Genomic DNA, 50,692 nt, shown 5'->3' with positions numbered 1-50,692 from the left:
AAAACCCAGATTCATTAAAGGGGTATTCCAGGAAAAAACTATATATATATATATATATTTTTTTTTTATATCAACTGACTCAAGAAAGTTAAACAAATTTGTAAATTACTTTTAAATTACAATTAAAAAAATCTTAATCCTTCCAATAATTTTCAGCTGCTGAGATTGAGTTGTTCTTTTCTGTCTGCCAACAGTGCTCGCTGCTGACATCTCTGCTTGTCGTCTCGGGAACTGCACAGAGTAGAAGAGGTTTGCTATGGGGATTTGCTTCTAAACTGGGCGGTTCCCGAGACAGGTGTCATCAGAGAGCACATAGACAGAAAAGAACAACTCAACTTCAGCAGCTCATAAGTACTGAAAGGATTAAGATTTTTTTTTAATAGAAGTAATTTACAAATCTGTTTAAATTTCTGGAGCCAGTTGATATTTAAAAAAGTTTTTCCCTGGATAACCCCTAGCCTAACACTAGAGATGAGCGAACTTACAGTAAATTTGATTCGTCACGAACTTCTCGGCTCGGCAGTTGATGACTTTTACTGCATAAATTAGTTCAGCTTTCAGGTGCTCCCGTGGGCTGGAACAGGTGGATACAGTCCTAGGAGACTCTCTTAGGACTGTATCCACCTTTTCCAGCCCACCGGAGCACCGGAAAGCTGAACTAATTTATGCAGGAAAAGTCAGCAACCGCCGAGCCGAGAAGTTCGTGACGAATCAAATTTACTGTAAGTTCGCTCATCTCTACCTAACACATTAGCCTTTTTTTCCCCCATAACGCATTAAAGAAAATTTTACAGTGATCGCAGTAATAAGGTATATCTGTATATTTAGTGCCAAAATTGAGGCACACCCTATTCTGTGAAGGCAGGACCCCCTCCCATCTATGGATTCAGTGCAGTCCTATTACCTTTCTGCATACTTGTCTTTATCAGTGTATCCCAACCGGTATGCCTCCAGCTGTTGCAAAACTACAACTCCCAGCATGCCCGGACAGCCAAAGGCTGTCCGGGCATGCTGGGAGTTGTAGTTTTGCAACAGCTGGAGGCACTCCGGTTGGGAAACAGTGGTCTTTATTATATGTACACTACATTGCACTGACTTTTATACCATTTTAATAAAGAATCTTTTCTGACATGTTCTCCATACACTGAGCTCTGTGCGAGAGAAGATCATGTCCTACGCTTCTCTAATAAATGAACGGTACTACCACATACAACCCATGAGTGGCGCTAGCTTGGGCAGAAGGCAGCCATGTTTTATGGTTTACATAATGGATCAAGAACCTGGTGACAAACATCACACCCCTGGTTTATTGGTACATAGGACGGTGCGGATCCTCCGGACACAGTCACAGTATAATATAAAATGTATCCCTGTGCCTTATAAAGAAGCATCGCCTACATATAGGTTAACAAAAATATTCATCTCTGCAGTAAAAACACACAATACAATTCTCTATATATTACTATTAGAGATGAGCGAACTTACAGTAAATTCGATTCGTCACGAACTTCTCGGCTCGGCAGTTGATGACTTATCCTGCGTAAATTAGTTCAGCTTTCAGGTGCTCCCGTGGGCTGGAAAAGATGGATACATTCCTAGGAGACTCTTTCCTAGGAATGTATCCACCTTTTCCAGCCCACCGGAGCACCGGAAAGCTGAACTAATTTATGCAGGAAAAGTCAGCAACTGCCGAGCCGAGAAGTTCGTGACGAATCAAATTTACTGTAAGTTCGCTCATCTCTAATTACTATGATACACACAACCCCCGTCTAATATTAACCCCCACCCCCGACTCTGTTTTTTATTTTTTTTATTTTTTTACATTTTCCTTCATTTGTAGTAATGAAAACGATGTCTCTTCTGCTTTGGACCGACTCAGGCTCTTGGGATAGAAATGGTTCCAGTATAGAGCCGCCTGTAACCAGTATAAACTCCAGTATTATTCCAGTCTATTTCTTCATGGACAGACAAGTGACAATATACAGGGATATTAAAGGGGTTCTACATAGAAAAATCCTTAAGGGGTACTCTGCTGGAGATTTAAATTATTATTTTTCATTATTATTATTATTATTAAATCAACTGGTGCCAGAAAGTTAAACAGATTTGTAAATTACTTCTATTAAAAAATCTTAATCCTTCCAGTATTAGCAGCTGTATGCTACAGAGGAAATTCTTTTTCTTTTTGAATTTCTTTTTTGTCTTCTCCACAGAGTTCTCTGCTGACACCTGATGCCCGTATCAGGAACTGTCCAGAGCAGGAGAAAATCCTCATAGCAAACCTATCCTGCTCTGGACAGTTCCTGACATGGACAGAGGTGTCAGCAGAGAGCACTGTGGTGAAACAGAAAAGGAAATTCGAAAATAACTTCCCGTGGAGCATACAGCAGCTAAGTGATGGAAGGATTAAGATTTTTTAATAGAATTCATTTACAAATCTGTTTTAACTTTCTGGCACCAGTTGATTTAAAAATAAATAAATAAAGTTTTCCAATGAACTGGTGCCAGAAAGTTAAAACAGATTTGTAAATTAATTCTATTAAAAAATTTTTAATCCTTCCATCACTTAGCTGCTGTATGCTCCACGGGAAGTTATTTTCAAATTTCCTTTTCTGTTTCACCACAGTGCTCTCTGCTGACACCTCTGTCCATGTCAGGAACTGTCCAGAGCAGGATAGGTTTGCTATGGGGATTTTCTCCTGCTCTGGACAGTTCCTAAAATGGACAGAGATGTCAGCAGAGAGCACTGTGGTCAGACAGAAAAGAAATTCAAAAAGAAAACTTCCTCTGGAGCATAAAGCAGTTGATAAGTACTGGAAGGATTAAGATTATTATTATTAAGTATATATATATATATATATATATATATATATATATATATATATATATATATACACATACTATATATATATAATTTTTTTTTGCGCTAAAGCCAGAATACCCCTTTAGATCTGGTTAAAAATAGTGTAAGGGGAACGTACCCCTTACATGTGCCTCTACAGTTGTTGCAAAAGAAACTCATGCACAGATCTCTGGGCATGATGGGATTTGTAGTAACAACTTGGAAGGCACAGGTAGGCTGAACACTGGCATAGGGAATGCAAAATACCATATCATGTATCACTGATTTTGTCATTGTACTGGGGCAGTGTTTCCGAACCAGGGTGCCTCCAGCTGTTGCAAAACTACAACTCCCAGCATGCCCGGACAGCCGTTGGCTGTCCGGGCATGCCGGGAGTTGTAGTTTTGCAACAGCTGGAGGCACCCTGGTTGGGATACACTGTACTGGGGGGGAACTAAAGTATTTATTTGGTTGATTTTCCGAAACTCATATGACCAAGAAAACTATACAAGATCTATGCACCAGTATGGAAACCATGGGCCGTCCTGATGTCAGCTGGTAAGGCTCATCCACATTTAGGATAAATCAATGGTTTCCAGTGTTATGGCCCCCAAACAAACCGTCCCCTTTGCAGCTGTGGTCAGAAGCAATGGATCTATATAGAATCTCCTTCATAGGAAACTCAGGAAGGCTTTCCAAATAATACAGGATGTAACTCCACTAAATGCAATATAAGAAAGCATTGTATGGGATGGGGGATGGGGTACTATGACTGTTTCTTTCAGAAATGGCGCCACTTGTGTCCATGGGCTGGGTCTGGTATTGCAGCTCAGCCTCATTCTAGTAAAGCTGTAAAACCAGGTACAACATATGGACAAAAGTGGCAAGTAGAGATGAGCGAACTTACAGTAAATTCGATTCGTCACGAACTTCTCGGCTCGGCAGTTGATGACTTATCCTGCATAAATTAGTTCAGCTTTCAGGTGCTCCGGTTGGCTGGAAAAGGTGGATACATTCCTAGGAAAGAGTCTCCTAGGACTGTATCCACCTTTTTCCAGCCCACCGGAGCACCTGAAAGCTGAACTAATTTATGCAGGATAAGTTATCAACTGCCGAGCCGAGAAGTTCGTGACGAATCGAATTAATTGTAAGTTCGCTCATATTATCGGGGTGCGATAGTAGTTGTAGTTCTGCAACAGCTAGACAGACAAGTTGGGGAATAACAATTACATACTTTTTTGTTATTACATTAGTCCAGTGTGTTCCAACCAGGGTGCCTCCAGCTGTTGCAAAACAACAACTCTCATCATGCCCAGACAGCCTTTTGCTGTCCAGGCATGCTGGGAGCTGTAGTTTTGCCACAGCTGGAGACACCTTATTTGGAAACACTGCATTTGTCCTTTAAAGTGGTACTCTACTGGAAAACATTTTTATTATTTTTTTTTTTTAAATCAACTGGCTCCAGAAAGTTAAATAGATTTGTAAATTACTTGTATTAAAAAATCTTAATCCTTCCTGTACTTAGCTGCTGTTAAGATCCACAGGAAGTTCTTTTCTTTTTGAACTTCCTTTCTGTCTGACCACAGTGCTCTCTGATGACACCTCTGTCCATATTAAGAAGTGTCCAGAGCAGGATAGGTTGTCTATGGAGATTTGCTCCTGCTCTGGACAGTTCCTAAAATGGACAGAGGTGTCAGCAGAGAGCACTGTGATCAGACAGACAGAAATTCAAAAAGTAAAGAACTTCCTATGGAGCATAAAGCAGCTGATAAATACTGGAAGGATTAAGATTTTTTTTAATAGAAGTAATTTACAAATCTGTTTAACTTTCTGGCACCAGGCGTACCCCTTTAATGGATAGGAAAGCAATGCCAACCCCTGCCGAAATATGCCCGCCTTGTAGTGCTTTAGTGCATCTCAAAGTGCAAAGCAACTTCATAAATATCTTGTATACAGCTCCTGTGCAGAGATATGTCTCTACTGCTCATCAGGCTTCATTCTGCTGTCCCAAAATGTATGTGAACACGAAGAAGGGAACAGATGGAAGATTAAAGGAGGTTTCTATAGCCTATAGTCTAAAGGCAGAGACATAGCTCTGCACAGGAGCTGCATACACCTTCATTTTTACTTAAAGGGGTACTCCGGTGGAAAACAACTTGCTCCATAAAGTTAAACAGATTTAGAATTTACTTCTATTAAAAAAATATCTTAATCCTTCCAGTACTTAGCAGCTGCTGTTTACTACAGAGGAAGTTGTGTAGTTCTTTCCAGTCTGACCACAGTGCTCTCTGCTGCCACCTCTGTCCGTGTAAGGAACTGTCCAGAGTAGGAGCAAATCCCCATAGCAAACCTCTGCTGCTCTGGACAGTTCCAGGCATGGATAGAGGTGTCAGCAGAGAGCACTGTGGTCAGACTGGTAAGAACAACTCAACTTCCTGTGGAGCATACAGCAGCTGATAAGTACTGGAAGGATTAAGATTTTTTTAATAGAAGTAATTTACAAATTTGTAACTTTCTGGCACCAGTTTATTTTTTTGGGGGGAGGGGGGGGGTGTTTCCACTGGAGTACCCCTTTAAGGCTATTTGCGAAGTTGCTTCATTTTATTTTAAGTTTTGGTTGTTAAGGTGGACAAACCTTAACGGAGCCTCAAGTTGTCTTCTTTTGACCTATCATCAGTTTTCTCCCTCCATGAATGTCCATCCCTACAGCTTCTATTAGTATTGTCACCCAGCTTTCCCAGGTCCCAGCTGGGAAAGAGGAGTTAGTACTTGCAGAAATAAGGAAATTGAAAGTTAAAAATTGTTACCATTGGTCTCTTCTCTTCGACCAGTGGTCTCCAGGGTTGCAAAACCACAACTCCCAGCATGCCCGGACAGCCGTTGGCTGTCCGGGCATGCTGGGAGTTGTGGTTTTGCAACATTTGGAGCGATACAGTTTGGAAACAAATTTAATTAACAAATTAAGTACATTTTAGTTCCATGTATGACCCTTTGGCACTAATATCATGGCGATAAGTGCAGGAAGAACAGCAGCTAAATGCAGGGAGGACACTGCCTGGAGCTGAGGTAGAGACAATATAAAGTCCTATCCATTGTGACATCTGGAGATGAGCCCAAGACAGTGTCCAAAGATCCGTGACGCCTAAAGCCCCATCACTGCTTATTCTCACCAAGGAGAAGGTCCGAGACAAAGTCAAAGTCCTGGAACATCTTATGGTCCGCGGCGGTCAAGGGACGAGGGTCGTCGGATGGAGACAGCACAGGTTTCTGGCCTGTGAATTCTTCGTCGAAGTTCCGGACGTCAAAGGGGTCGTTTAAAGCGGGTACGAAAGGCGGCTGCAGCTTGCGGGTGTACAGGGCCTCCCAGTCCATCTCCTATAGCAGGACAAACAAAGCGGGTTAGGGGTGCGAGGCCTGTAAGGACTTACCTTCTTCGGCTGAGGATGCAGTAAGTCATTTTTAAAGGGGCACAATACCTATGGAGTACACCCACCCTATAGTCTAGCAGCCATTTCTAGAGAGTGACTATTCTTAAAGGGGTAGTCCAGTGGTGAAAAACTTATCCCCTATCCTGAGGATAGGGGATAAGTTTGAGATTGCGGGGGGTCCGACCGCTGGGGCCCCCTGCGATCTCTCTGTACGGGGGCCAGGCTCTCCGGCCAGATAGCGGGTGTCGACCTCCGCACGAGGCGGCGGCCGACACGCCCCCTCAATACATCTCTATGGCAGAGCCGGAGATTGCCGAAGGCAGCGCTTCGGCTCTGCCATAGAGTTGTATTGAGGGGGCGTGCCGGCCGCCGCTTCGTGCGGAGGTCGACACGCCCCCTTCCCGCAGGCTGTCGGGGCTCCGTACAGGAGATCGCAGGGGGCCTAAGCGGTCGGACCCCCCGCGATCTCAAACTTATCCCCTATCCTAAGCATAGGGGATAAGTTGTTCACCACCGGGTTCACCACTGGACTACTCCTTTAAAGAGGACCTTAGGCCAACCCCCCAAATATTAGATTTTATTGTCATTAAATGGCTTAGGATGCCCTGGTCACACACCTTTTTACAGTTTCTTGATACACCCTTCCGTCCCCCAGGATATAAGGGTTCATAATTTGTCTAACAACTCAGGGAATCAGTCCGATGGGCGTGAACTTAATTTTAACCCCTTAAAGGAGTAGTCCAGTGGTGATTCAGTGGTGAGCAACTTATCCCCTATCCTAAGGATAGGGGATAAGTTGCAGATCGCGGGGGGTCCGACTCCTGGGGCCCCCCGCGATCTCCTGTACGGAGCCCCGACAGCCCGCTGGAAGGGGGTGTGTCGACCTCCGCACGAGGCGGCGGCCCACACGCCCCCTCAATACAACTCTATGGCAGAGCCGAAGCGCTGCCTTCGGCAATCTCCGGCTCTGCCATAGAGATGTATTGAGGGGGTGTGTCGGCCGCCGCCTCGTGCGGGGGTCGACACCCGCTATCTCGGCGGAGAGCCGGGGCCCCGTACAGAGAGATCGCAGGGGGCCCCAGCGGTCGGACCCCCCGCGATCTCAAACTTATCCCCTATCCTTAGGATAGGGGATAAGTTTTTCACCACTGGACTACCCCTTTAAGGACAGAGCGTTTTTCCACTTTCATTTTTTCCTCCTTACCTTTTAAAAGGCATAAACCTTTAAATTTTAATTTGTTTAAAATGGTCATCTTCTGACCCCCTGTAACGTTTTTAATTTTTCCGCATACGGGGCAGTAGGAGGGCTCTTTTTTTTTGCGCCGTACCTTTTGGCGGTACCATTTTTGTACTGATCACACTTTTTGATCGCTTTTTATAAAATTTTTTGTGATATAAAAAGTGACCAAAAATACGCTATTTGCGCGTACGCCATTGACCGTGCAGATTAACCAACTATATATTTTTATAGTTCTGACATTTACGTACGCGGCGATACCACATGTTTATTTTTATTTACACTTTTTTTTTTTTAAATGGGAAAAGGGGGGTGATTCAAACTTTTATTAGGGAAGGGGTTTAATGATCTTTATTTCCTTTTTTTTTCACTTTAATTTTGCAATGTTATTGCCCCATAGAGGACTATAACATGCAGTACATTGATCTCATACTGTTCAATGCTATGCCATAGCATAGCATTGATCAGTGTTTCTGCCGCTTGACTGCTGGAGCAGTCATTTGGTGATCGGACAGCGAGGCGGCAGGTAGGGATCCTCCTCGCGTCCTGCAAGCTGTTCGGGACGCCGCGATTTCACCGCGGAGGTCCCGAACAGCACCACTGAGCTAACCGGCAATGTTTACTTTCGTTTTAGACACGGCATTAGCAACCGGGACCCACCGGGTATGATGCACACTTACCTACTGAGTGCGCGTCATACCTCGGCAGATGCAGATGGATGTTAATGTCCATTTGCGGCAAGAGGTTAATAATGGGAGTGATGGGCGGAGTTATACAGTCAGGGAGTGTGAATACTGTACAATGAGGTACATGTATAAACCCACATCTCTCAGGAACAGGAGGGTGTATTCGAAAACTAAAAGGGGGTTTGATCAGGGCGCCCTACGCTATTTAACGCCTTTTCTGAGGCAGTTTTTTTTTTATATTTTCTTCCTCACCTTCTAACAGCCATAACTTTAATTTTTTAAATTTCTTTTTAATTTTCCACCTACAGACCCATATGAGGCTTGTTTTATGCGGGACCAATTGTATTTTGAAAGGGAATCTCTCATTTTACCACACAATCCACTTTAGGAAAAAAAAAATATTTGTGGAGTAAATTGAAAAAAATTATAAAAATACAGCATTTTTGCTACTTTTGGGAGGTTTCCTATTTCTATGCAGTGTACTTTTTTCAATAAAAATTACATTATCTTTAGTATGTTCTGTAGTTACTGCAGACATTTTAAGAAGGTCAGTACCTGGTAGAAAGGTTGTGTTTTTATCTCCTCTGCATCACCAACTCCGGCTCCTAGGCGGCGATCTGGCGTCTTACGAAGTAGCTGAATGAATACAAAAAAATAAAAATAAATTATATATATAATTTGTCAATAACCACGTATGTATAAACAAATCTATAATAATATATCAAAAAATAAATATCCAAAGAAATTGCACCACTACTTCACCAATTCAGAGTGTGTGTGCCAGCGCCCAGAACTTGATCAAAGTCCATCCATCCAGATATATAACAATTGCGCAGCACTCCAATGTAGCAAAACATTTTTTAAAGTTAAATTTATTGGACTCATGTCACAGTAAGCAATGTTTGGAACCATTTCATAGAGGAGCTGAAGCATTGTTTGCTGTGACAAGAGTCCAAAAGTTTCACGTCTTCTTTAGACAAGTGCAGATCTCCGAGGAAAGACCTGCATGCACCAGGCATTTAGGTCACCCTCTCCCACTAAATTGTTTTGCTTCTGTCTGCTTTGCTCGGTCGCAGGTTGTCCCAGGAATAGAAAAAAAAGCTAGCTTACTTCCAAAAACAGCACCACCCCTGTCCTCAGGTGGTGTGTGCTATTACAACTCGGCTCCATTCACTTCAATGGAACGGAGATGCAATTCCAAACACAACCTGAGGACAGGAGTCGTGCAGTTTATTTTTAAGAAATCAGCTGTTTTTCTAATCCCTTTAAGGGTCTATTCACACTGACAGTATTCTGCGCAGATTTGATACGCAGCATTTGAAGCTGTGTTCAGTTATTCAGTTTACATTGAAATCTGCAGCAGAAAATCCTGCGAATCAAATCTGCGCAGAATACTGTACGTGTGAATAGACCATTAAGGGGTACTCCACTGACCAGTATTAGGAACATTTGTTTCCGAACGCTGTCCGTGCGCTGTGGGGGTTGGCCACTTCTCCTTGTAACATCAGGCCACGCCCCTCAATGCAAGTCTATGGGAGGGGGCGTGGTAGCCGTCACACCCCCTCCCATAGGCTTGCAGTAAGTGGGCAGGATGTGACGTTACGAAGGGCCGGGCCGTGACATCACAATCCTCCGGCCCCTGCATCGCCAGTCATTAGGCAGGGAGCGAAGTTCGCTCCGTGCAGCAGATGACAGGGGGTGTCGCAGGAGAGATTGCAGGGGTTCCCAGTGGCAGGACCCCTGCGATCAGACATCTTATCCCCTATCCTTTGTATAGGGGATAAGAGGTCTAGGGGAGGAGTACCCCTTTAAGACAACGCTCACCTTACACACAAGGTACCAAATGTCTGCATACCTTCCGGATAATGTTGATTGCTTCGGTGGCTAAAAAGCGTGGGTAACGCACTTCTTCATTCACGATACTGTCAAACACCTCCTCTTCATCATCGCCGGGGAACGGGCACTTAGACAACCAGAAATAACAGAGGGGTCATTAGTAATGGGGACAACACTGCACAGTTTAAGAAGAAGCAAGGAAACTAATAGTTGGCCCTAAGCTGTGGATGAACAACCAAGGTGCCTCCAGCAGTTGCAAAACTACAACTCACAGTATGCCTGGACAGCCAAAGCATGCTAGGAGTTGTAGTTTTGCAACAGCTGAAGGCACCTTGGTTGGGAAACACTGTGAAAGAATCAGAATGTGTTATGCTAAGTGCTTGAGTCATGGAGCTGCTGACAGCTACAAGGGCTGCAATGGGTGGTGGACGTCTCACCTCTCCCACCAACATCTCGTAGATCAGCACTCCCAGCCCCCACCAGTCCACGGCATACGTGTACGAGGTGTCCGTCAGAACCTCCGGTGCAAGAAACTCCGGTGTACCACAGAAGGTGCTCGTCCTGTCACCATATCCCATACCTGGGGGATAAAACAAATTTACTCACCAAGGTCTGCAGGCAGCACAATAACAAAAATGGAAGCTTGTGCTGCCGAAGGACGATCAGGAAGAGAGGATTCATCACACTTTCCCTTTTAGAATCCCAGCTTAAAGGGGTACTCTGATGCTCCAGGGTTGTTAACATTTTGTTCAGAACGCTCGGAGCCAGAGGCCATGATCGTGACGCCACACCCCCTTGTCATGCAAAGTCCCCTCCGTGCATGTCTATGGGAGGGGGCGTGTCGGACGACACGCCCCCTCCCATAGGCATGAATGGAAGGGGTGTGGCGTGACGTGACGACCACTGCTGCAGGAGATCGCGGGGGGGGGGGGGGGACACAACAACACCAGCAGCGGGACCCCCGCAATCAGACATCTTTTCCCCTATCCAAAGGATAAGATGTCTAAGAGCGGAGTACCCCTTTAAAGTGGTACCTGGGCATTCAGATCCTCACCTTCTTTACAGAGCCCAAAATCTGCAATCTTCACAAAGCCATTGGCATCCATCAGTAAGTTATCCAGTTTCAGGTCTCTGAATGGAAGCAGAAGGGTTACACATTTGTCTTTTACAGATCAGATATCACGTACACGGGCCATGAGGTCACAGTACTAGGGGAGAGGTTATATTAGGAATGCACGCTACCTCTACCACAATGCAACAACTGAGCATTATGTGCATTAGAAACAGCAGGGTAGGCCGTGAAAGGTCATACAGCCCAATCTCTAGCCTCAATACTGGTCTACATGTGATAAAGGATCACAGCGCACATAACATCAAGTAGCGCAGAAGCTTTAGACCAGAGCTTGACAAATCTCAGACGCCAGGTCGCCACGGCTACTGAGAATTTCGTCCTGGCACCTTGGTTTTGTCAGCCCTTTGTAAAGAGAACTGTTTCCACATTTGGTGGGGTTTCGTTCTTACTCCGTTCGCCGTGCTGTTAACCCCTTCCCAACCCATGAGTCACATTTACAGGTAAAGGTGTATGGCGTGCGCTCGGGAGCCAGGCCCACGTCATACCCAGCAAATACCGACTGCTACCTGTAGCTGACAACTGCAGGTAATGACCGACACCGGAGATCACAGAGATAGTGAAAAAAAAAAAAAAATTCAAGTTCGTCTCTTTACCAGATAAAAAAACTTTATAGAATGTAATAAACATATAGTGATCCCTCAACTTACACTGCTCAAAAAAATAAAGGGAACACTAAGATAACACATCCTAGATCTGAATGAATGAACTAATCGTATGAAATACTTTCGTCTTTACATAGTTGAATTTGCTGACAACAAAATCACACAAAAATTATCAATGGAAATCAAATGTATCAACCCCTGGAGGTCTGGATATGGAGTCACACTCAAAATCACAGTGGAAAACCCCACTACAGGCTGATCCAACTTTATGTAATGTCCTTAATACAAGTCCCAATGAGGCTCAGTAGTGTGTGTGGCCTCCACGTGCCCGTATGACCTCCCTACAATGCCTGGGCATGATCCTGATGAGGTGGAGGATGGTCTCCTGAGGGATGTCCTCCCAGACCTGGACTAAAGCATCCACCAACTCCTGGACAGTCTGTGGTGGATGGAGCGAGACGTCCCAGATGTGCTCAATCGGATTCAGGTCTGGGGAACGGGCGGCCAGTCCATAGCATCAATGCCTTCCTCTTACAGGAACTGGTGACACACTCCAGCCACATGAGGTCTAGTATTGTCTTGTATTAGGAGGAACCGCACCAGCATATGGTCTCACAAGGGGTCTGAGGATCTCATCTCGTTACCCAATGACAGTCAGACTACCTCTGGCAAGCACATGGAGGGCTGTGTGGCCCCCCCAAAGAAATGCCACCCCACACCATTACTGACCCACCGCCAAACCGGTCATGCTGGAAGATGTTGCAGGCAGCAGAACGTTCTCCACGGCATCTCCAACTCAAAAAATAAAAAAGTGGACAGGATTACGCGTTTCAGGAGGATCCCTCCCTTCCTTAGATCAGGGACCACCCTGATCTGAGGAAGGGAGGGATCCTCCCAAAACGTGTAATCCTGTCCACTTTTTTATTTTTTCTAATAAAATGTCTTACTGAGGACTTTCTCACTACCTCCGGCATCTGCCTCATCCTTCCTACAAGAGTCAGCAGCGCCTACTTCAAGGGTTTTTTCCTGCCTTGCTTCTATTACTGCTTGTTTGTTGGTTCCTAGACCAAAAAACAAATTTGCCATACACTGCTTCGGACCTTCATACCTGTAAATGATTTTTTTCTGGTGCAAGAACTGGAGTCCCAGAACCACACAGGCAGAGTAGAACCTGTGAGAAGAAGAAGCCAATGTGTTAGTAACGGAATACTATGACATGGAGGATAGGAAAATGTGGTCTCTGTCCTACCTTGTTGCCGGCAGCGAGAAGACATTTGCATGTATGTGCATCATCAGGTCTCCGCCTGGCATGTACTCCATAACAAAACACGCGTGTGCTGAGGTCTGGAAGCATCCGAAGAGGTTCACCAGGAACGGGTGCCCGGAGGAGTTCACCACCTCGAAGATCCGCTTCTCACACTGTAGACTGGATGGGAGGGGGCACAAAAATGGTTAGGGGTAAAGCGTGGGCTAGGATGGGGTTATACAAGCTTGTGCCAATGAGGGTCCCATTAGGCAGAAATCATTGGTTTACAGCTCCATAATGCAGTTCCCTATGTGATTATCAATGGGCTTTTGTCCCCCCCCCCAACAAGAGGAAACATTCATATATCACTTATTCTATCATCAATGGACTCCAAATTGCTTGTAATAGGTTAAAATTCACTAATATTTCTATACCACCTATATCTAGGGCACTGTTTCCCAACCAGGTTTCCTCCAGCTGTTGTAAAACTACAACTCCCAGCATGCCCGGACAGCCTTCGGCTGTCCGGGCATGCTGAGAGTTGTAGTTTTGCAACAGCTGGAGGCACCCTGGTTGCAAAAACACTGCTCTAAGCTCTAAGTATTGGCTTTTTCAGTCTTTGTCCATGGGTATTTGTGGACGGTCAGTTTACAAAGTTGTTGACCCCCATTAATCCCCCAATGATTTTAACCAACTCATGTGGTCTTTGAATTTCTAACCTTTCTCATTTTCTATCCTTTTTCTGATTATTTTTATTCCTTCCTCCCCCCCCCCCAATTTGTAGTCCATGAAGCGCATCCACTCAGAAGATGGTATACCCCAAGGTGCATCTGAGTTCCCAGAAGCTTCTCAGGTTAATGTGGAATCTATATACACACACACATACACACACACAGCTAGAAAATACCACTATAGTAGTTGGCACTGGAATGGTAGAAGGGTATATATATATATATATATATATATATATATATATATATACACACCCTTCTACCATTCTAGTGCCAATTACTATAGTGGTATTGTCTAGCGGTATTGTGCATGCTGGGAGTCGTAGTTTTTCAAAAGCTGGTGGCACCCTGGTTGGGAAACCCTGCTCTAGGGCCTGTGCTGCCTCCATGTGTTGTCCATACACTTATATCCCCAGTCTATAAAGGCCCCATAACAGGCACTTACAGGACAATCCCAAAATTGCCCAAACCTTCAATAGCAGAAGATATTTCTACCGTAAAGATGAACGTCTTAGAAGAGCGTCCGGTGTTCACCTTTCAAATTCGTCTCTGCTCACGATCTCTCGTTTCTTCAGCGCTTTGATGGCATACAGCTTTCCTGTCGTCCTATATTCGGCAAGAAGTACCTAGAAAACGAACAATCCCGTATGATTTCTCTGAACACGCCGACCCTAAATGATCAAACTGTAACACAGTCTGTATCAGTGAGACACATTAAGAAGCCTATATGCATCAGTGACCCCACTATGGGCATACATTCAGTACCTTTTTTTATTTTTATTTTTTTAATTATAACCTGCCTGGATTGGTTAACCCTTAGGAACCTGTCATGATCTTGTTAAATTTTATAATCCTATCAGTTCACTGACCCCATCATGATAAACAACCCCCTGCCTTTATTTTTATTAAGCACTTAGACTGCATTTCCTGATTTTGGACTTCTGTTAGGCCAGCAGGAGTCCAAAGTCTGTTGAAAAGATGGAGGAAAATGTGCTCTGGACAAGTAGGGAGACACCTAGTGGCAGCTTTTTTTTAAATACAAACATAGAAAACTTCATTTTTTATTTTTTTTAAACAAAGTACATTAGAGGGATTTTTTTTTTTTACCATAAGGAGTGCAATAGCAAAACTTAGTTTAATGATAGTGACCATTTAAGAGTGGCGACAAAGTGAGTTTAGTGCCATCACTGCTGTTAAGCCCCTGAGAGTCCCCTCTATAGTGCACAGCTATTTCTCCTTTTCTCCAATGCAGGGGGCGGGACCAGAGCTGGGTTGTATGCCAGCAGTACACACACAGGAAATTTCTCCCTAACTGGTCTGGCGAATCACAACACATCACATACTACTCTATGTTATGTCATCACATGGGGCTAGTGAAATCGCACTGGACTGAGTGGGCTGCAGGATGATATACACAATACATTATTATAGATGACATATGGAGGATGAAGAGTTAAAAGGAGTACCTGGAGACACACTGTTTGGAAAACACCGAGTTAAAGGAGATCTCCGGCGAAAAATAACATATCCCCTATCCACAAGATAGGGGATAAGTAGCTGATCATGGGGGTCTGACCGCTGGGACCCCCAGCGGTCACCGGGACGGGACCCTGGCACTCTCAGTACTCCAATCATTTCTATAGGGGCCCCCGATGATGCTCGGGTCTTTTCGGCTTTCCCATAGGAATGAATGGAGCACATGCTCCTCACTGAGCCCCGGGTCCTCAGCAGTCGGACCCCTCGCGATCAGCTACTTCTCCCCTATCCTGTGGATAAGTTATTTTTCGCCAGAGATCTCCTTTACCTCAGCGTTTTTCCAAACAGTGCGTCTCCAGGTGTTGGAAAACTACAACTCCCAGCATGCCTGGACAGCCTTAGGCTGTCATTTTATTTGTTTGGTAGAGTTTACCTTTAAATGGGCACCATCAGATACAAACACTTTTGATATGTTGTAAAGCATGTATAACCAATAGGTTTTGTAATTGCTTTCATTAGAAAATGTTCAGTATTTCATACAGAAAAATCCAGTCAAACAACTGCCCCCCCTGCCTGCTTGGACACATACTAGTCCTGCTGTGTCCATGAGTCATCACCAATGTCATGGACACACTTCCTTGATTGACAGCTGTAAGTGCAGGGCTCACACCTGGAGGAAAAATCCTCCCACTGTCAGCTTGTGTCCCGCTACGGTCAGTGAGGACATGCTGGGAGTTGTAGTTTTGTTAATGCTAGGGGAGATGTGAGCAGACAGCATACTGAGGGAGGGGGCGGAGACCTGCACAGTGAGGCCACGCCCCCTCCCTTTGAGAGGAATTCAGACTAGTGAGCTAAATTAAAAGGGTAATTAACAAAATAAATAAAGGTGCTAGACACATAAAAATTAGATGTACATGGTCAGGATTAGGTACTGAGTGAGATATTAAAAATATATATATATTTTGTTGGATCTGACGGGTACACTTTAACATTTGCTCTGACAATCCGTCTCTCTCATGTGATAGCTGGCAGACTTACATGATACAACATGCAAACGCTGCCCATTATTTTACATGCAAAAAAACTAGGTGGATTCTTTCCATAAACAAATTCAGACTGCACAATGGGATGTATTGCCCCGGTGTACACCGAAATCCCTCTATGGCACCTGATAAGCAAAGACAACTCCCATGTGCTGGAAAATGCTACCCATTCATCATCCAACAAGACTAGTTCTATTCTGTAGTAGCTGGATATTACTACAGAATAGATACTAGGGATCGACCGATTATCTGTATGGCCGATATTATCGGCCGATAATCACGATTTTGGGCATTATTGGTATCGGCAATTATCTTGCCGATAAGCCGATAATGCCCCGCCCCCCGCACCGCGAGCGTCACCCCCCCCCCCGACCCGCCGCACCGCCCCGCCCCCGACCCACCGTGATGCTGGGCGGTATACCGGTATGGATTTAATAAAAAAATTAAACTTACCCGTAATGGGGGTGGTCCGGGCCATCCATCCTTCCTTCCTGTAGTGTCCGGGGGCGTTCCGGGTGAAGAGTGAACCGGTCCGGGCTGTCCTTCTCCAGGGGTCCTCTTCTCCACTCCGGGCAGGCTCCGGCCTAGTAGACTGCATGGACGCTGCTACGCCGTGACGTCAGGTGCATCGCTGCGCATGGGCGTCACGGCGTAGCGGCGTCTATGCAGCGTACTAGGCCGGAGCCTTCCCGGAGTGGAGAAGATGACCGCCGGAGAAGGACAGCCCGGACCGGTTCACTCTTCACTCGGAACGCCCCCGGACACTACATGAACGATGGATGGATGGCCCGGACCACTCTGACAGGTAGGGGAGAGAAGCGGGTGGTGGCGGCGGCCTATGGCCCCGCAAAAGCCACTGCAGATCGTCGATTTAAAGTGCCCGCTTTAAATCAATGTTCTGCAGCGGTGTCGCAGGAGGTTAAATAGCCGATAACTTATACCGGAATATCGGTATAAGTTATCGGCTATCGGCCCTAACCTGCACCGATTATCGGTATCGGCCCTAAAAAAACGATATCGGTCGATCCCTAATAGATACTACACAACAGTGTTTCATTTACACTCTAGAGCAGCGGTCTCAAAACTGTGGACCTCCAGCTGTTGCAAAACTACAACTCCCAGCATGCCCGGACAGCCGAAGGCTGTCCGGGCATGCTCGGAGTTGTAGTTTTGCAACAGCTGGAGGCCCACAGTTTAGAGACCGTTGCTCCAAAGGTTCCTCCCAGCCTCACAATGTACTGAGCCATCCTGACCCATGCATAGAACACACAGCTTTTACAAGACTTGTTAACTGCTGGTCCTTTGCTTCAGAAGTCGCAAATGCGTTGTAGCTAGAGATGAGCGAACTTACAGTAAATTTGATTCGTCACGAACTTCTCAGCTCGGCGGTTGCTGACTTTTCCTGCATAAATTAGTTCAGCTTTCCGGTGCTCCGGAGGGCTGGAAAAGGTGGATACAGTCTTAGGAGACTCTTTCCTAGAACTGTATCCACCTTTTCCAGCCCACCGGAGCACCGGAAAGCTGAACTAATTTATGCAGGAAAAGTCAGCAACCGCCGAGCTGAGAAGTTCGTGACGAATCAAATTTACTGTAAGTTCGCTCATCTCTAGTTGTAGCAAACGGCATTCACCTTTTAACATGGATGTAAGATGTCAACTGTTCTCCAGACCAGGGACAGGATTTAAAGGGGTACTCCGGTGAAAAACCATTGTTTTTTTAAATCAACTGGTGCCAGAAAGTTAAAACAGATTTGTAAATTACTTCTATTTAAAAATCTTAATCCTTCCAGTACTTAGCTGCTGTATGCTCCACAGGAGCACTCCAGTGAAAAACCATTTATTTCTTAATTTTTTTTTTAAATCAACTGGTGCCAGAAAATTATACAGATTTGTGAATTACTTCTATTTAGAAATCCTAACCCTTCCAGTACTAAGATGCTATATGCTCCAGAGGAAGTTATGTAGTTCTTTCCAGTCTGACCACAGTGCTCTCTGCTGACACCTCTGTCCATGTTAAGAACTGTCCAGAGCAGGAGAGGTTTGCTATGGGGATTTGCTCCTGCTCTGGACAGTTCCTAAAATGGACTGAGGTGTCAGAAGAGTTCACTGTGGTCAGATTGGAAAGAACTACACAACTTCCTGTGGAGCATACAGCAGCTGATAAGTACTGGAAGGTTTGGGATTTCTAAATAGAAGTAATTCACAAATCTGTATAACTTTCTGGCACCAGTTGATTAAATAAATAAATACATTTTCACCGGAGTACCCCTTTAAGCAGAATATACTCTTTATATATTATATTTTATACTCTTTATATTATATTTTAAGTATGATTTATAACATGCCCATAGGAGCACCAAAAAAAGTATTTTTTTTTTAAAGTTGCAATACAGCAAAAGTCTCCAACCAAATAACGTGAGGGAAGTGACATCACTAATAGTTTTGCATTCCTACCTCCTTGAGGCTATTAAAAAAGTTCAACAGGATTAGAGAAACATGGCTGCGGTCTTGCAAAAATAGCGCCACACTTGTTCACAGACAGTGTGTGGTACTGCAGCTCAGCACCACTCAATACAGCTCAGCACCACTCAATGCAGCTCAGCACCACTCAATGCAGCTCAGCACCACTCAATGAAATTGAGCTAATCTCCCAGTGGGTTGTGGCTTAGAATAAAAAAAAAGCCATGTTTTTCTGGGGGGGGGGGAACATGAATTCTCTTGTTTTCACCGACACTTACCTTCCCAAAATGCCCCTTCCCCAAAACAGATATGCAGGTGAAATCATCCAGCCCAAGCGTCCTTTTACTGTAAAGACAAATGCGGTAAGTCATGAGCCAAAAACCTCCAGAACTTCGTGGTTAAAGGTCTGATGGCACCAAGAGACCCAGTCACTAAAATGCCCAACTGCGACCTGGAATGGGATGCCCAAATCTTCAGCTATCCACCTTCTCATCCTTTACATGAGAGGAGGGTAGCACAACGATACTCAGGTTGTAGAGTTCACATTGTAAAAGCCAGCGGTTCCCAACCATGGTGCCTCTAGCTGTTGCAAAACTAGAACTCCCGGCATGCCCGGACAGCCAAAGGTACACTGGTTGGGAACTTCTGGGTGAGCCCACCTGAGCAAAACATAGGCCCCATTGATGGCCCAAGAGGATCACTTTTTAGTACCTTCCTCTGCATAATATCACTATACCATACCACTATATCCCCACACCACCACCCCACACCATCACCATACCCCCAACGCCCCACCCCACTATACCCACACCACACAACTATAGTAGTTGGCACTGGAATGGTAGAAGGGTGTAAAAAATGACTAAAAGCTCTATAGTGTTTGATCTACAGATTCCACATTAACCTGAGAAGCTTCTGGGACTCAGCTGCACCTTGGGGTATACCATCTTCTGAGTGGATGCGCTTCATGGACTATTAATGGGGGAAAAAAATAAAAATGAAAATGAAAAAAAGGTTAGAAATTCAAAGACCACATGAATGGATTCAAATCATTGGGGGATCAATGGGGGTCAACAACTTTGTAAACTGACCGTCCACCTATATCCATTGACAAGACTGAAAAAGCCAATACTTACAGCTTAGAGCAGTTTTCCAACCAGGGTGCCTCCAGCTGTTGCAAAAGTACAAGTCCTAGTATGCCCGGACAGCCTCCAGCTGTCCGAGCATGCTGGGACCTTTAGTTTTGCAACAGCTGAAGGCAGCCTGGTTGGGAAACACTGGCCTATTGAAAAGATACATAATGGATTTGCCAGGTCTTGAGCCTTGTTATTATGGGCACACACCTTTACAGGCACATTACAAGAGTCTGCAAGAGCCGCTTCTTTCTCAGGTTCCCCTGGAAGGAACACCCGGGGAGGTTTTGGTGGTGGTTTCAAGGAAGAGTCCTCATTGAAGATCAATTTCTTCACAGGAAAAGTGCTGCAAAAAAAAAAAAAAAAAAAAAAAAAATTTCACTACTCACTATAGTAGGGAACCCCCAAAAACCTTTGGGTTCACCCACTAGTTCTTTATAAACCAAGTGTATGTCCTAGGTCTCCAAACTGTAAATCTCTAGCTGTTGCAGAACTACATATACCAGCATGCCCGGACAGCCGTTGGCATGCTGGGAGTTGTATTTTGCAACAGCTGGAGGCACCCTGGTTGGGAAACACTGATATAATGTTACATGGTATGTCTCTAGGTACCAGCACTGGGTCTGGTTGCCAATGCCAAAACCTAAGAAGCCTACTGCCTGCTTCATTGTCCGCAACATGGAAAACTTTGTTAATGCTTAAAGGGGTGCTCCGCCCCTAGACATCTTATCCCCTATCCAAAGGATAGGGGATAAGATGTCCGATGAAGGGGGCGCCCGGGCGCCACCCCCTGCACCCCAGTCATCCTATGCACGGAGCGAACTTCGATATGTGCCGGATGAATAGCAATGCGGCGCTAGAGGCTTGTGACGTCTCGGCCACGCACCCTCGCGACGTCAAGCCCTCCCTCTCAATGCAAGTCTATAGGAAGAGGCGTGGCAGTCGTCACGCCTCCTCCTATAGACTTGCATTGAGAAGGAGAGTGTGACGTCACAAGGGGGCGTGGCCATGACATCACATGCCTCTGGCGCTACATTGCTATTCATCCGGCACATATCGAATTCGCTCCCAGTGGCAGGACCCCCGAGATCAGACATCTCATCCCCTATTCTTTGGATAGGTGATAAGATGCCTAGGGGCAGAGTACCCCTTTAAGGGGTAATGGGGTAATATTTGAATTGGTGCCCTAAACCTCCAAGTCAACCGAACACTCCCAAGGGGGATATCGGGATCAAGCAAGGTGCATGGATCTCTTCAGAGTTAAAGGAGTTTAATACCCATAATGCAACGTGCTTCGCAGAAGACAGCTTCATCAGGCATATTGGGAACAAGGAGGGTCAGTGGTATTTATACAACACCATTAACCCTTACATAGATAAACACAAAAATGTCAAAATAAAAATACAAAAGCATATAAAAATATAAATAGTAAAAAATTATGAACACATACTAAAATATAAATCTGCCATATATGAACATTCAAAAGTTTGAGAACCGCCAAAATGTTACCGTGCGTTTTCAATGGTTTCATTCAGACCGCTCGGAAAAAGCGTATCAAGCGTAAATATCCAGAAAGACTCCCAATTAATCAATTTTTTAAATCTATTATGTACATAAGGAATAATTTCAATAACAACCAGAATCAAAATAGCCATTGTGTTTCTGTGATAAATGACGAGACACGCTATGTAGCGGGTTCTTAAAGGGGTACTCTGGTGAAAAACTTTTTTTTTTTTAATCATCTGGTGCCAGAAAGTTAAACAGATTTGTAAATTAATTCTATAAAAAAAAATCTTAATCTTTCCAGTACTTATTAGCTGCTGAATACTACAGAGGAAATTATTTTCTTTTTGGAACACAGTGCTCTCTGCTGACATCTCTTTCCATTTTAGGAACTGTCCAGAGCAGAATATGTTTGCTATGAGGATTTTCTCCTACTCTGGACAGTTCTTAAAATGGACAGAGATGTCAGCAGAGAGCACTGTGCTCGAGAGCTCTGTGTTCCAAAGAGAAAAGAAAATAATTTCCTCTGTAGTATTCAGCAGCTAATAAGTACTGGAAGGATTAAGATTTTTTAATAAAAGTAATTTACAAATCTGTTTAACTTTCTGGCACCAGTTGATTTAAAAAAAATAAAAATAAAAAAATAAAGTTTTCCACCGGAGTACCCCTTTATAATACGTCCAAGAATGGTGGTCCCCAACCTGGCTGTTGGAGTTGGAGACCCCTAACCCAAGCCAATTCTAGCCTTAGCTCTAAAAGGGAAAACCAACAAAGATGGTAGCAGCGCACCTGTTTGCAGAAGTAGCCTGGGTATCAGAACTGGGCAGGGGTGGACTCAGCGTGGTGATGGTGCCACACGGAGGTAAGATGCTCATCATCAGTCGCCCCCAGGTTGCGAAACTTATGTTCATTTGCGTGGCCCGCAGGAAATCCTTTCCTAAAGAAAAGACAAAAACGAAATGTAGATAGACTGAAATAAGGCAATATGGTGGTACTGAGAAGACACCGACCTTTCTGCTTGGGGAATATACGCTTTTGCCTCTGTACTTTGCCTCTCCTCTCGATCACAGGGTTGCAAAACATGATCTGGAATCAAAATAGGGTTAAGCCAATAACACACACAAAATCCATGCACTCGTCATATCTGGGAAAGATGGGTAACAACCAATAAGGGCCATACACAAGTTCTATAAGAGGGTGTATAACAGCAGTTTCCAACTTTCAACCTCCAGCTATTGCAAAACTACAACTCCCAGCATGCCCTGACAGCCGTTGGCTGTCTGGGCATGCTGGGAGTTGTGGTTTTGCAACAGCTGAAGGTCCACAGTTTGGAGACCACTGGTCATGAGCACCGATCGTTTGCTAAATGTAGATCCCATGACTTGTTGCTCTCGTTTGCTCAGAATCCTTATGTCATGTTACCTCAGCGAACAGCATCCCTTGTGGTTCCAGCTGCAGGCACATCCCATGTCTTTCGTTGTCCAGAAAGTCCTCCAAACGTACAAAGCGAATGGCGCACAGCTCCCGCCAGTCTCGCCAATGGACAGAGAGCTGCAACTCTCTGGACTGCGGAGGGGAAAAAAAAAATACATTTACGAACAAGCAGAAATATAGATATGAGCGAGACAGAGAGCGAGCGCGAAAGAGAGACGAGAGCGAGACGAGAGCGAGCGCGAAAGAGAGACGAGAGCGAGACGAGAGCGAGCGCGAAAGAGAGACGAGAGCGAGACGAGAGCGAGCGCGAAAGAGAGACGAGAGCGAGACGAGAGCGAGCGCGAAAGAGAGACGAGAGCGAGACGAGAGCGAGCGCGAAAGAGAGACGAGAGCGAGACGAGAGCGAGCGCGAAAGAGAGACGAGAGCGAGACGAGAGCGAGCGCGAAAGAGAGACGAGAGCGAGACGAGAGCGAGCGCGAAAGAGAGACGAGAGCGAGACGAGAGCGAGCGCGAAAGAGAGACGAGAGCGAGCGCGAAAGAGAGACGAGAGCGAGACGAGAGCGAGCGCGAAAGAGAGACGAGAGCGAGACGAGAGCGAGCGCGAAAGAGAGACGAGAGCGAGACGAGAGCGAGCGCGAAAGAGAGACGAGAGCGAGACGAGAGCGAGCGCGAAAGAGAGACGAGAGCGAGACGAGAGCGAGCGCGAAAGAGAGACGAGAGCGAGACGAGAGCGAGCGCGAAAGAGAGACGAGAGCGAGCGCGAAAGAGAGACGAGAGCGAGCGCGAAAGAGAGACGAGAGCGAGACGAGAGCGAGACGAGAGCGAGCGCGAGAGCGAGCCGAGAGCGAGCCGAGAGCGAGCCGAGAGCGAGCCGAGAGCGAGCCGAGAGCGAGCCGAGAGCGAGCGCGAAAGAGAGACGAGAGCGAGACGAGAGCGAGCGCGAAAGAGAGACGAGAGCGAGCGCGAAAGAGAGACGAAAGAGAGACGAGAGCGAGACGAGAGCGAGCGCGAAAGAGAGACGAGAGCGAGACGAGAGCGAGCGCGAAAGAGAGACGAGAGCGAGACGAGAGCGAGCGCGAAAGAGAGACGAGAGCGAGCGCGAAAGAGAGACGAGAGCGAGCCGAGAGCGAGCCGAGAGCGAGCCGAGAGCGAGCCGAGAGCGAGCCGAGAGCGAGCCGAGAGCGAGCCGAGAGCGAGCCGAGAGCGAGCCGAGAGCGAGCCGAGAGCGAGCCGAGAGCGAGCCGAGAGCGAGCCGAGAGCGAGCCGAGAGCTATGAGATATCTAGGACACCATCAGATATAAGATAGATATATAGAAAGATATGAGAGACACTGAATGCATAAATGATGTCTAGACTTACCCGCTCCAGGTCGATGGTGAACCTTTGATCCCAGCACTGGTTGTGTACTGGGCCCCAGTTGGTGTGTGTGACTGGCTTGTTATCAACCTTTAGGACGCACATCACCTCTCCTATGGGAAAAAGAAATAAAAAAGTGTGAACTATTTGTTTCAAATGCTGTAGAGCACCAGTGTGTCATCCATTTTAGCTTATGGGTCATACACATTAGAGGTGTCAGGACCGGATCCTTATCTAGTGTGGTAAATGTCAATAGATAGATAGATAGATAGAAAGTCCATAAAAAGCAGCACATCCAGAATGGCGGAATGGGTGCAGGCCTATTGAACCTCGGTGCTCCGGTTCTTGCTGGATACGTAATGGATAAAGGCAGCACACCACGATAATGTAATCCAAAACTGTGAATTTATTCCATGATGTAGAAAACAACATTTCGGCGATCTCTCACCGCCATTTTCAAGTTCACTTGAAAATGGCGGTGAGAGATCGCCGAAACGTTGTTTTCTACATCATGGAATAAATTCACAGTTTTGGATTACATTATCGTGGTGTGCTGCCTTTATCCATTACATAGATAGATCGGGCATGATGGATTTCAATTGTCAAAAATCCTTATGAATTCCGAAAGATAAGCTGCTACCAAATGTGTATGGCAGTGCTTTACTCCCCTCCCCCTATTGAAAACATATGCACACTCAGCTGAGTGTAGTGTGCATGCATAGGGGAGGGAGTAAGGTGAGCTAGCGGCAACCTTGTGTGTATGACCAGCTTTACATTGACACAGCCGCCTGTAATGGTCTCATGAAGTGATCCCCATTAGTGTTCCCTTCTGATGTCTTCATGACCCATGAAAAGAATCTAACTAAACAGCCCTTACTAGAAAATAATAAAAAAGACCAGGTCTGGGGAGCTCCCAGACCTGTGTCTTGCCTCCTTGCTGACACTAGCTAAAACTGATGACCTCACTACCGGGGGGGGGGGGGGGGGGGGGGAATATCCTGCCAGGGAGGAGACGGCTTTTTTTCCTAGTGTCAGCGCCTCCTAGTGGCAAGAGCATATACCCCCATCAGTTAGGTGTCCCCCAATGAAGAGTGACCGAGAAAGATATAATTATATAAAACACTCCTTTAACCCCTTAAGGATCAGGCCTATTTTGGCCTTAAAGGGGTACTCCGGTGCTTACACATCTTATCACCTATCCAAAGGATAGGTGATAAGATGCCTGATCGCGGGAGTCCCGCAGCTGGGGACGCCCGGGATAATGCACGTGGCACCCCGTTTGTAATCAGTCCCCGGAGTGTGTTCGCTCCGGGTCTGATTACGGTCGACCGCAGGGCCGGCGGCGTGTGACGTCACGCCTCCGCCCCCGTGTGATGTCACCCTCCGCCCCTCAATGCAAGCCTACGGGAGGGGGCGTGATAGCTGTCATGCCCCCTCCCGTAGGCTTGCATTGATGGGCGGAGTGTGATGTCACACGGGGGCGGAGGCGTGACGTCACAGGCCGCCGGCCCTGCGCTCACCGGTAATCAGACCCGGAGCGAACACGCTCCGGGGACTGATTACAAACGGGGTGCCGCGTGCATGATCCCGGGCGTCCCCAGCTGCGGGACCCCCGCGATCAGGCATCTTATCACCTATCCTTTGGATAGGGGATAAGATGTGTAAGCACCGGAGTACCCCTTTAAGGACCAGATCAATTTTATTTTTGCATTTTCGTTTTTTCCTCCTCGCCTTCTAAAAATCATAACTCTCTTATATTTCCATCCATAGACCCATATCAGGGCTTGTTTTTTGCATCACCAATTGTTCTTTGTAATGACATCACTTATTTTACCATAAAATGTACAGCGCAACCAAACAAATATTATTTATATGTGGGAAAATTGAAAAGAAAACTGCAATTTAGCAAATTTTGGAAGTTTTTGTTTTCACGCTGTACACTTTCCGGTAAAAATGACATGTTTTCTTTATTATGTGGGTCAATACGATTAAAATTATACCATGTTATATGCTTTTCTATAATTGTACCGCTTAAAAAAAATCTCAAACCAGCTTAACAAAATTAGTATGTTTCAAATTGCCCTATTGTGACCACCTATAACTTTCTCATTTTTCCGTATATGGGGCAATATGAGGGCTCATTTTTGCACCATGACCTGTAGTTTTTATCAGTATCACTTTTCTTAGGTTTTACTTTTTATAATTTTTTTCGGAATAAAATGTGACAAAAAAAGCAGCAATTTTGCAGCAGCAATTTTTTATTTTTTTACATTTACACCATTCACCGTACGGGATAATTAACAATATATTTTAATAGTTCAGACTTTTACGCACGCGGCAATATTAAATGTGTATTAATTTTATTTTTTTTTACACTTTTTTGGGAGTAAAGTGGGAAAAACGGACGTTTTACTTTTTTATTGGGGAGGGGATTTTTCATTTTTTTTTTTACTTTATTTACAATTTTTAACTTGATCTCAGACCAGAGCAGAAGACCCCGGGAGACAGCCGGAGCCAGGTGAGGGGACCTCCGGCCGCCATGCTGGATGATCGGATCCCCGCGGCAGCGCTGCGGGTGATCCGATCATCCAAAGTACCGCACTGCCGCAGATACCATGATCTGTATTGATCACGGCATCTGAGGAGTTAATGCGTATAGCAGCCGGGACCTGCCACGCAAGCACCGCTCCGGTGCTCGCGATCATGGTGGCTCGTAAATGTACATCATGGTGCGTTAAGTACCACGTCACCATGACGTACATTTACGTCCATTGTCGTTATGGGGTTAAAGGGGTACTCCGCCCCAGGCATCTTATCCCCTATCCAAAGGATAGGGGATAAGATGTTAGATCGCCACAGTCCCGCTTGGGGACCCCGGGGATCGCCGCTGCGGCACCTCACCATCATTACTGCACAGAGCAAGTTCGCTCTGTGTGTAATGACGGGCGATACAGGGGCCGGAGCATTGTTACGTCATGGCTCCGCCCCTCATGACATCACGGCCCGTCACCTTAATGCAAGTCTATGGCAGGGGGCGTGACGACCGCCACGCCCCCTCCCATAGACTTGTATTGACGGGGGCGGAGCCTTGACATAACGATGCTCCGGCCCCTGTATTGCCCGTCATTACGTGCAGAGCGATCTCGCTCTGTGCAGTAATGATAGCGGGGCCCCGGCAATCTGACATCTTATCCCATATCCTTTGGATAGGGGATAAGATGTCTAGGGGCGGAGTACCCCTTTAAACCCCCCCCATACAAAATAGAAAGATGACGAAACTCACACATTTCAGGACCAGCCGACTATCCTTATGTCAGGGGAGATAATCTTTTATGATGGATTAAATCTTTCTGATCATTTTGTTCTTGAGGAGATCTACTCCCACCAGAGATGTCTCGTAGCGGCCTACCAACTCTCCCCATTCAGTATACATGCTCAGCAGCAGTGTATGGCAGTGTTTTTTGAAGAAGTGTGTTAAGAGCTGTTGCAAAACTACAACTCCCAGCATGCCCGGACAGCCAAAGGCTGTCCGGGCATGCCGGGAGTTGTAGTTTTGCAACAGCTGGAGGCACACTGTTTGGAAAACACTGACGCTGGGGTGAACCGATGCTTTCTTCGATCCATTTCAGAAGATAAGACAAAGCTGTAGGCGCTGCCTCCACATACCACAGATCTCATCTGACCGCAAGAATTTTCCTGATCCCCCTCGTCCGTGAACGCTTCCTCCTGTCCGGTATCGCATGAAGTTTTTCGCCTCGTTGGGACTTCCATGTGCAGGTGCGGCCTGAGACCGTCCGGGTACAGATTCCAGCAGTCCCTGACAGCCCAAAATGTGGATCTCCAGAGTTCCTTTGAAGAGGAGAATAAGACATACACTAGTAAACCTCCCCATCCCCTCATCAACTACATTACTGCCCCCTAGTGACACCCCTGGGTACCGGTCAGAGCAGTCGGCTTGATCAGTGGGGTGAGGGTTTGGCCCAGACTTTGCTCCTTTCCCCAAATTCCCCCGGCACCAGTACAGTTCTGCAGATCCTGTTTGATGAGCTGCTGTTTGGGGTGTCCGAGCGGGAGCTCCGAGAGACAGCGCTCCAGAGACAGGCGGAGGAGGTTGATCTTCTGGCTGGACTCGTGTAGTCGTGACTGGGCCTGAAGACAGAAGAAAAAGAATAGCAGACATATACGAAGTGAAAGAGGTTGTCCGGTATAAGAAGCAACCCGAGTATGGTGTGAAAAAGTATATTTAAAAAAAACTTGACCCCTTCAGGACGGAGGGTTTTTCAGTTTTTGCATTTTCGTTTTTGTCTCATCACCTTCTAAAAATAATAGCACTTTCATTTTGGCACCTAAAAATCTATATGATGGCTTATTTTTTGCACCACCAATTCTACTTTGTAATGATATCAGTCATATTACCCCAAAAATCTACGGCGAAACAGAAAATAATTGTGCGACAAAATGGAAGAAAAAACGCAATTTTGTAAATTTTGGGGCTTCAGTTTCTACGCAGTAAATTTTTCGGTAAAAATGACACCTTATCTTTATTCTGTAGGTCCATACGGTTAAAATGATCCCCTACTTATATAGGTTTGATTTTGTATTACTTCTGAAAAAAAAAAATCATTGTCGTCATCTTTTGACCCCCTATATTTTTTATTTTTCCGCGTACGGGCCGGTATGAGGGCTCATTTTCTGCGCCGTGATCTTAAGTTTTTATCGGTACCATTTTTGTTTTGATCGGAATTTTTGATCGCTTTTTATTAATTTTTTTATGCTATAAAAAAGTGACCAAAAATACGCCATTTTGGAATTTGGAATTTTTTTGCGCGTACGCCATTGACCATGCGGTTTAATTAACAATATATTTTTATAGTTCAGACATTTACGCAAGCTGCGATACATGTTTATTTTTATTTACACTTTTTTTATTGGGAAAAGGGGGGTGATGCAAACTTTTAATAGGGAAGGGGTTGAATCTTTAGTTTTTTCTTCACTTTTTTTTTTTGCAATGTTATAGCTCCCATAGGGGACTATAACATGCAGTGCATTGATTCAATACACTGATCACTGCCATTGCATTAAAATGGCAGGGATCAGTGTTTTCGGCGGTTGATTGCTCAAGCCTGGATTTTGCAGGACACGCAGGAAGCAGGTATGGCACCCTCCTATTGCGTTCTAGCTGATCGGGCCATCGCAATTTTACCGCGATGGTCCCAATCAGCCCAACTGAGCTGCCGGGAAGCTTTTACTTTAACTTTAGACGCGGCGATCAACTTTGATCGCCACGTCTAAAGAGTTAATAATGGACATCAGCCCGATCGGCGATGTCCGGCATTAGCCACGGGTCCTAGTTGCTTATAGCAACCGGGACCCACAGGGTATGATGCGCGCTCACCTGCTGAAACGTCCATATGCGTTAAGGGGTGAATAATATAATGTTATTAGCCATACTGTACAGATCTCTCCATTATCAGCTCAGCTGAGATCACATCACAAATTTGAATGTAGTCTGTTCAGGATATGATCAGTGATGTGAAGAGAAGAGCTCATATTACTGCTCATTAGATAAAGCAGCAGAAAGCCTCTCTCAGTCATAGTAGTTTCCGTCAGAACAAGCTCACTGCTGCCTTTTTTTGAGAAAGGCTTCCCGCTGCCTTAAAATCTAACAGTAATATGAGCTCCTCTCTTCACTTCTCTGGTCCCGTCCTGAGAAGACATGAGGGGAGAGGCAGGTACAGGAGCTGTGCTTTTAGAGAGTGTCCCAGCTACAAGCCAGACAGCTCAGCTGATATAAAAGATCTGTGTACAATGGCTAAAGACATTATACTAGCAAGTTGGTTTGTTATACTTTTTCACACCATACACAGGTTGTTTCTTTTACTGGACAACCCTAATTTAAAAAAGGGGTTGATCAGAATTTAAAAAAAACATAGGTTTCTTCTAAAATAAATAAAATAAATAAAAAACCAGCGCCACACTTATCCACAGGTTGTGTTTGGTATTTCAGCCCAGCTCTATTTACATAATGCAATACCAGACAACAGCCAATAGACAGGGGTTCTACTGTTTCTGGGAGAGATCAGCCAACACCCTAAATATTAATGAAGAAAAGACCAGACCCAGCCACTCACCTCAGCCAGAGCCTTTCGATCCTGCAGTTTGCGTCCGCCCAGTAATTTTACCACGTTCTTGGCACCTTCTGCGACTGCGGCCTCCACTCGTAAGTGCCGCCTCAGTTCCTCCAGTCGTAACTCTAGCGGGGAGAGGGTCTCCGAGTCATGGAGGTCCGAGGCCGACCCCGGCGACTGCGTCAGCTTCACGATCTGCATGCGGAGCAGTTCCGTTTTTATGCGGCTGTCGTGAAGCATCTGCTGAGCCGTGTTGAGAAGTTTCCTGTCCTGGAATAGATGATGAGTTCAATGGTTGAAAGGGGTATTCCACTGGAAAACTTTTTTTATTATTATTATTTTTTTTAAATCAACTGGTGCCAGAAAGTAAAACAGATTTGTAAATGACTTCTATTTAAAAATCTTAATCCTTCCAGTACTTATCAGGTGCTGTATGCTCCAGAGGAAGTTGTGTAGTTCTTTCCAATCTGACCACAGTGCTCTCTGCTGACACCTCTGTCTATGTCAGGAGCTGTCCAGAACAGGAACAAATCACCATAGCAAACCTATCCTGCTCTGGACAGTTCCTGACATGGACAGAGGTGTCAGCAGAGAGCACTGTGGTCAGACAGAAAAAAAAAAAAAAAAATATATATATATATATATATATATATATATATATATATATATATATATATATTTTTTTTTTTTTTTTTTCTTTGGGAGCATACAGCAGCAGATAAGTACTGGAAGGATTAAGATTTTTTTTTTTTTTTTATGGACGTAATTTACAAATCTGTTTTACATTCTGGCACCAGTTGATTTAAAAAAAAAAATAATAATAAATTTGATTTCCACAGGAGTACCCCTTTAACCTACCCAGAGACCACACGGAGTCCCAAACATTTATTTTTCTGTACATTTCAGCCATCATCTGTACCAGAGTTTCCCAACCAGTGTGTCTCCAGCTGTTGTCAGGAGCTGTCCAGAACAGGAACAAATCACCATAGCAAACCTATCCTGCTTTGGACAGTTCCTGACATGGACAGAGGTGTCAGCAGAGAGCACTGTGGTCAGACAGAAAAAATAAAAATAATATATATATATAATAATAATTTTTTTTTTTTTTTTTTTTTTTTTTTTTTTTGGAGCATACAGCAGCAGATAAGTACTGGAAGGATTAAGATTTTTTTTTTTATAGAAGTAATTTACAAATCTGTTTTACATTCTGGCACCAGTTGATTTAAGAAAAAAATTATAAATTTGATTTCCACCAGAGTACCCCTTTAACCTACCGAGAGACCACACGGAGCCCCACCAAACATTTATTTTTCTGTACATTTCAGCCATCATCTGTACCAGAGTTTCCCAACCAGTGTGTCTCCAGCTGTTGCAAAACTACAACTCCCAGCATGCACGGACAGCCTTCGGCTGTCGGGGCATGCTGTGAGTTGTATTTTTGCAACAGCTGCAGGCACGCTGCTTGGGAAACACTAACCTGCACCATCAGGCCTTTAGATAACTATTATATTGACCATTAAGAGAATGTCCTGGTATAACCGTAGGCCTTAGATCTGACTAGTTGTAGTTGATGACAGTAATTCCCCATGTCCCAAGTACGCCAACACGTCACTGATAAGGTGCAGATAATTGTCTGGCCCTTCACCCATCAGGAGGAAACGCCTGGCAGCCTTATCTGTGTTTTCCAGGTTCCGGTATACCCAACACTCAGGGCTGTGTCATATGGGAGGAGGCCGAGAATCACTGAAGTTACATTATGTAACAGTGTTGTCCAACCAGGATGTCTCTAGCTGTTGAAAAACTACAACTTCCAGCATTTCCGGACCGCCGGTATGCTGGGATTTGTAGTTTTGCAACAGCTGGAGGCACCCTGGTTGGGAAACACTGCTGAAACCATCTCAATGTGTTGGATACATAGACTACAGGTGTCCTTACACTTAGATGGGGCAAGCGTAAAACACATACATTATAAATATAATATATAGCAGAATAGTGAGTACAGCTCTGGAGTATAATACAGGATATAACTCAGGATCAGTACAGGATAAGTAATGTAATATATGTACACAGTGACTTCACCAGCAGAATAGTGAGTACAGCTCTGGGGTATAATACAGGATATTACTCAGGATAAGTAATGTAATGTATATACACAGTGATCTCACCAGCAGAATAGTGAGTACAGCTCTGGAGTATAATACAGGATATAACTCAGGATCAGTACAGGATAAGTAATGTAATGTATGTACACAGTGACCTCACCAACAGAATAGTGAGTACAGCTCTGGGGTATAATACAGGCTATTACTCAGGATCAGTACAGGATAAGTAATGTAATGTATGTACACAGTGACCACACCAGCAGAATAGTGAGTACAGCTCTGTAGTATAATACAGGATATAACTCAGGATCAGTACAGGATAAGTAATATATGTACACAGTGACCTCACCAGCAGAATATTGAGTACAGCTCTGGAGTATAATACAGGATATAACTCAGGATCAGTGCAGGATAAGTAATGTAATGTATGTACACAGTGACCTTACCAGCAGAATAGTGAGTACAGCTCTGGAGAATAATACAGGATATAACTCAGGATCAGTACAGTATAGATAAAGTAACATAGATACAGATTATATCTATATACTGGTGTGAATACCACCTTTCACCAAAATATTTACAATTCCAGCGAGCTTGGTGAGAAACCTGACCAACAAGAATGTTCTCTATGTGCCCTTTACTGGAAATTATTCTCACCTTAGAGGCTCCACTGGAAAACATGTGAATGATGTTCTCGGCTCCCTGCTTGACCTTATTCTCGATTTGTAGCTGTCTCTTCAGCGCTTCGACTCTGCGCTGCCTGGGATCAAGGCTCTGATCGAATAAACAGTGATCTGGGGAAACCGTCCCGTCTGGGAAAGAAAATGCAATATGGTAACTTTAATACAAATTCTTATTTCTCAACATTACAAAAATGAATGAATTAAATTAATGAATAAACAAGAAAAAAATGAAGACACGTAGCCACCAAACTTTCCCACAACCCTGGATGGCAAATATGCTTAGCTTTGTAATCAAAAATCAGCAATTCTCGCTATCCAGGTGTACTCGTTCGTAAGTTGCTGCATGGCAACCATTTTGGGAAAGAGTGTCGCTCCTAAAGGGGTACTCCAGTGTTTTAACAACGTATTCCCTATCCACAGGATAGAGGGGGTAAGTGTCTGATCGTGGGTGATCCGATTGCACTCGTGTATCTCCAGCTCTCCCATACAGAATGCATGGAGCATGTGCCAAAGTAGAGGTCGGACCCGCCTAAAATCACTTCTTCAGTGTTTTCCAACCAGTGTGCCTCCAGCTGTTGCAAAACTTCAATTCCGGGCATGCTGGGAATTGTAGTTTTGCAACAGTTGGCGGCACACTGGTCTAAAAGGACCCTTAAAAGGTGTACTCCGGTGAAAACCTTTTTTTTCTTCTTCTTTTAAATCAACTGGCTCTGGAAAGTTAAACAGATTTGTAAATTACTTCTATTAAAAAATCTAAATTCATCCTGTACTTATTAGCTGCTGAATACTACAGTGGAAATTATTTTCCGTTTGAAACACAGAGCTCTCTGCTGACATCATGAGCACAGTGCTCTCTACTGACATCTCTGTCCATTTTAGGAACTGTCCAGAGTAAAAGGAAATCCCCATAGCAAACATATGCTGTTCTGGACAGTTCCTAAAATGGACAGATGTCAGCAGAGAGCTCTGTGTTCCAAAAAGAAAAGAATTTCCGCTGTAGTATTCAGCAGCTAATAAGTACAGGAAGGACTAAGATTTTTTTAATCAAAGTAATTTACAAATCTGTTTAACTTTCCAGTTGATTTAAAAGAAAAATAAATTAAAAAAAGTTTTTCACCAGAGTACCCCTTTAACATCTTTTTCCTCTAAATCAACTAGTGTGTCTTCGGCTGTTGCAAAGCTACAACTCCTGGCCAACGGCTGTCCGGGCATGCTGGGAGTTGTAGTTTTACAACAGCTGGAGGCACACCGGTCTATAGGACCCTGCAAACCTTTTTCCTGGAGCACGTGCCAAAGTAGAGGTCGGACACCCCCTAAAATCACTTCTTCCAGTGTTTTCCAACCAGTGTGCCTCCAGCTGTTGCAAAACTACAATTCCCAGCATGCCCGGACAGCCAACTGCTGTCGGGGCATGCTGGGAATTGTAGTTTTGCAACAGCTGGAGGCACACTGGTTGGAAAACACTGGTCTATACGACCCTGAACATCTTTTTCCTCTAAAACAACTAGTGTGCCTCCAGCTGTTGCAAAACTACAACTCCCGTCCAATGGCTGTCTTGGCATGCTGGGAGTTGTAGTTTTGCAACAGCTGGAGGCAAACTTCTTGGAAAACAATGGTGTAAAGGACCCTGAACATCTTTTTCCTCTATATCAACTAGTGTGCCTTCGATTGTTGCAAAGCTACAAAAACTCCAGCAAAACTCCTGGCCAACGGCCGTCTGGGCATGCTGGGAGTTGTAGTTTTGCAACAGCTTGAGGAACACTGTTTGGAAAACACAGGTCTTTAGAACCCTGCAAATCTTTTACCTCTAAATCGACTAGTGTGCCTCCAGCTGTTGCAAAACCAACTCCCGGCCAACGGTTGGGGGGGTTGTAGTTTGGCAACAGCCAGATGCTCACTTTTCAGAAAACACAGCCCTATCCCATGGAGAGGGGATAGTTTTTTTTTATTTTTTTATTTTATTTTATTTTTTTTAAACGCTGGAGTTCTCCTTTAAGCATAGGCTGCCTATGCTACTGCAAACCAGCTTCATTCGTTAAAACAGGGCTGAGCTGCAGTACCAGACGGAACCTGTGGACAAGTGTGGCAGTGTTACATAGGAAACACATTTAATCTCAGCCACCCCCTTTAACCCTTAGTTAGCCCCCTGTTAGCCCCCTCCTGCCTTGCTTGTTGTCCTTCTCCATGATGACGATGCGGCCGTTCAGCTCCTGCAGCTGGCGGTGTAGCTCCTGTAGGCGCCGGTTGGACGTCTTCAGCTGACTTTCCACGTGGCCTTGGTGCCTCTTATCCGTGGACACTTTGCGCAGGTTCTCGGCCCCCTCCTTTATCTTCAGCTCCCTCTGGATCTCCCGTTTCAGCTGTTCCTTAGAATCCTCCAGTTGCTGCTGGAATCCTGGATCCAGGATCAGCGATCCTCCATTCTTGATCTCCATCTTGTGGCCCTCCTGCAAGTATCACATACACACACACACAAAAAAATGTAAAAAAAAAAACATGAAAGGGTTAAAATCCTTGAAAATCCCTGGTCAGGTGACTCGTATACACCTGTAATGCCCTGGGGGAGCATGTAAATACATGACACCCCGACACGCTTAAAGGCGGGGGCGGAGGGGGACGCCGTGTTAACTCTGCCTGATGTTTGTAGCGGATAAAAAAAATAAAATAAAAAAAAGTTCTAAAAAAGGAGTTTGGAAAAGTTTTCAGACAAGTCGTCATTTCCTGGAACTCCTTCCTGTTGGTGAACACGGACTGAGTCAACCAACCCAGGACCGAATCCAACCTCATCTCCTGTACAAAGGGGCAGTGTCCTCTAATCCCAGCACCTACAGGAGTGTTTTTCCAAGCAAGGTAACCCAAGCTGTTGCAAAAACTACAACTCCCAGCATGCCCGGACAGCTTTCGGCTGGCCATGGTTTCTCAGTTTTATTCAGGCCTCCCCCCGGTGACTCTATAGACAAAAAGTTGTAGAAAATACATTCCATGGTCTTATTAAGGGGGTACTCCTCAACTGGTGGCGGAAAGTTAAACATATTTGTAAATTACTTCTATTAAAAAATCTTAATCCTTCCAGTACTTATTAGCTGCTGAATGCTACAGAGGAAATTCCTTTCTTTTTGGAACACTGATGACATCACGAGCACAGTGCTCTCTGCTGACATCTCTGTCCATTTTAGCAACCGTGCATAGCAGATGTATGCTAAGGGCAGCATGGTGGCTCAGTGGTTAGAACTGCTGCCTTGCAGTGCTGGGGACTTGGGTTCAAATCCCACTAAGGACAACAATAAATAAAGAGTTATTATTATTATTATAATGACGTCAGCAGAGAGAACTGTGTTCGTGATGTCATCAGAGAGCATTCCAAAAAGAAAAGAATTTCCTCTGTAGTATTCAGCAGCTAATAAGTACAGGAAGGATTAAGATTTTTTTTAATAGAAGTAATTTACAAATATGTTTAACTTTCTGCCACCAGTTGATTTAAAAGAAAAAAAGGTTTTCACCGGAGTACCCCTTTAAACTCTATGGCAATGTTCCCAAACAGTGTGCCTCCAGCTCTTGCAAAACTACAACTCCCAGCATGCCCGGACAGCCGAAGGCTGTCCGGGCATGCTGGGAGTTGTAGTTTTACAACAGTGGGAGGCCCCCTGGTCAGAAAACACTGTGCTCAGTTCTCTACAAAAATGTCAAAAGTGTCCCGGGAACAGCACAATGCTGAAGGCTAAGGGTACGTTCACATTGGCGGATTTATTTGCAGTTTTCCCGCTGCGTATTTGAAAGGGGGCGGGCTCTTCTCGGCTGTCCGCAGCAGATTTTCTGCAGCGGAAAATCCGGCGCAAGCCCCATTTAAGTCAACAGGGTCTGCGGCGGATTTTCCACAAAACTAAACCCAAAAATAAATGCGCCCATGTGAACGTACCCTAATAGCGGACCCTTCTTCTACTGTCCAATACTGAATCTATTGGAGACACCAAGAGGATCTGGTAGCAGTGTTTCCCACCCAGAATGCCTCCAGCTGATGCGCAACTACAACTCCCAGCCGTTGGCTGTCCGAAGCACCCTGGTTGTGAGACACTGTATAGGCCCTGACACGGACAAAAATCCAGACTTAAAGGGGTACTCCGCCCCTGGCATCTTATCCCCTATCCAAAAGATAGGGGATAAGATGTTAGATCGCCGTGGTCCCGCTGCTGGGAACCCCGCCATCATTACTGCACAGAGCGAGTTCGCCCTGTGCGTAATGACGGGCGATACAGGGGCCGGAGCATAGTTACGTCACGGCTCCGCCCCTCATGACATCACGGCCCGTCCCCTTAATGCAAGTCTATGGCAGGGGGCGTGACGACCGCCACGCCCCCTCCCATAGACTTGTATTGACGGGGGCGGGCCGTGACGTCACGAGGGGCGGAGCCGTGAGGTAACGCTGCTCCGGCCCCTGTATTGCCCGTCGTTACGTGCGGAGCGATCTCGCTCTGCGCAGTAATGATAGCGGGGCGCTGCAGCAGCGATCCCCGGGGTCCCCAGCAGCGGGACCACAGCAATCTGACATCTTATCCCCTATCCTTTGGATAGGGGATAAGATGTCTAGGGGCGGAGTACCCCTTTAAGGCCCCTGGCAGTAACCCGGCAGATGAACTTGTATTAAATCATAAATCCCTGCTATGAAGCGGAATGCGTTTTACTAGTCTGTGTCCTCCGGAACAATATGAGGAACGCGGAGAACAGAACAGGTTCAGTCACCTGTCAGCGTTGCGCTCAGTACACTAGATGGGGGACGCGGCAAGAGGACTACAGTTCGGTAATATGTCACTGCTCTCCAGCTAAGGGGAGGAGGACTAAAACATCCAGCATGTCCTCACTGTATACAGCTACAGGGGGAGGCAGGGGGCACTGGGGTGTCACCAGCTATCCTGTGCATAGAAGACACATGTTGATGGTTGGCGTTTAAAGGGGGGTATTTCCTCCTCCTCTTCCCCCCCCAAAAAAAATTAATTACCAACGCTGCACTGTTCTGCCCCCCCCCCCCCTCCCCCAATTATCAGCCCAGCGCTGCCCCCATCGGGGTAAATACTCACATGTCACTCGCTGCCCTCCTCGTGCTGTTTGTTGCGGCCGCCGGCGCTGACACAAGGTAAACAAAATAAACTAACGCATGTTCCGACGTCGGCCTTACGCTGGGGACGGGAATGTCGGACAGCCGTCAGCCTATCACCGGCCGCAGCGATGTTCCACCTCGGCCGGTGATAGGCTGAGCCCACTGTCATGTAAGGAGTTCTGTCAGGCTTCTTATATGACAGTGGGCTCAGCCTATCAGCGGCCGAGGCGGAACATCGCTGCGGCCGGTGATAGGCTGACGGCTGTCCGACGTTCCATTCCCTAGGAAGCAGATGAGGCCGGTACCTGACCAACGGGAGGTAAGATAAAGTTTATTTTGTTTTATTTTTTGCAGCCCAGGCATAGGGATACCGCACAGTATAGAGCAGTGGTCTTCAACCTGCCGACCTCCAGATGTTGCAAAACTACAACTCCCAGCATGCATGCTGAGAGTTGTAGTTTTGCAACATCTGGAGGTCCGCAGGTTGAAGACCACTGGTATAGCGTGTCAGCGCCGGCGGCCGCCACAAACAGGAGGATGGGGACAGCGCTAGGCTGATAATTGGGGGGCAGAACAGCGCTTGCAGGCAACATATGATTAGTTCCCCGATGTGGGGACAGCGCTGGGCTGATAATTCATTAATTCCCAAGGGGGAGGGGCCAAACCGGTATTGCGGTATGGGTTAAAATTCATTTCGTGCAACACAAAAATGTCGGTATTCGGTATGAACCTATATACCGCCCAGCCCTAGGTGTATGGTGGACGGTCATACAGACATTATATACACACACAAATGTATTTCCGGGTGCATATGAAGATAGTAGTGCCTGCATATTCCATAGTGATATCCCCATCCCTAATGGAGGCCACACATGTATACGGATACGCACAGAGTGTCAAATATACTTATACAAGTGGACTTTGGCTGTCTACCAGTACTGGGAGTTGTAGTTTTGCAACAGCTGGGGACACCTTGGTTGGGAAAAGATATAGGAAGAGATTTATCAAAACCTGTCCAGAGGAAGAGTTGCTGAGTTGCCCATAGCAACCAATCAGATCGCTTTCATTTTTCAGGCCTTTTCAAAAACGAAAGAAGAAATCTGATTGGTTGCTATGGGCAACTGGGCAACTTTTCCTCCGGACAGATTTTGATAAATCTGTTTTTTCGTTCGCTCATGACCGCACCCCTGGAGAGGACCTCCCAACGCAGGACCGGATATCTGGGATATCTGGGTACCCCAAAGGAGCCAATAAAGACCGAAAAATTCTCTCTTTTTTAAAAGGGTGGGATAAATGAGGGGTGCTATCGTGAGCTAACGAAAAACAGATTGCCCGTAAGTAATCTATCTTTACCTAAACGCTCATGACAGCACCCCTGGAGATTTAGAATAGAAACAAATCAGGGCGGGACTACCGCCTGAAGGACTTTACATCCAAAGGAAAGATCAGAAACAGGGTTTAAAGGGGTACTCCAGCGCTAAGACATCTTATCCCCTATCCAAAAGGATAGGGGATAAGGTGCCTGATTGCGGGGGTCCCGCCGCTGGAGACCCCAGTGATCTTGCACGCAGCACCCCGTTAGAATCAGTCCCCGGAGCGTGTTCGCTCCGGGTCTGATTACTGGCGATCAAGGGGACGGAGCATTGTGACAGCTGCCACGCCCCCTCCCATAGGCTTGCATTGAGGGGGCGGAGCGTGACATCACACGGGGGCAATGCCGTGACAACACAATGCTCCGTCCCAGTGGTCACCAGTGATCAGACCCGGAGCGAACACGCTCCGGGGACTGATTCTAACGGGGTGCTGCTTGCAAGATCACGGGGGTCCCCAGCGGCGGGACCCCCGTGATCAGGCATCTTATCCCCTATCCTTTGGATAGGGAATAAGAGGTCTTAGGGCCGGCGTACCCCTTTAATTGCAAACTATAGAGTTTTATAAAAGTATGTTTTGGGACCATGTATCTGCCCTACAGATCTGGTCCAAAGAGGCTTCAGCCTTCTCTGCCCAGGAAGAAGCCGCCGCTCTGGTAGAGTGAGCCGAAAAAAGGAAGGTGGATCCGGATTCTTTGCAGTAATTGATGCCCGGATCCATCTTCTAATAGACGGCTTAGACGCAGTCTTGCCTTTGTTAGGGCCAGAAAATTGGACTAGAACATTTTCTGTAGAACGAAAGTCCTTAGTAGAGTCCAGATACTTCAGGAGGCATCTTCTGACATCAAGGTTATGGAACTTGACTTCACCTTCATGTCTCATCGCAAAAAGAGAGAAGAATAATCTCCTGAGAATTAGGAGACTGAGACCACTATCGGCAGAAAAGACGGTAAAGTCATCTAGTATCTTGGTATAAGGAGGAAAGGGAGAGAGCACTTGTAATTCTCCTACCCTCCTAGACGTTGTTATTACCAGGAGGAAGCACATCTTGAGGGGGAGCCACTTGATGGGGATAGAATCCAGAGGTTTAAATGGTCCTGACAAGGCATCTAACACCAGATTCAAGTCCCAAGGGGGAACGCTAGGTCTTGATAGAGGATTTAAAGGGGGTACTCCGCCCCTAGACATCTTATCCCCTATCCAAAGGATAGGGGATAAGATGTCAGATTGCGGGGGTTCCGCCGCTGGGGACCCCCAGGATCTCGGCTGCAGCACCCACCTGTTGCGGCTTCCAGCAGCACTGGAGGCTCTCATCCTAACGCCTCATGACCACGGTGACGTGAGATCGTGACGTCACAACTCCGCCCCCTGTGTGATGTCACGCCCCGCCCCCTCAATGCAAGTCTATGGGCGCCCCCTCAATGCAAGTCTATGGGAGGGGGCGTGACGGCTGTATACATACAGACATATAGATTCACATGTATATATACATATCCGTATCACCCGCATACATACACATCCCACACACACTGATTCTCCCGTATACATACACATCACACACACCGATTCTCCCGTATACATACACATAGATTCTCCCATATACATACACATCAGACACATAGATTCTAACATATACATCGCACACAGATTCTCACGTATACATACACATCATGCGCACACATCTCGATTCTCCCGTATACATACACATCGATTCTCCCGTATACACACACACATCAGACACATCGATTCTCCCGTATACACACACACATCAGACACATCGATTCTCCCGTATACACACACATCAGATACATCGATTCTCCCGTATACACACACATCAGACACATCGATTCTCCCGTATACACACACACACACACACACACACACACACACACACCGATTCTCCCGTATACACACATCGATTCTCCCGTATACACACACACACACACACACATCAGACACATCGATTCTCCCGTATACACACACATCAGACACATCGATTCTCCCGTATACACACACATCAGACACATCGATTCTCCCGTATACACACACATCAGACACATCGATTCTCACGTATACATATACATTCAGATTACACACGCAAACATTATAAACACATCTGGATTCCCATGAATATACATATAGATTCCCATACACACATATAGATTCCCATGTACACATTATACACATACACTTATTCCCATGTATACACACACATATAGATTCCCATGTACACATTATACACATACACTTATTCCCATGTATACATACACATAGATTCCCATGTACACATTATACACACACTTATTCCCATGTATACACACACATATAGATTCCCATGTACACATTATACACACACACTTATTCCCATGTATACATACACATATAGATTCCCATGTACACATTATACACACACTTATTACCATGTATACATACACATAGATTCCCATGTACACATATAGATTCCCATGTACACATTATACACACACTTATTCCCATGTATACTTACACATATAGATTCCCATGTACACATTATACACATACACTTATTCCCATGTATACATACACATATAGATTCAGGTGCATACATAATGATACAGTTTCCCATGTATACATACACATATAGATTCCCATGTACACATTATACACACTTATTCCCATGTACACATACACATATAGATTCCCATGTACACATTATACACACACTTATTCCCATGTATACATACACATATAGATTCAGGTGCATACATAATGATACAGTTTCCCATGTATACATTATACACATATAGATTCCCATGTATACATTATACACACACTTATTACCATGTACACATACACATAGATTCCCATGTACACATTATACACACACTTATTCCCATGTATACATACACATATAGATTCCCATGTACACATTACACACACTTATTCCCATGTATACATACACATATAGATTCAGGTGCATACATAATGATACAGTTTCCCATGTATACATACACATATAGATTCAGGCGCATACATAATGATACAGTTTCCCATGTATACATACACATATAGATTCCCATGTACACATTATACACACTTATTACCATGTATACATACACATATAGATTCCCATGTACACATTATATACACACACTTATTCCCATGTATACATACACATATAGATTCCCATGTACACATTATATACATACACTTATTCCCATGTATACATACACATATAGATTCCCATGTACACATTACACACACACTTATTCCCATGTATACATACACATATAGATTCCCATGTACACATTACACACACACTTATTCCCATGTATACATACACATATAGATTCAGGCGCATACATAATGATACAGTTTCCCATGTATACATACACATATAGATTCCCATGTACACATTATACACACACACTTATTCCCATGTACACATATAGATTCCCATGTACACATTACACACACACTTATTCCCATGTATACATACACATATAGATTCCCATGTACACATTATACACACACGTATTCCCATGTATACATACACATATAGATTCAGGTGCATACATAATGATACAGTTTCCCATGTATACATACACATATAGATTCCCATGTACACATTATACACACACGTATTCCCATGTATACATACACATATAGATTCAGGTGCATACATAATGATACAGTTTCCCATGTATACATACACATATAGATTCCCATGTACACATTACACACACACTTATTCCCATGTATACATACACATATAGATTCCCATGTACACATTATACACACACTTATTCCCATGTATACATACACATATAGATTCCCATGTACACATACACTTATTCCCATGTATACATACACATATAGATTCCCATGTACACATTACACACACACATATAGATTCAGGCGCATACATAATGATACAGTTTCCCATGTATACATACACACTGTACACATTCCTATAGATTCATATATTTACCTTCAGGTACATAAAATAAACAATCTAGGCACAGATACATATATGATATATACAATGCACATGTATGTGTACACCAGATATACACACTCCTCACACCCCATACAAGTGCTGTATACCCCTATATCAGTAAGCACAGTGACAGTATACAGCAGTATGTCACGTGATCACACAAGTTCCCACACGGGCGGTTGGGTGTCCCCGGACCGTGCCCTGTATCTCACAGCGGACACAGTCACGGGTACAGTACACGGGGGCCCTGCGGTCACATCACCCGCCATCCCCCGAGAACCAACCATACAGAGCCCGCTCACCTGCAGCTGGGAGCCCACGTCCATGTCCCTCCGGACACCGGGCCCTCCCCGCCCGCACTCCCACTAACTTCAATCTTCCCGGGAAACCGGCTCCTCCCAGTGGAGATCTGAGTGTACTGCAAGTAGAATACGCGCCATCTAGCGGGTGTACCATAAGTAACGGCCAGAGATAGTGCCCTGGACATCAGCGGCATCTAGTGGATGGTATAAGAATGAATACCCTTTCAAGAAAGCAGCAGCGACTTTAGTGGACAGAAGGGGAACTGCAGGCCTGGCACCCATTATCAGTAAAGCATTGCAGTCATTCTTAAAATCTTCAGACTTTTTAACTTTTTTTTTTTTTTTTTAACATTTTGTTCTATTGTGGTCTTGTAAAAATAATGTTAGAACGTTATTAAAAATGAAATCTTGCAGGGACATAAGTATTGATACCCTTTATACTGGACTTTATTCAGGTGAAGCCCATTTGGCAGTGATTCCGGCCTCCAGTCTTCTTAGGGATGAGGCCACAAGGTTTACTCACCTGGATTTGGGGATTTTCTGTCATTCTTCCTCTCAGCTCTGTCAGGTTGGATGGGGACTGGCGGTGGAAGCCATTTTCAGGTCTCTCCAGAGATGTTCCATTGGGTTCTGGATGGTGGTTGTCCCTAGGCCGCTCCTGGGTTTTCTCAGCTGTATGCTTAGGGGCATTGGGGGAGATTCAACCAGTTGCCCTTAGCAACTAATCAGATCACTTTTCATTTTTGAAAGGGCCTCTGAGAAATAAAAGAGGCACTCTGGTCGCTATGGGTAACTGGTCAAATTTTTTTTTTCTCATGGAAGGTTTTCATGAATCTCCCCCATAATCTTGTTTGAAGGAGAACACGCAGCCGAGTCTGAGGTCCAAAGCACTTTGATCAGGCTTTCCTTAAAGGAGTAGTCCAGTGGTGACTCAGTGGTGAGCAACTTATCCCCTATCCTAAGGATAGGGGATAAGTTTGAGATCGTGGGGGGTCCGACCGCTGGGGCCCCCTGCGATCTCCTGTAAGGAGCCCCAACAGCCCGCGGGAAGGGGGCGTGTCGACCTCCGCACGAAGCGACGGCCGACACGCCCCCTCAATACAACTCTATGGCAGAGCTGAAGCGCTGCCTTCAGCAATCTCCGGCTCTGCCATTGAGATGTATTGAGGGGGCGTGTTGGCCGCCGCTTCGTGCGGGGGTCAACACCCGCTATCTGGGCCGAGAGCCGGGGCCCCGTACAGAGAGATCGCAGGGGGCCCCAGCGGTCGGACCCCCCGCGATCTCAAACTTATCCCCTATCCTTAGGATAGGGGATAAGTTTTTCACCACTGGACTACCCCTTTAAGGGGTACTCCACCCCTAGACATATTATCCTCTATCCAAAGGATAGGGGATAAGATGCCTGATCGCGGGAGTCCCGCCGCTGGGGCACCCCATTTATAACCAGTCCCCGGAGCGTGTTCGCCCGGGTCTGATTACCAGCGACAACAGGGCCGATGGCGTGTGACATCACGCTCCGCCCTTCAATGCAAGCCTATGGGAGGGGACGTGATAGCTGTCACACCCCCTCCCATAGGCTTGCATTGAGGGGCGGAGTGTGACGTCACACGGGGGCGGAACGTCACACACCGTCGGCTCTGTGGTCCCGGTAATCAGACCCGGAGCAAACACGGGGTGCCACGTGCAAGATCACGGGGGTCCCCAGCGGCTAAGCACAGGAGTACCCCTTTAAATTTAATACAGCATGGAGCCAGCAGAAGAACAAAAATGGTGCTATGTATAATCAGACTCACTATGCACCCATAAGCATAACCCCTAAGGCTGGGACCACAAAGATTTGGGGCTTAAAGGGTACCTCTCATCAAAAAAACTTTTGATATATTATAGATTAATGTATGCAGAATAACTTTACAATTGCATGTTTTTAAAAAAAATATGCTTCTTTCTATTTAATTTTCCACTTTGAAGAAATGAACACTAGGGGTCTCCCTACCAGTCCTGGCAGCAAGCATTTCAGACTCATGCTGGAGTCCTAAACACTACGAGCTGCCAGTCTGCTTTGTTCACAAAGGAGAACACTCAGAGCTGCCAGCCTGCTTTGTTCACAGCCTGTTTGGCTGTGAACAAAGCAGGCTGGCAGCTCTGAGTGTTTAGGACTCCAGCATGAGTCAGAAATGCTTGCTGACGGGATTGATCGGGAAAAATACAATAGAAAGAAGCATATTTTTCATTAACATGCTATTGGAAAGTTATTCAACATTCATCAATCTAAAATAAATCAAAAGTTTATTTGATGAGAGGTACCCTTTAAGAGGGTTTGCAGTGTGTGGATCACCATGCTTGCACTGTGACCCTAAAGTGGTAGCAACCAGTGGTTGAAACCATTCAAGATGGCTCTTACAACAGTCAGGTCAAGTTCATGGCTACATGTGGGTCGCAGTGTCACCCCATTTACTTACCTAGGATTTATGCAGCACGATTCACAGCGTGGTGACCCAAAATAGTCTTGTAGCCCCAGTCTTGGGTGTCCTGAGCAGCTTCTAATTTCTTGGTGGTTATTTAAATATTGACCGAATCACCAACAACTGCTTTCAGGAACCTGAAAGGGCGAAGCCTCTCGGCCACCATGTTTATAAATCTATGGTTCCACAGCATGTACCCTCCTTTTATCCTTCAAGTAAATACCGTGAAGAGGAACGCAGCCCTATGACAGCTCAGTGTTAAAGGGGTACTCCGCTGGAAAACATTTTCTTTTAAATCAACTGGTGCCAGAAAGTTAAACAGATTTGTAAATGACTTCTATTAAAAATCTTAATCCTTCCAGTACTTATCAGCTGCTGTATACTACAGAGGAATTTATTTTCTGTCTGACCTCAGCGCTCTCTGCTGACACCTCTGTGCATTTTTAGGAACTGTCCAGAGCAGGAGCAAATCCCCATAGCAAACCTCTCCTGCTCTGAACAGTTCCTAAAATGGACAGAGGTGTCAGCAGAGAGCACTGTGGTCAGACAGAAAATATATTAAAGAAAAGAACTTCCTATGGAGCATACAGCAGCTAAGTACAGGAAGGATTAAGATTTTTTAATAGAAGTGATTTACAAATTTGTTTAACTTTTTGACACCAGTTGATTTTAAAGAAAATGTTTTCCATTGGAATACCCCTTTAATGGAACAGGATGCTCTGGACGCTACACGCACACACATATATATATATATGTGTATGTATATGCAGCACTATCAAAAAATAATATGCAGGTGGTGGACTAGGAGTGCTGCATTCTTTGTTGGCGATATATATATATATATATATATATATATATATTTGTGTAAAAAATTGTCACAAAAAGGTGTAATATGGTCTTGACCGCAAAATAAGTAGCGACTATTACCTCGGTAACTAGAGGCATGGCAATTGTATAAAACAGTGTGTGCAGGGTATGTTGTAGTTGCCATGGAAACATCTAATAAAGTACCCGCACCCTTCCACATGCCAAACTACAAATCCAAGCATGCCCAGACAGCCGTTGGCTGTCTAGGCATACTGGGAGTTGTAGTTTTGCAACAGCTGGAGACACTCTGGGTGGAAGGCCACCGTGCTCTTGGGAACTTTCAGTGCAGCAATGTTTTTGTCCCCTTCTCCAGATCTGTGCCTCCACACAACCCTGTCTCTCAGCTCTACAGGCAGTTCTTCCCCCTCTCATGGCTTGGTTTTTGTTCCCTGAGCTCTGCAGGCAGCTCTTTTCCCCCATGGCTTGGTTTTTGTTACCTGTCTCTGAGCTCAACATGCATTTTTTTCACCCCTCATGGCTTGGTTTTTGTTTCCTTCTCCAGATCTGTATCTCCACACAATCCTGTTTCTGATCTCTACAGGCAGCTCTTTCCCTTTCATGTCTTGGTTTTTGTTCCCTTCTCTAGATCTGTATCTCCACACAATCCTGTCTTTGAGCTTTACAGGCAGTTCTTTCCTGCTAATGGTCTGGTTTTTGTTCCCTTCTCCAGATCTGTGCCTTTTAAACAAACCTGTCTCGGAGCTCTACAGGCAGTTATTTCCCCCTGTGGCTCCATTTCTATTCCCATCTCCAGAACTGTAACGCCACACAATCCTGTCTCTGGGCTCTACAGGCAGTTGTTTTCTCCTCATAACCTGATTTTTTTCTCTAATATCCTTTATCGGCTGTGAGACCTTATATAGACAGGTGACGCCAATCAGGGTGCGGGAACATCTCAGAGATGATCAAGAGAAATGGGCGCAGCCAGAGGTAAGTCAAGTGTCACAGCAAAGGGTCTGAATACTTATGTCCATGTGAAATGTAAATTCTTACTTTTTATTAAATTTGCCAAGATTCCTTAAAATCTGCTTTCACTTTGTCATTATGGGGTATTGAGTGCTGAATGATGGGGTTGATTATTATTTTTTTTTTTTTTTGCCGCAACGTAATACAATGTGAAGGGGCCTGAACACCTTCTGATACATTAACCCCTTAAGGACTCAAGGTTTTTCCGTTTTTGCACTTTCGTTTTTTCCTCCTTACCTTTTAAAAATCATAACCCTTTCAATTTTCCACCTAAAAATCCATATTATTGCTTATTTTTTGCGATAGGGACCTATAACACTGCACACACTGATCTCCTATGCTGATCACTGGCGTGTATTAACACGCCTGTGATCAGCATTATCGGCGCTTGACTGCTCCTGCCTGGATCTCAGGCACGGAGCAGTTATTCGCCGATCGGACACCGAGGAGGCAGGTAAGAGCCCTCCCGGTGTCCGATCAGCTGTTCGGGACGCCGCGATTTCACCGCGGCGGTCCTGAACAGCCCGACTGAGCAGCCGGGTCACTTTCAGTTTCACTTTAGAAGCGGCGGTCAGCTTTGACCGCCGCTTCTAAAGGGTTAATACAGCACATCGCCGCGATCGGCGATGTGTGGTATTAGCCGCGGGTCCCGGCCGTTGATGAGCGCCGGGACCGACGCAATATGATGCAGGATCGCGACGCGATCCCGCTTCATATCGCGGGAGCCGGCGCAGGACGTAAATATACGTCCTGCGTTGTTAAAGGCGTACTCTGCTGGAAAACTTTTTTTTTTTATGAACTGGTGCCAGAAAGTTAAACAGATTTGTAAATCACTTCTATTCAAAAATCTTAATCCTTCCAGTACTTATTAGCAGCTGTATGCTACAGAGGAAGTTCTTTTCTTTTTGAATTTCTTTCACTTTGGGGGAGCTTTATCAAAAAAGTTTCCCAGTTGCCCATAGCAACCAATCCAATTGCTTCCAAAGCTGCAGCACAAGGCATTCTAAACAAATGCCGGGTTCTTGGGGCAGTGGTCGTGACGTCATGCCCATGCCCACGCCCCCCTCCATTCATGCCTATGGGAAGGGGTGTGTCAGCAGACACACCCCCTCCCATCGACATGGATGGAGGGGGAGTGGACATGACATCACAATCACGGGCTCGGGGCGTTCTGAACAAAATTATCAGAATGCTGTAGAACCCGGAGTACCCCCTTAACTCATCAGACCTCCACATTAAGGCTGGGGGTGGTCCGATGACTCCCTCACAATAGAGAAAGTTGTGTAGTTCTTTCCAGTCTGATCACAGTGCTCTCTGCCGACACCTCTGTCCATGTCAGGAACTGTCCAGAGCAGGACAAATCCCTATAGCAAACCATTCCTGCTCTGGACAGTTCCTGACATGGACAGAGGTGTCGGCAGAGATCAGACTGGAAAGATCAGCACTGTGATCAGACTGGAAAGAACTACACAACAACTTCCTCTGGAGCATACAGCAGCTGATAAGTTCAGCGGAAAAAAAACATTTCAGAAAGTTATACAGATTTGTAAATTACTACTATATAAAAATCTTAACTTATCAGCTGCTGTATGCTCCAGAGGAAGTTGTGTAGTTTTTTTTCTAGTCTGACCACAGTGCTCTCTGCTGACACCTCTGGCCATGTCAGGAACTGTCCAGAGCAGAAGAGGTTTGCTATTGGGATTTGTCCTACTCTGGACAGAGGTGTCAGCAGAGAGCACTGTGATCAGACTGGAAAGAACTACACAACTTCCTCTGGAGCATACAGCAGCTAAGTTAAGATTTTTATATAGTAGTAATTTACAAATCTGTATAACTTTCTGAATGTTTTTTTCCTCTAAAGTAACAATTTAAAGTTTTTTATTTTTATGAAAGACACTCATTCCTTGTCTGTAGGATAGGTGATGAGTGTCATACTGATAGGATCCCCAATCAATCAGGAGAATGGGGCTCCCATGTCCCTTATAGTCGAATGGAGCGGCGGTTGACTATGTGCTCAGCCGCCTTATTCTACTCTATGGGCAGGACAGTGATAACCAGCACAAGTGCCTGTTTTGCATGACGCTGTGATACGACTTTTACAGAGGCGCATGTGATCTATACTGTTTAATACGGCATGGAGCCAGCAGAAGAACAAAAATGGTGGCATGTATCATCAGACTCACTCTGCACCCATAAGCATAACCCCTAAGGCTGGGACCACAAAGATTTTGGGCATAAGAGGGCTTGCATTTTTGCAGTGGATAGTGAGTTATGCAGGTCGGGCACTGCAGCATCATTTGCGCAACCCTACACCGTCAATGAGAACACGCACAAATGTGTCAGATTGGCAGCTTTGAGATACTGTGTGGTTTTCTAATTTTGAATAAAATGTATAATCCGCCATGCACACGTTTAACATTTTGCACAACAGTACAAAGGATAGATCAGCAGAAACAGGATTAGGCTGGGTCCACACTACGTTTTGTCCCATACGGGAGCGCATACGGCAGGAGGGAGTTAAAAGCTTGCGCTCCCGTATGTCACCGTATGCGCTCCCGTATGTCATTCATTTCAATGAGCCGACCGGAGTGAAAC

The 50,692-nt window shown here is 45.4% G+C and overlaps 1 protein-coding gene across 4 annotated transcripts; it reads right to left on the bottom strand.

Annotated features, from left to right (window-relative positions):
* Nucleotides 1-5,361: 5,361 nt before the first annotated feature.
* On the bottom strand, nucleotides 5,362-44,213 carry PKN3 (protein kinase N3). Of its 4 annotated transcripts, XM_056538632.1 has the most exons (22): nucleotides 43,492-43,589; nucleotides 40,801-40,971; nucleotides 35,224-35,506; nucleotides 33,034-33,188; nucleotides 30,278-30,544; nucleotides 28,085-28,295; nucleotides 27,813-27,995; nucleotides 24,150-24,259; nucleotides 22,777-22,920; nucleotides 22,365-22,440; nucleotides 22,144-22,291; nucleotides 20,062-20,197; nucleotides 19,623-19,690; nucleotides 18,997-19,063; nucleotides 14,275-14,366; nucleotides 13,013-13,189; nucleotides 12,872-12,934; nucleotides 11,084-11,160; nucleotides 10,467-10,609; nucleotides 10,049-10,156; nucleotides 8,749-8,829; nucleotides 5,362-6,217 (listed from the first exon to the last, which is right to left on the bottom strand). In XM_056538632.1, exons 3-22 carry the CDS (start codon nucleotides 35,492-35,494, stop codon nucleotides 5,996-5,998), a joined length of 2,799 nt encoding a protein of 932 aa, XP_056394607.1. In that variant the 5' UTR covers nucleotides 35,495-35,506; nucleotides 40,801-40,971; nucleotides 43,492-43,589; the 3' UTR covers nucleotides 5,362-5,995. The 4 variants fall into 4 exon arrangements, with proteins under 4 accessions (XP_056394607.1, XP_056394605.1, XP_056394606.1 ...); XM_056538630.1 differs by lacking the exons at nucleotides 40,801-40,971; nucleotides 43,492-43,589 and adding an exon at nucleotides 43,803-44,213; XM_056538631.1 differs by lacking the exon at nucleotides 40,801-40,971 and having other exon boundaries at nucleotides 43,492-43,630.
* Nucleotides 44,214-50,692: the final 6,479 nt, after the last annotated feature.

Source organism: Hyla sarda, chromosome 9 (genome assembly GCF_029499605.1).
Source record: "Hyla sarda isolate aHylSar1 chromosome 9, aHylSar1.hap1, whole genome shotgun sequence".
Lineage (NCBI taxonomy): Eukaryota > Metazoa > Chordata > Amphibia > Anura > Hylidae > Hyla > Hyla sarda.
The sequence above is the reverse complement of the archived record's forward strand: the minus strand, read 5'-3'. Positions and strand labels throughout refer to the sequence as shown.

Coding starts and splice junctions, on each gene's coding strand:
- PKN3 (XM_056538630.1), bottom strand. CDS start 43,826: ATGGACGTGGGCTCCCAGCTGCAG. Junction 27,996..28,084: donor CAAGCCGACTGCTCTGACCG/GTACCCAGGGGT, acceptor TCCTCTTCAAAG/GAACTCTGGAGATCCACATT. Junction 19,064..19,622: donor GAGTCCCAGAAGCTTCTCAG/GTTAATGTGGAA, acceptor TTGTCTTTACAG/TAAAAGGACGCTTGGGCTGG.